General features: G+C 48.8%; 2 protein-coding genes across 8 annotated transcripts; both read left to right on the forward strand.

Moving 5' to 3' along the window:
* The first annotated feature begins 28,341 nt into the window (after positions 1–28,341).
* On the forward strand, positions 28,342–52,050 carry LOC144152500 (uncharacterized). 6 transcript variants are annotated; one of them, XM_077683782.1, is made up of 4 exons: positions 28,342–28,566; positions 28,934–29,116; positions 37,226–37,559; positions 37,985–44,613. In XM_077683782.1, the coding sequence occupies exons 3-4, from the start codon at positions 37,258–37,260 to the stop codon at positions 37,998–38,000; spliced, it is 318 nt and encodes a 105-aa protein (XP_077539908.1). In that variant the 5' UTR covers positions 28,342–28,566; positions 28,934–29,116; positions 37,226–37,257; the 3' UTR covers positions 38,001–44,613. The 6 variants fall into 6 exon arrangements, with proteins under 6 accessions (XP_077539908.1, XP_077539909.1, XP_077539905.1 ...); XM_077683783.1 differs by having other exon boundaries at positions 28,346–28,566; positions 37,343–37,559; XM_077683779.1 differs by lacking the exon at positions 37,985–44,613 and adding an exon at positions 44,620–52,050 and having other exon boundaries at positions 28,437–28,566.
* Positions 52,051–56,299: 4,249 nt separating this feature from the next.
* On the forward strand, positions 56,300–70,014 carry LOC144152731 (uncharacterized). 2 transcript variants are annotated; one of them, XM_077684138.1, is made up of 3 exons: positions 56,300–56,514; positions 61,621–61,856; positions 68,102–70,014. In XM_077684138.1, exon 3 carries the CDS (start codon positions 68,270–68,272, stop codon positions 68,972–68,974), a length of 705 nt encoding a protein of 234 aa, XP_077540264.1. In that variant the 5' UTR covers positions 56,300–56,514; positions 61,621–61,856; positions 68,102–68,269; the 3' UTR covers positions 68,975–70,014. The 2 variants fall into 2 exon arrangements, with proteins under 2 accessions (XP_077540264.1, XP_077540263.1); XM_077684137.1 differs by lacking the exons at positions 56,300–56,514; positions 61,621–61,856 and adding an exon at positions 64,201–64,554.
* Positions 70,015–71,293: the final 1,279 nt, after the last annotated feature.

Genomic DNA, 71,293 nt, shown 5'->3' on the forward strand with positions numbered 1-71,293 from the left:
CGCAAGCGGTTTCACATACGCACGCTATTTTGCTGCTAATAGAGTTTTAGTACAGCGTTTGTGGCCTTTGCATACGCTAAACGCTAAATTTTTGCGTCCCGCTACGTGACACCGCGATGGGAGTTTTAGTAGAGCGTCTCATCAGTTTTGCGTAGCGACACACTAATGCATACGGCGCCATCTGTCAAATGTTTTCCGAAATGTCTCGCCGGCTGATCTGCTAGCGGAGTGCCTACAGTTCACTATAGGAGTGCCGGAGTGTTTGGACATTTTACGACGTACTATCCAAACAAGTGCAAACAAACGCTTTGCCGTCAGTGTTGAATGCAACACATGGGTGCAGCTTGTCAGAACACGGGTTCTCGCTGATCGAGTGCAGCGTTGGTTTGCTCTTCGCCTTCACGTTCATCGCCGCTGATAAAGCGATCCGATCCGGCGCGTTTTGTGCACGGGTTCTGTGTCGGTTGAAAATGTCTTTTTTCACATGCCGCCGGTAGTAGGAATTACAACCACCGCAAAATAACACCCAGCACCAGCGGGGCCACATCTGAGACCGCGCTTTTTGGATAAACAGTGCGCGGTGCACCAAAGGGAACGAGCGCACGATTCTCCCCACGCGGCTGCGAGTTCGCCGCAGATACCAACTGCAGCCCTGCAGCTACGTACAGCCGGTAAAACGCTTGTCTATAACAGCGATTTCAACTTCAACCAGCTACATCCGAAAACTGCCGAAGCATATTCGGTCCAAACATGTCGGAGGCAAAAGCGAAAAGCTAAGACTTCAGAATTCCGCAGTAGTTTTATTCAAATCCCGCTCCGGCGGGGCAGGATAGGGCTGAGAGTACGAACGCTGTGTTATAGACAAGCCTTTTACCGGCTGTACACCGCGAAAGGGCAAGGCCAGGCCGCACACATGCGGCCAGGTCATTCGTTCGCTTTTCCAGCCTGTCTCCATGGTGTCTACAGAGATGAAAAAGCCGAAAGAGCTGGCCCGTAGCCAACGTTTTTAGATTAGGTCAGTTGGCAAAGAGCGCGGCCTTCCAAGCACCGCGGCGCGGGCCCGTGCTGTCGCCGAACAGGCGGTGGCGCTGCGGTAGCGTTGAGATCGGTCTCGGCGCGTCGTCTGCTACTCCTTGCTTGGAAAGGCGCCGGTGAACGACCACCGCACACCGTTAATGTTCTTCTTTGACATGCGAAATAAAAATTCGCTCTACTCTAACGCTTAAGTGACTGAGGGTTTACAATTTTATCGACATTATAACGAGAAACAAGCTGTACTTACGAAAAAAAAAAAAAGACAAGGCAAACGCTGCACAGTCCGCTTGTCTTCGGCTGCTTCCCGTTCCATTTATTTATTTTCTCATTTATTTTCCCCCAGTACGGGATCCCTTATAGCTCAATAATGTTTAAAGCATACCCGAACACGTCTTACACTTCTGAAACTGTGGGAAAGCCTACAATAGTCAGCCATCTACTTGGAATCAAGAAAAGGCGCCTCGACATTTTTATTTATGCTGTGGAAGCAAATGCAGTAGGTACGTTTTCACAAGAACATATTTACAACCCCAACAAAACTGATCAAGTGAGCCGATTGGAAACCAAGTGCTGACGTGCGCGCTCACGTGCACGCGCTCAGCAAATTCTTGGTATTTTAACTGCGGACACGAAAAATTATGATTTGTTAAACAGCTTCGCTGTTAACAAAGAAAACTGAACCAATTATCAAACCAATGTTTTTTTTTTTATTTCCCTGGCAGGTATAAATGTGGTTTCTTAAAAGAAATAATCGTTTTTTCTCGGATGAGAATGTTTGTCGTACCGCTATTCTTTTTTGTTGGTTCGTAAATCTGATGGACTGTCTGTTAGGGTCACAGACACTTTCATTTATCCTCTTGTAGTCCTGATATGCCGATTTTTTAAAGCGTTAGCCTTCACTTATCTTCTTGTGGCCTTGCTTATGCCGTTTTTTTAAAGCGTTTAGCCTGGTAGTTTTTCCGCTGAGCCATCGCTTATGCTGTCTTCTGCGTTGATTTTTCCTGCTCGTTTCTTTTTCCAATCTACAGATAGGCAACACTTCTCAGTTTTGACTAGTCAGATTAATTTATTTATAAGAGGTTTAACGCGCCGACGCTTCACAGGTGATGAGGCGTGCCGTAGTGGAAGGCTCCGGATTCATTTTGACCACGTAGGGGATCTTTAACATGCGCTGAAATCTCGAACGCACGGGTGTTTTCGCTTTCCGCCTCTATCAGAATAGCGGCCGCCGTGGCCGGGAATCGAACCCGAGTCCTTGCGCCCAGCAGCACGGCGCCTTAGCCACCGCGCCGGGTAGGGATCTGATCTGACAGCATCGTGAATATGTTGTGCCACACACACTGCATGCCCTTTCACGGCAGTTGTTGCGGATGAAACGTCTGGAAACAGGTAACATTTGTTCCAAGGGCTGATCTTTAAGGCAACAATGTAGCGAATAAATGTTGCTACATTACCCTGCCTTGACAGCTGAGGGTGAATATTCCCATTTTTATCGCTGTAGCTACACGGCGGTACAAGTAAACCTCTTGAATTAACTTCATCCGACAAGTTTTGCCCGACTACCCTTCTCAATCAGCACAATTGCACCCAGAATGTTCGAGCTTGTAGAAGATAACCTGGCTAGACGAAGCCTTCACATTCTACGATTGAAATGTCGGACATTTGCTGAATTCCTGCATCCTGCATAACTGCGAACCACAACTCATGCAGTTCCCAACGTACGTGCTGGCATCGGCGCTTTCTACACCACTCGCGCCACTTACGCCAGTTTCCTCGTTCAAAGGCCCATCATTTTGGCAGGACGCAACATAGGTGGGAACCACTGTCATCCATTTGGATGGTTTTCGGCATGACTTTGACGTCTTTGGTGGCGAAAGATGCTCAGGTATGTCAGGGAAAATACGGGGCGCCGCGCGGTCTCTCAGAGTCCACCTGCCTTACGGTATCCTTACAGTTTGACCGTTCACGACGTGTTCGTAACAGTTGACGACGTCTGAAGGCTCACAATGAATGTCACAAACGTATGTTTATGGCGTAACCTTGAAGTTTTTCCGCGGAATCGCGATTTCCCACGCCTTCAATCCGTCAGGACCCTTTGGCGCTTTGAAGAAATGCCGCTGCACGGACTTGGCCGCTTCCGAAGCATACCCCGAACGGCAGCCTGGCGCGCAGGACGTCAACAAACCGCACCGACACTTCAGAGATCCACTAAAATATGTATGCACGATGACAGCACAGAGCTAATACGTTAATACAGACGTGACGAGCAGGCGAGCACCAACAGCACAGCGAAAACACATGGCCGGGGCGAGCCTCGCTCCTCAAACTAGATCTCAACGCAACGCCAGCGCCACCTGTCGGAATGGCGACAAAATGGTACCGCCTCTCGAGGCGCAGTTTGCAAACTGACCTAATCTAAAAACGTTGCCCGTAGCAGACGGCAGTCTGTGGGAGCGCAATAGCGGAAGTACGTCACCGCTGAGGAGCGGAGCATCATGGGAGGGGAGGCCAACAGCGAAGAAACAGTTGAAAGGAGGAGGAAATAGGCCTCCTGCGCTGGAGTTTTGGCGACATGCAGCGCCCCTAGCGGCCGACGCCTCTGGGTAGTACAAGAGCAGACGACCCTCGCCGCCCTCCATGTGTTTTCAATTACAAGCCAGAGTGAAAGTTGGTTGTGGCGCTTTGTGGCGTGTTTAAACCACTGCATACTGTATGAAATAGCCCCTAAAGTAGCTGCAGAGGTTAAACAAAATAATATCCGCAAAAAGAAGCCGATTTGTCGGCTTTCTTTTGAGCGAGCTGTCGCGGTGGTCGCGGCGTGGGACAGTATATCGCCAGGTCGGGTGGTTTAACTGTTTGACGACAGTTACAGTTTTTTCTTCTTGCGTGCGGTCGACAAAGGAAAGTTCACGAGTAGCATAAACACGGAACGCTGCTCATCTTACATCCTGAGGTAACTGCAAATGTTGCTTCATCGGGAGCATGCAAGCGAACGCAAGAATTGCGCAGCCGACTCAGCTGACACTGCTGGCCTGGCACCGCCTTTGAAACGAGTGGAAATTTTGTTTCGTATTTTCGCAAACTAAATGATTCTTGCGTAACGTTTTACGCCGCACGATTTACGAACGGCAGGGTACATAGCGAGTAGGTGGGCTCCAATTAAATAAACAAATTAAGCGCTATTAAAGGACGCAAAACACGCACCAAATCACACGCCCTGCAGAGAAGTATACTTCTATAAAATCACATAACACAGCCGCATACACGGCGCGGGGCCCCGAATATTTCTATACGATCATCACTGACTGTGGTGGTTTTCTAGTGCAGGGGTCGTACGCCGACACGCCAGTTATGACTTCAAATGGAGTTAGACAGCGAGACAAGAACAAAGAATTGGCGTCCTCCAGTTGAATTGCCCCCCCCCCCCCCCTTATCTTCACACTTCGCCAGATTATTGTCAAATATTATTAGAAATTCGCTGAATTTTTTCTCTTTGCATTCAAAGCCCCCCTCCTCCTCCCCCCCCCCCCCCCCCCCCCCCTATTTGCCGTCCAGCCCTCGGCTGTGTAGGCTGCATGGAACTCGAGTGTTTGCTTCGGCAGGGGGCGCTGTGAGCGCGCGGAGCGATCGGACGTTCTTCACATCGGCTCCGCAGAGAATGCCCTTTTTTGGCGGATCATCGGCCCCGGGTGAATTAATTTTGGTGCATACTTGTTCAGCTAAGTGAGCGGAGCAACCCGATACCAAATTTTGGGCCCGAGGACCCATTTTTGGGGATTTTAGGACTGTTTTCGTGCGCGAAGCGGGAGCCGCCCCGCTAAGCCTAACTACTGCCGGCGAGCGCCGACCATGTGCTCGGTCGATGCGAAGCCTGCCGCGGCTCTAAAGACCTCACCGGAGTTCTTCATCGACCACGGAGGAGAAGCGGAGGTGATCTACGATGGATTTCAAGTCATGGATACCTCGTCAACCGAAAATGAAGCGGAATCGGAACGCGAAAGGCGGCCGGGCCAGCTAGGCCTAACCGCCGCTGCGAAGCGAGCGACTCAACCAACGAGGGAGAATGGCCACGCAAGCAACGGAGGCGCCTCAACGAGCGTCGGAAGCGGTCGTCCGGCCGCCGACGAGGCCGGTGGGGACATCTTCGGTGCGGACAGTGACTGTGACCCAGTGAACTCGTGTGCGGGGTGGACTGTTGTGGGTCCGCGTCGACGCGGGAAGAAACTTCTAGAAACGGAGACCTCATCGCAGCGAGGAACACCGGCTGCAGGTAAGCCAGGCAAGCCAGCCTCGGCTTTAATTGCTAAGAGCAAAGAGGAGCGTCGTAGAGTGTTGAAAGCTCAATACGTGGCTCGGGTTAACGCCAATATGACGAAAGCGGCCAGAATGCCGACGTTCGCCAAGAAAGACGAGCACCGGGTGGTAGTTAGGCCTCGCGGGGGACTCGCAGTTAACAACGTGAGAATATCGGCGCTACGCGACGCTATCGCCTCGGCAGCCAAAATCACCAGGGAGGAAGCGCAGGACGACTCGATCGCTCCAAACGCCGCGCAAAACATCGTCGTGCTCAGTACGCCGAGCGAAGAGAGATCCTTCCGTTACGGATCGATCAAGAGCATTACCATCGGAGATCGAACGTACGAAGCGTTCGCATACAAGAGTACCCCGGAGAACACCTCGCGAGGAGTGATAAATGGGATAGGGATCGACGAGACCGAGGAAGAAATCACCCGGTGCTTAGTCAACAAACAAAACCCGACGATCATGGCGGCCCACAGACTCGGTACAACCGAATCGGTGGTAATTCTGTTTGATGGGGATAGAGTCCCATATTACGTGAAATACAGCGGAGTAGTAACGAAGTGCACGCTGTACAGACAACACCGCGAAGTGTGCGGCACGTGCGGGCAGATCGGGCACAGGAAGGATGTGTGTCCGACACCCCACGTCAAGGTGTGTTTCGCGTGCGGGCGCAGAAACCCCGACGAAGAACACGCAAACCACTGCAAGCCACGGTGCAAACTGTGTGGCGGCTCTCACGTTACGGGAGCAGGGAGCTGCAAAAACAAATTCAAAGTGCCACCGCAGATAAAGAAACGGATGGCGGCGAAATTAAAACACGGAACTATAGAAGGCAAGATGGCGCCGGAAAAGATGGCGTCAAGCAAGATGGCGCAGGTCTCCCGCCCGGCCACCAGGCCTTCTAGAAGAGACGACTTTCTCGCACAGAAGGTTCGAGAAGTTCCTACGTCACGAGGAAAGACGAGGAGCAAGAGCAAGAACAGGCCGGACGGGCTGACGTGGGCTGACGTCACATCCGGAAAAGAGCAACGAAAGCGCTCGAAGTCGAGCGGGAGGTCCGCATCGCGGCGCCGCTCGATTTCCAAGAACAGACTGGAGCCGGTAAACAAGTCTGACGTCAGCGCCAGGCCGGCGAAACCCGAGCCGCGGAACGTTGCCAGGGCGACAGAGAGAGGGCCAGGCAAGAGCGGAGAGAGCGGAGGCGAAGCGAGCAACCGCGAAGAACAATCCAAAGCAGAAACTCGCGAGCTCAAAGCGACGATCAAGAAGACGCAAAAGGAACTCCAAGACCTGCAGGCGGTGGTTGCGGCGCTACAGCTCACCATCAAACAACAGCGCGAACACATCAGCAAACAGGATGCCATAATTACAGGCTTCCAGCGAGGAGACGGGCACAAAGATCGGCGGAAACAAGAAGCCGAGGAGAAAATGGCGACAGAAGAGCCGGTCGCAGCAGGAGGGGGGGAATCGCAAGCGGCACACAACCCCAACTCAAGAGCGACACAAGCAGTCAGAAGTAGACCTCAGTCCAGAGCGGCGGCCGGTGCGGCGACCAGAGGGATCGAGCTACAATCCGACGACGAGAACGTCAACGAGAGCGAAGTCGAAGACGTCGAAGAAGACGACGACTCGCTATCAACGGCCACAGGACTAGAAAGAAGAGAGAGGGCCTCGAAACCCGTGGGATACGCGGGCCTCAGTAACAGACTGACGAGGCTAGAAAGCACATACAAGAAATGGGATAGGAACTTAGAAGCGATGGAGCAGAGAATCATCCAACGATGTACTCAGCTTATGCAACAGCAAATGGCTCAACAACTTGAGCAGCTACAAAAGCAGATGCTGCAGCAATTCGCTAACATGCTGCAACAACATCGAAGCGAACCAAAGCCCCAGGATGGACAGCAATAACACAATCAGAATCTGGCACTGGAACGCAAATGGTTTCAGATGCCGCAAAGCTGTCCTACAGCAACATATTAGATCGTTGGAGCCAGAGAAAAGGCCCGACGTAATCGCCATTCAGGAGACGCATCTAGAAGAGACCCCAAAACTCATGGGGTACAGAACGCACGACAGCCCGCCCTCAGCCCGCACAAGTGGGAAGGGCGCGGCACAAGGAGTGTGCACGCTAATCCGCAAAGGGCTGGCGCACACCAAGCACCAACAATTCCTGGGTGACAGAAGCACAGCGATAGAAATGTGCGTCACGGAGCTCGCCTTCACGGGCAAAGGACGCTCACGGGGCAGTAGGAGAGGAAAGACGTCGACGTCGCTTCTCCTAGCTAACGTATACAGCAACCCGAGGCATAGCGGCCAAAAATTCAAAGCCCTCTTTGGAAAAGTCAAAGCCGCCAGACTTGCGGCGGGGAAAGAGATGGCTAAAATGGGAAACGCCATAGCAATGATCTGCGGGGACTTCAACGCCCAGCACGAAGAGCTGGGGTACACGGTCACAACTGCAAAAGGCAGGGACCTACTCGAAGATGCCGCAGAGGCCGGTTTCACTCTGCTAACGAATCCGGCGCAACCATCTAGAATAGGCACGTCTACGGCCAGGGACACGAACCCCGATCTCGCCTTTGCGCTGTTTCCCGAAGGGGGCACAGCGAGATGGAGAAATACAGGAATCAATCTAGGAAGTGACCATCACATCCTAGAGATAGAAATCCCGCTAGCCCACACCAACGGCAACCCGGGCAAGATCAAGAAACACAGAATAGTGAACTGGGACGAATTCAGAAAATTCGACCTAGGGAATATCACCGACATCGAAGAATGGTCCAAGAGACTGCGCGAAGCCGCGGACGAAGCAACGAAAGAGGTGGAGGCCGCCGAGAACGTCGAAACGATGGACTCGAGGCTCGCACATCTCCTAGACGCCAGACGAGCATTACAGCGAAGATGGCGACGACAGCGATATAACAGGAAGCTCCGCAAGAAGATTGCCGAGCTCGGCAGAGAGATCGAGAGGCACAGCAAACATCTGTGTAACCAGCAATGGTTCGCCCTGTGCAATCAGGTCGACGGACAACTCCATCGCAGCGGCCCATGGAAGATCCTCAAACAGCTCATGGACGAAACCAAGAGCAGAGAGTTCCAACACACCCGCATGGCGCAAATCCTTCATACCACGGCGCGACGGCTGGGGGAAGAAGAACTGCACAAACAACTCAACGACCGATACCTCCCGGAAACGAAGCGGGAGAGTCATCGAAACTACGAGGGGCAACCCAACGCCCATCTAGACAAAGACATCGAGGAATGGGAAGTCCGCCTGGCAACGCGGAACCTCAACGGCCGATCTGTCGCCGGGCCGGACAAGATCTCTAACAAGACGCTCCGCAACCTAAGCGATTCATCAATTGCGGCGCTAACGAGATACTTCAACGAGTGCTGGAGAAGCGGCACCCTACCGAAAGCGTGGAGAACATCCAAGACGATTCTCCTGCCCAAACCCAACAAGCCACCGGGCATAGAGGGCCTGCGTCCCATCTCGCTCACGTCGTGCGTGGGCAAGGTGCTGGAGCACGTCCTCAACGCCCGGTGGAACGACTACATGGAGCGACACGGCATCTACCCGGACTCGATGCTCGGATTCCGGGCACGCCTGGGTACCCAGGACGCCATGTTGCTGATCCAACGAGAGATCCTGGACCCCCCGGGAGGGCTGCCTGGGAGAGACAACCGAGCCATTCTGGGCCTGGACCTCCAGGGGGCCTTCGACAACGTGAAACACTCTGCAATCCTGGAGCAGATCTCTCGCCTGAGCCTGGGCGAGAGGTCTTACAACTACGTTCGAGCGTTCCTGTCGGACCGTACAGCCCGGCTGGAGCTGGGCGACCAGAAGCTGGAGGAGAGGCGGCTGGGTAGCGTCGGGACCCCGCAGGGCTCGGTGATCTCGCCGTTCCTCTTTAACATAGTAATGATCGAGGTAGCCAAACGCCTCGAAGCACTGAGCCCGGGGGTCCGGCACTGCCTATACGCTGACGACGTCACCATTTGGGTCACCGGCGGCAGCGACGGGGAGATCGAGTCGAACCTCCAGAATGCGGTGTGCGCCGTCGAGGCCGCGCTCTCGGGCACGGGCCTGCGGTGCTCGCCGCAAAAGTCTCAGCTCCTGATCCTGCCACCACCGGGGCGGTTCCGGAAAGCGGCCAACCAGGCCGCGGCAGAGAACATCGTGGTCCGGACGGGCGACGGGGCGCCTATCCCGCACGTCTCCGGGCTGAGAATCCTGGGGATGTTCGTGGACGGCGTCCAGACGAACACCACGGCGATGAAGAACATCGTAACGAAGATCGGGATCGCCACCCGCCTCGTGAAGCGGGTGTCGACGAGGTACCAAGGCATGAACGAAAGGGGGCTCCTGCGGCTGTTGCAGGCCTTCGTCGTCAGCCAGGCAGCATACGCGGGAGCCTTCCACCGCTGGACCAGAGCGGAGGAGAAGAAGATCGACGCCGCCATCAGGAAGGCCTACAGGAGCGCCCTGGGTCTACTGCCAGGCACGAGAACGTCGGCCTTGCTGGCTCTGGGGGTGCACAACACACTCTCCGAGATCGGCGAGGCCCAACGAACGGCACAGCTAGCTCGACTGAACAGCACGAAGACGGGCAGAAGCATCCTGGAGAGAGTGGGAATCAACCCGCCCGCTCATGGAGGTGCGGAAGACGACGAACTGGAGAGCCACGTCCCCCTGAGGGACGAAGCGGCAAGGGCATCATAGTGTTCCCGTTGCCAAAGAATGTGAACCCGGAGAAGGACTGGGAAAGACGCAAGGCGAGAGCAGCGGCCCTGGCCAAGCAGTACAAGAGCGACGAGAACGCCGCGTTCGTCGACGTGGCTAGACATCCAACGAGAAGATGCGTGTACGCGATGGCAGTCATCCGGGCGTCAACGGGTGAGCTGATCAACGCGGGCACGATTAAAGCGAAGACCCCATGCCAGGCAGAGGAGGCAGCAATCGGCCTGGCGATGGGAGTACCAAACATTCGGACGATCCTCAGCGACTCCAAAACAGCGGTCAGGAACTACGCCAGAAGCACGGTCTGGAGGGAGGCGGAGCGGATCGTGGGGCTCGCCAGAGCCTCGCGAACCTCGGAACGTCACCCGACCGGGCCAACCATCACCATAAAGTGGTTCCCAGCCCACATGGGGGACCTACCGAACGTGGACAACCGCAACGAGGATGCAGACGCAGCGGCCCGAGAACTCATCAGGTGCCGGGACGACAGCGAGAGCATCCCCGCGGGTGTCGGCGACGAACAAGACCCTGAACACCTAGTCGACTACGGCGCGATACTCAGGAGGCACAGGGAAGAAAGAAGAGAATATCCGGCCCCGCATCGAGAACTTTCCCGAGCGGAGTCGGTGTTGCTTCGTCACCTACAAGTGAAGTGCGCGTTAACCCCGGCGATGGCGCGCCACATATGTCCCGAGATGTTCGCAAGCCCGGTGTGCAGTGTATGTGAACAAGAACTGGCGACACTAGAACACATAGTGAGGTGTGACAGTGCAGCGATACCGGGCGGCGGTTCGTGCGACGGTGCCGACGGTGATGTGTGTGGCAGGGCTGGGGAATCTCATGGCGGAGAAACTGGTGCCCACGACAGCACCGCCCGCCAAGAACTGCCAGCGCAGATGGAGCGGTGGATCCGCTCGGTGGACTGCCAATCTCAGAAATGGGCGATCCAGCGGCTCGAGGGGGCCCTGGCCAGGCAGAGGAGAACGGGAACTCGTGACCCGCAAGCGCGGGGCGCGGGAACCCAAGTATTCTCTGTCGGGTCAGGTTCAACCCTCGAGTTCTAGGCCCAGTGTTTCTAGGACTGCATAGACTAGAACATTAGAAGGGTAGACCGCGCCCTGCGAGGCCGGCACCTACCCCACGCAGGATCCTGTAAATAAAGTCTTTTCTCTCTCTCTCTGCATGGAACTCAGCCGTTGCTGACCCTGATTCTAGGCTATGGGCCTCGTGCGCTTGTATGGTGGCGCCACTGATGCGCTGTGTTCAGCGCCATCTTGCGGACAACGGAGGCATAATTTCCGAAGTCCGTGAGCAAACGACGTCCGGAGGATAGTATTCCGCGCAGTACGATTATAACATGGAGGAAAGAAAAGGTTAGGAGAGGCCCTGACGTCACATTTGTGAAGCCGAGTCCCGCCATGACTTGAGCCCACGGAGCCCAGCACTCTATCCCATCATTCTTTGCTGTCTCCGGTTTCATTTGACTAACAAGGCGTCGCCCTGCCCTCCCGCTTCGAAGCGAAAACAGCTTCGTCGCTAATTCCTCGGTGCGATATAATGTTCTAAGCTGTTGATTTCGCATTCAATTTGCCCATTCTAACCCTCACCCAAAGTTTCAATCGAAAAACGGCCTTCGTTTTTGAGATTGAAGGACGATTTTTCAGCTCTTAAGCCTGGCAAAGTAGCGTTTGTCGTCGTCATAGCAACAGGCTCGCGGGATACAAGTTAAGGCCGCCTCCGACGGCGGAGTTTTCAAACTGGCCTAATCTAAAAACGTTTGTCGTAGCGACTGCGCTGGTTTGCAAGCGTAGCGAGGCAGCGGCATACCAAGCGCCTTAAAAATTTGTCCGTTTTATTTGCCCAAATTTGGCCGCTGCAGTTGTAAACAAGTAAGCAACATTGTCCATGGGCTCAAGAAAAATGACGTAACTTCCTCCACACTTTTTGCAATGCATTGGGATGCTAGGGGCCTCTCCTGAGTATTCTTTCCTCCATGGATTATAAGAAGAGAAAGAAGGAATGACCACTATTCTGTTGCCATGCGATACGAACAGCCAAACGGTACTTTATTAAATAGAATATGGTATATGGTTCGCAAAGGCGACAGGAAAGCGATGCATCACACAAAAAAACAGTTTTAAACAAGCGCGGTTTTGTCTCCGCGCAGCGCGCGGTCACGCTGTCATTTCGCAACGGCTTCCACTGAACACCGCGTGTTTCCGTCTCCAAAACGCCGTAACACCAAAACTTCCGGTGACGTCACACGAAAATAAAAAACAAAAAACAAATACGCAGAAGCCGTTTATGCATTAAGTAGTAATAAGGATACTCATAAAAAGTAAAAATATTGCTGTGCGTGTAAGCATTTGCATCGAAACGTTTTACGCATTAACGAAAGTGGGGCGGATGCGCCACGAGCGCCTACTAGTGGCACTAGTGGTAGAAAGCACCCGTAAAAAAAAAAAAAAAAAAGGAACAATGGCGTTTTTTGATGTGTGCGATTCGTCCCACGAAGTTTGTGTAGGAACTGTACGAATGTAGTGCATCCTGTGGTGCATCATAAGGCTCTAAAGTTGTCTGCGCCGTGTGTGTCTTGCCAAGTCGTCATTTGTGCGTGAGGAAGTCGTGGTGGGCTGTTTTTACTCGTAGCGTCGTCACCTATCTCTTGCCGAGAACGTCCTGGCTTTATTTGTTGCTGGTGTGATGTGTGTCTGTGTAAAATCTCCCTGATGGAATTTGAGTGGCTTTGTTCTACGGCAGCAGTGGTGACAAGCTACAAGGGTTCTTTTTCTGGCTGTGAGCATGGGCTCACCCGACGTTGAACGTGAGGCCTACGTAGCTGGTGTTACAACTCACATTCTAGTTCACTCTAATGACAACGGAAGGTATCCTTTACGGAGTGGTTTCGCAGGTTGCTCTGGGCGGTAGTACAACCAGAGCAACGATGCGTTTTTATCCTGTACACAATCGTCTGAGACTGCGTATCTTACAAACAAAGCACTATGAACGAGCGCGAATATTGTTCAGGTAATCAAATGCGCTGGCGTTATATAGAGTGTTTCATGACTGCTATGGACTATGGTTGTTCGTAAGCATAAGTAGTTATGTCGGCTGTACAGATGCACTGCACTGCACATCGTGTGTGTGTGTGTGCGTGCGTGTGTGCGTGTGTGTGTGTGTGTGTGTGTGTGTGTGTGTGTGTGTGTGTGTGTGTGTGTGTGTGTGTATACGCATATTACATAGGTGGTGCCACATGTTGGCATCTACGGATAATATGGTGTCACCTGGTGCTTCTGCGAGCCACTACATCTTTCCCTCCCGGGGAACAAACAATCATTAGACTAGACAGTCCTGTCTGCACAAATCACCAATACGGTCACTGTTTGTGTACAGAAATCACCAATACAGTCACTGTCTGTATGAGCCCTGACAGCTGTCGAATCACTGCACGTAATCTTGGAAGTGCACTGGAGGTCTGCGATTTCTCCTGGGCCGGTCAGGTGGTGGCCCTGGCATTGAGTCCATTTCCCTCTACCGGTACACTGCACTCCTCAGTGCCAGAGCCTGGAGCCAGACTTTGTGGCTGCGAACCTTGCGGCTGTGGTGGGCTCGGTGGCACATGTGATGGTACAGCGCGTGAAGACTCAAGTTGATCTGCGGATGAACTCGCAGATTGTGTTTGTGGCGGACCCCAGGTGCAGTGATCCAAGTCTTCGATGGTGCAGCTGTACTTTGGTAGTCCGTCAACAGGGGCATGTTGTACGTGCAAGAGTTGTCCTTAGTTTCTTGCCCTGGTGATGCCTCTTTTGGTACCGCTGATAGCTGTGAAGCGTTCCAAGTTAGACCGTCTTCCAGATAGAAGGACCAGCGGCCAATTTTTTTGAGGATTTTTAATAGTGGTCCATAACTTGGAGCCAGGAACTGGCCCAGGAACTGGTTTCTTCACTCGTATGTAGGTGCCAACTTGGAACTTGGGGACTCTTGCAGCTCGCTGTTGCTCAGCGTATGCCTTACTTTTTCGTTCACACTCTGGGACTCTTTTTCCTAGCGGGCTCATCTCCCGTGAAGGATTTGTGCTGAAGTCAGCTGTCAGCTGACCAATGACGTCCATAGAAGTTCTCATGTGTCGGCCATGTAGAAGAACGGCCGGGGAGAGACCGGTGGTGCTGCGAGGGGTGGCTCTGTATACTCCCAAGTACTCAGTCACAGTTTCCTTCACTGGACGCTGCTCGAGCAGAGCCAGTTGAATGTATGACTTCAGTATACGATCAAATCTCAACGAGACCACTTGCCTGTGGGTTGTACACGGCAGAAAAGATGTGGTTGATTCCACGGTCTTCAAGGAAGGACTCAAATTCCCTTGATGTGAAGTCGACCATGAACAGGCACTATTTCAGTAGGGTAACCCTCACGTACGAAGAGTGCTAGAAGCAACTTCGTCACCGTGTGAGTGGTAGCGTCAGTGCAAAAAGCCACTTCTGGCCATTTTGAAAAATAATCAACTACTTAAATGGCAAATCGGTAGTCTCCAGGTGCACGCTGAAAAGGAGCAACAACGTCAATAGCTATCTTGTCCCAAGGTTTGTCAGGAAGAGGAATTGGCTGAAGTGGTGTGGGTGAGATCTTGGCACTTTTTTCCGCGTGCTGACAAACGGAACTGCGGATAGCTGTTTCATCATGTTTGCCTAACCCTGGGCATCATACTTCTCTTGTAGGCATTGTTTGGTTTTCACGATACGAGGGTGGGATTTGTGAGCCAGCTGGACAAAAGTTGCTGTGAGCTTGACAGGAACTACGATGCACTTAGTACGGAAGAGCATGCCATCAACTGCTGTCAACTCCTTTTGGACTTCATAGTATGGAGTCAGCTTAGGTGCCTGATTCTTGCGGGGTGGCCACGATGTCTGCACATAACGGGAAACTTCTCGTAGAGTGTTATCCTCCACTGTCGCTTGTCTCAGTTCATCTTGACGTACAGACGTCACCAGAGACACTATTTCTTCAGACTCGCGTGGTTTCGTGGTGGGCGGTGACAACTTGTTTGAGTGCTGTGGATGCATTTCGGGGCGTAGCATTTTGGGGCCTTGTGTCAACATTTTACTTGGTTTGTGTCAATGTTTGGCCACAGTAAGGCAGTGTAATTCTGTGCCCACAATCTGGAGGCCAAAAGCTTGTACGGCATGAATACCTAGAAGTGATGTTCCACTTGGGTAATGTGGAAAGTCACTACAGCTGTTTCCGATTTGTGCACAGTGAGGGCAGGGAACTGTCCACGCACAGAAATTTGTCGATGTGAAAAATCCAGTAATGTTAGTTGCGATTTCTTCAGCTCAGCTTGGTCTCTGAACAGGTTTTGAAAGCTTTGTTCTCCCATTATCGATACAGCTGAGTCAGTGTCCACTAAAAATTTTATGATGTGCCGGGGTGATGCCAGAGAAACAGGTTGAACCCCGACATCAAAGTAGACACCCGTACGCTTAATTATCAGTGTGAACAGTAAGAATGTTCATGACACTCTCAGCGTCTTCCTCTGGAACAATTTCGGCGACTCTTCCACACCCGCGACGCAAACTTCGACAGTACTGTTGAAAGTGACCTCGAGGCGGCCACACGTGAAGCAGGTTCAACCGCGGGCTACGGAGGTTGACAGTTGTCAGTTTTGTGCGCCGCAATTTCCACACGCGGCTGTGTTTCTGGAGTACGGGATGACAGCGCCACTACATAGGACACTACAGTAGTATTCTTTACAAGTTATGAAAAAGGAACCAAAGACATTGCTGGATTTGGACCCCGTCATTGCAGAAAGCTGAAAGTATGTGGCCCTGCGGCATTACTTCACGTGTTTTTGATAAATTGATTTTAAAAATCCACTTACACGCAGTGTTTCATTATGCCTGCTACGCTGCTGGTTCGTTGTTCCCGTTGCTAATGAAAGTGGCATCAAAGGGGCCGACTAAGGGTGTACTGACCTCAAATTGCCGTTATTTTGTTGGCAGTGTTGGATTCTGTCTGAAGTGTCGTCAGCTATTAAAGTTATTTTGGAATTGTGCAGTGCATTTCTGAGAAATGAACCCAGCAGTTTATCTTTCCTTTATTTTTCTTCAGAGTTTGTAAAATGACCTTCGTGAGCAATAAAAATGTGCTTTTGAAATTGTGCTTCATAGTGATGGCTGGAGTTTCATGATTACATTTTGGTGATTGTGCAGTTTAACAGTAGAGTATAAATTTTTCCAAAGGAGTTTACAAGGTGTATTGGCAAACAGTCAGGTGTCCAGCGTCCCCTTACAACAATAGAGCCATTATTCTACCAAGTGGGACAATTTTTTCAGAGACTTCCCATAAATATTTAGTTTGTTTAGATTCAACACCTCTTCCATACACTTGGAAGTTATTATTGTTCTAGCAACTATGACGAGTTGGAGGGGCTTTAGAGTGATGTGTCACTGATTTTCAAGCATGCACAGTTGCATCTGATTATGCAGCTGCTGTAAGAATAGAAAATGATGCGGCATATCAGAATAGTTCAGGACCTTAGCACTTCATGTTGCTGCATTTCAAAAATATTCTGGCTGTACAGCTGCAGTAAGAATAGGAACCGGTTGCCCAGCAGGTTGCAATTGTTTGATGTCAGTCCTTCGAGGTGCTAATGTTGCTCCTTTGCAGAGGTGGGCTGTTGCTTCTGACTAGAAGGCTACGGCAAGAATTGCAGACTTATGTAGTACACTGGAATGGATTCATGTGAGGCCCTCGGGCTGTAAAGCCGCTGCTTCTCAAGCACACCTCTTGTTTACAGCCATGAAGCCGCGGTGAGAGAACATGCCAGGGCTTGAGACTGTGAAGTTGGTGCTTCTCATGAACACAACAGTGTAATTTTTGTATAGGACCCACACCTCCACCATCACCTTTGCCAGCTCTCCCAGTATTGGCGTTTTCAATGTGCGTGCACAGCCTGGACAGCTTTCATGGTGCGGAAAACACTACTCGAACACTGCGCCATGAAATAATTTTCTTTATGTTGTGCGACGGCTTATGAAGATACGGCATCGCTTTCACCTTGTTTTCATGGGAATTGTGCATTTTCGTTTTGCCTTTTAAACTTAATACAGAGGCAGTCTGCAACTGCCTTAAGCACTGGTGTCAGAAAACCCTCTGCAGAAAAGCCTATGAGTCTGGCGGTCAGTGTGTTCCTGGATTACGTGGACACAACTTTTCTGCAGTGCACTGCAGAAACGGAATGTGGCTATGCCTCATCAGCGATGGCTCAGAGGTACTGCACTTGCCTCATATGGGGGAAGTACTGGGTTCGAATCTGCGCACCGCCGGGCACCCACTGGTTTCTTTAATGGGTACAGGTGTTCCTGGTCGAGTGCGGACTTTTGAAAGGATAACTCACGCCTGGAAAGCTGCCTTTACCCTTGCGAGGGGCTTCCGACCTTTGTCAATCTGGTGGGGCCCCGGCCTTCTACAACACCGCATTGCCGAAGGGAGGAAGAGTCTGGCGGCATGTCCTACCACAGGCGGTTACTGAGTAGAGTGTGCAACGTTGCTGTGGAAGTCACCATGTGCATTCGTGTGCCTTGGTGGTGCCGGGCACCTATTGAGAAAATAGGTACAAGCCTGGTGCTCGGCCCTTGTTACCACTAGAAGATGCTCCTGGCGTGTGACTACACTTGAAAAGTTGACCCAGCTTGTACAGGAATCACCTCTATGCAATTAGGTGGCTAGAAAGTGCAATTTTTTTTTTGGTTTGTGTCCCCACACGATTCATCAAATCAATATAAGAAAAAGGGACTGCTAGCACACATCTTCACCTCAAAAATTGCAATTAATGGGACAAAAAGTCTACGCAAATTGTAGCAAAAACTGGAAAGCGGCAATAAAGTACATAAGTAGTTTACTGAAACACTGGCACTGTCGCCAATTACTGAAATTTTAGAAATTGGAGCTGAGCTGGTGGTAGATAGCGGCATTGGAGTTGTAGAGAACAAGTAAAAAAAGTTTTGTCAGTGGCACCTGCATGATTTCGGTGACACAGGTTTTGGGAATTACATTCTCAGATGTAGGCTATAATTTATATTTTAAGCACCTGCAATGCAGCCTACTAGGGAATGGTGCTATGAGATGCCCCGTACCCTACACTGTACCAACAAAGTGACGTGACTCTGGTCTCTGAATCACTAGCTGTTAGATGGTACGGTCAATAAACAAAACCGTTCGCAAATGACAGTCAACAGGTGCAGTTTAATTTTAACGCTCTCTTTATCTGCTTTTGCTGCTAACCTTCCAATTTTGACACATACGCGTTCTGGGGAAATAGAAATTTCGAGAAATGTGAGCACGGCCCCTGCAAAAATGGTCCCAACTCAGCGATTATATCATCGTTTGTTAGCTGGCTGAGAAAGAAATCGTGCAATGTACTTTCCGCCCTTGCATTTCAGAAACACAATACACAGAACTACAACTTTTTCGGAGGCTGTGTTTTTGTTCGTGAACTTGTTACTACAGGTGCAGGATGCGCTCTTTATCAAGCGAAGATAAGGTGACGGGGATTTCGAGAAAGCCCTTGCTCCGTCTACTCGGAACGCCAAGCAGCTTTCCCGGCTCACAACTCGCATAGAAGGCAGTCTGTGCATTTTTACCATACCGCTACCGCTCACTGTTAATTAGTAAATACCCTTAATAATTACATTGATAATTACAGGTTCGGCGACGGGCCTCGGGGCAAGCAACCGCACTGAAATGGTCCATGTGAAAAGCTTGGCATACTGCTGAACAACAATGCGATCACAACCATCACAACCATTGTCACTCGAGAATGTAAACACAAGCAGCGCGCCATCGCCTCCTGTACGATGATCGCGCTCGCCCGCTGTTTATTACTATATTATTATTATTTTTTTTATAACTGCTGCTACCACTAGTAGGCGCTCGTGGCGCATCTGCCCCACTTTCGTTAATGCGTGAAACGTTTCGATGCAAATGCTTACACATGCAGCAATATTTTTACTTTTTATGAGTATCCTTATTACTACTTAATGCATAAACGGCTTCTACGTATTTGTTTTTTGTTTTTATTTTCGTGTGACGTCACCGGAAGTTTTGGTGTTACGGCGTCTTGGAGACGGAAACACGCACTGAGCGTCAGCAGCGCCGCCCAAATAAAAGATAAAAATAAAAAGACGGAAGCCCGCGATGTTACCAAGAGAACGAGAGGAGTGCAGGAGTGTGCGTCTGTGTGTGCATCGCCTCCCGGAAGCGATAATGTATGTGTGAGGGAGGGTGTGATCGCTGGCTCCACCAGTGGAAAATTTTTTGTGGGGCCGCCGGCCCCCGAACAGCATGAAATAACGGCAAAACGTCCAAACGCCGCCAGCAACGCCTTCGTTGCTGCGGTCGCTTTGGTGGATTTGATTTATTTAGCCGTAGATCAGAACGGCTGAGTTAGAACTGCTGGCATAACCAAGCAGTTGGCGGAAAGCTTATTGTGAGGAGAAGACCGACTACGCGACTTCATGGTGCTTGCAGAAGCGAATTTCTCCCGTGTGTACACTTCCCTGTGCCTTGTACTTGTCAGGAAGTGATTTGATGTGTTGTGTGTGTGAAATCGCGGCGAAAGGTCTGTGTGTATACATTGCGACACCAAGGATAAGCGGCTTCAAGAGCCCGAAGATTCAGGTTTGTAGAGGCTGGTATTTGAAAATGCCAACTGCTTGAGTAAACTCTACCTCAAAAAAATGCCAACTGCTTGAGTAAACTCTACCTCAAACTGCTGAAACTACGATGAGTTTGTTGGATGGGCTCATAAAAATATTGCAATGCTTTTTGAAGTGCTTTCATCGGTTTATATATGCATACTTAATATGCGAATAATTTTGGACATAGATGCGCGAGACGAGGCTTTCATGAAAGCCTCTGAACGTTTATTTACCTTGTTTATCGCTCGACATAGACACGGGCACAGATATGGTAGATCGCACAACAGGAGCTTTAATTGTGCACGAATGATTCCTCTCGCATTCGGAGTGACCTTGATAAAATAAGACCATTTTGAATAATGGAGATTGTTTCAAAGCTGACAGTTGTACGTGATGTTTGTGTGACTACGCTGCAAGTTATCTTTGTCAGCAAAAATATTTTGCGCAACAAGCCCCACTTCAACTCGTTTTTCAAACGCAAACTACAAGTTGTACATGTTTGAGATATTTGAGAGTCCTTTAAATAAAAGTGTAGATGCGAGTCTCCGAATTGTGGCTGGTGTGTGTCCATCTGTTTACGGTTGTGTCGCAGTGTAGCGTGAATATTTACGTTTCTGTTTTCATTTTAAAGCTTCATATTTTGCTGGTATGACTACGTACAATTCAAGCATGCATATCCGTGGGTTGCTCCATGTATTTTCTGATGCGTGCACACCAAAGGCTAATTGAGGCGCTACAAAAATATGCACTGGATACACGGCATTTTTTTTTTTCAGCGGTCTTACAGCAAGTAGCGTGCACATACGCAAATGCATTTATGGATCTGTTCTTTTTATTTCTTTTCGGGTACTATGTGCTTCGGGAACGCCGGCGTCGCAGGCAGCTGATCCGTGTACTGTCGTCTGCTTGTATTGGAGAAGGGGCGCTTTCTAAATTATTTCGGCTTGTATTCCCGCACAACTCGTCAGCGTAATATTTCTATTATTATAACAATTGTGAATTAAAAAAAACGTGGTAATTGTTGTATACTTATTTTACGGTTGTTGTTTAAACTATGCCGCGTAGCGAACTGCTGTATATGTTTATTTTTTTCTTAAGAAAAAATTCCGCCGCCGCTCCCAGGTGGCGCCACATGTTTATTTGAAACTGCAGTGCACGAGGCCCATTAGGTGCGAACTGGGAATGTATGCTGCAAGAGCGTAATTAAGTAAAGTGAGAGCAAACAAGGAAAGCGAGCGGCCTCTTAGTTCGCCCGACCACTTTGCTTTACGGCCACTAATTTCGGAATCGAAAACAGATTTCACGCTTCTGACGGTCGCGGCATTTTGTCACTGAGACACGCAACAAAACGGCAAGCTAACGCTGCACCATGTATTCGTAACGGCGACGCAAACTAGCACTGTTTAATGAAAGCGCACGCATAGTGTGCAGGTACGCAAAAGAGCGGCGCACCGCAGCAGGCGAGCCTGCGGTCCGTCGGACTCGCTGGCTTTTTAAAGCGCGATCATCGCCGATTGCGTCACTCTTCTTTTTTGATCGGCTGTTTTTGAGAAGTCTTTGTCACCTAGAGTATTAGTTTAAACTAGAAATTTTACTTAAAATTTCACTTCGTACGACCATCGATCGGTGAACCTGCGAGTAGCAGACGCCGTCACGGTGCCGGCACTTTCGTCGGCGCTGTAAACGTGTTTAGCGCTGCAAAGCTTTTTCCCTTAATGCCAAGTTGATCACTGAAATAGATCTGACACGTCGGGGATGAGCTGGTGACCACGTCGCAAAATAATCGGGAGCGTCGAGCTCATTTTGCTTCTGTCAACACGGGATCCTATTGGCGGTGAGCGCGAACACAGGCGGCGCTGCGAAGCGCGCCTCCGTGACGTCAGCTTAGGGATTCTCGCATTTGTCGTCTGCTTCACTCAGGATCGCTCTCCCTGCTGCTTCTTTGCGCTCGGTCAACGTCTGATGCTTGTCCGCACCAGAATTGGCGTGTGGGTAACTTTTTATCATAATATTAGGCTTAAATCGCATAAACTAGCTCATGGTGTCAATTAAAGTATAGTTTTGGATACCGCTACGGGAGAAACATTGCTGGCGCCACCCCATTCCTTGCGAAGCCGGTCCTGTGCGGAGCGCTAAGAGTCGGAGCTAGGCGTCAGCTTCTCATGTAAGCATTCGAACAAAAGGAACAGTCAGCTGCTAATAACCGACAACAGCGAATATGGAAGACCAAAACAAATTCTAGGCCTTCAGGGCTGTCGGCTTTGGCAGAAGGCATCACGATTCCTGGTAATCATATGTAAGGTAAAACAGTTTTTGCAACCTTGCCGAACGCTCGAACGCGTTTTGTCACATCACTTTACGTTGTCAAGGCATGGAAGTTTGCCGTCTTGCACTATAGACTGCAAAAACTGTAGGTTGAGTTCCAAATAACCCAGTGTGTATATACGCGCGTGCTGATTCTATGTCAGGCATCTAACCAGTATGGAGGTTTATTGAGCAAAACGAGTCACGTCTTCGTTAAATTTATAGTAACACATATATGTTTGTTAAGACCTGGAGAGATATTTCGGAACATTTTGCACAGCCATATCTTCCCGATATTCGGATATGCGTTATAAGAAAACTGCACTCAAGAGGAAGGGGAGGAGTAAGGGGAAGAGGGGAAAACTTTGTTTAACAACTAAATCGATCTGGTTAGTGGGCCGGGTCCTCAGTCCAGGACAAGAGAGTAAAAGTAACTTTCTTCAAATCATAGAACGCCATCCCGAGTAGAATAGGATTTGTTCTTCGCGCCTGGAAGGGTTGAAAAGCAATAAAGAGCTAGTTGGAATTCTTCTTCGGTTTCGAGTCTTGTAATATATGCAGGTATACTATTTATTACGTTACTCAGCGAGTATATCATGCCTTCAACACCGTAATCATGTCATCATTGTTCGAGTTGAGAGTCAGTTCGTTATGATAACGATATAATTACGATAGAAAGTCGTAGCACAAAAGCCGCCTTCGAGTACTGTGGACCACGTTGTTTAGGGCGCGATCGCGGTGGCGTAGCACAAACCTTTTCATTGTATTTGCATGTGAATAAGCAAAGCACGCTGCGGATATGCACCTTCTTGCACGCAGCCGTAATGAAAGCCAATTTGCGAAGAAGGGAATGTATGCCATACAAAATGAAGGAAATATCCACACGACCTTTGTGAGGCTCCCAAACATCCCGAAACCTCCTAATAAGAAGTTGGCGACAGCGCAGAAAAATTAATGCGTTGGGCAGAAAAAAAAAAAGCAAGAAACATTAACCCGATACAAGACAACAACGAAAGAAATAGAAGAAAGCCTCTTTATTTCCTGCTGTGCGATGAGCGTGTAGAGGCCGCTGCTTGGTACGTAGTATTAGACTGTTGAGTCTTCATAGGAGCATCTCAAAAATACTGCAGGGAAGACTACGCATTTTGAATACTTATCGAGAAGCTCTGATCGCTGATCCTCGCGAATAAGCAAGAAAGGACGAGTTACACACGATCTTCTGACCCATACTCTGAATGAAGTTGTTCTCTATCTCGTCGTGTGTTGCAAACTTGCGGGGGATACAGCTTCAAATTATTCAGGTGGGTCAGAAGCTGGCAAAATAACTGAGTCGCTAGAAATACGCTTTTTAACGCACTACAGCAACGAAGCGGGCGATTTCTAACCTAGGCACTGTTGCCCCTCACAAGCGGAGTGTAGCAGACGACAGCGGCGCGAATCCCTAAGCCGACGTCAGAGCCAGGGGGCGCCACTCAAAGATCTCACCGCCAATACGCCTCGAGCTTTGCGATCGCTGCGCCGCCTGCCGCCGCTTCTCCGCGGCGTTGACGGGATTTGCGCTGCGTGACTGATAGGGGCTCGTGCAGTGTTTTGGTTCTATTTCGCTTCTTTTCGCCTTTCCGCGCCCTAAAAAAAACTTGTTATGGTGACGACTATAGGCAAAGAGTACGTTTAGGTCACTTAAAAAGCAGCTGCGTCTTCGTAGAGTACGCGATCGCCTGCAAGAGCTACCCGGGGACACGGTTCTGCGCGCTTCGTCGCCGCTCTTCCGGGCGTCGGCGACGGCAGCAACATATCACCCCTGTCACCTCCAAAACATCAGGCACAAATTAATTCTACTGACGCCTTGTTTAGACCTGATACTGGCACAATGAGAGGTTGGCTTCATTTTGCAGCGTGGACAACGAATGCGGCTTCGTTTCGCGTATATACGCCGCAGAAAAATATGTTTCGGGGATGTGATTACCCAATCCCGGACAACAACTTATGCCTTTTATAAGAATATAAACCATGCGAAAATGTAAAGTATATTCCAAGCCTGTGCGTCGTTAAATATGTGCCCACACACGCCATATAGCAAGAACCAAGGAAATGAAACCACAGGAAAATAAATGATGTGCCAATGCGGAATTTAGAAACATAATAGCTCTAACGGAAATGAAAAAAAAAAAAAAACAGCGCAGCTTCTGCCATGCTAAAGACGTTCGTCTAAACTTAAGCCAGGTAGGTTTCACTAGACCAACTATACGCGAAATGCACTGCTATTTCGCGAGAAATCGAGGGGGGGGGGGGGGCGGGGAGGGGGACGCCGTGTACAAATGCGGAGCGGAATCAAGCAATGAACGTTTTAGTAATCCCACACATAAATCTCGCGTTCACTTTTCCTTTGTTTTTCTACTTCAACGAAGATCTGATCGTACGGCGGACGCATTTTTGGAAGCATACAGGGTAGGCTGTTCAACAAGCGATGAAATGTATCGTTGGAAGAGTGTGGTATGGGAAAAGGCCCTCTGATTTCAGTTTCTGGTTTCTTCTGCAGGCTCCCTGTGCCATATGACGATATTTCGAAGAAGCATTTAGTCGCGGACGTGGATTATATTGTAAGCCCGTCTCCGCGCTATGAAGGTCTGCGGGCGCGTACCTCACGACAAGACGACTCTGTCGTGTGCTGATCCCCGAGTATAATTATGCATTGTCCATCATACGTTTGTTGAATATTCCCGAAAATAACACAGACTGGCTTGTAAATGGTGGTGATCAATATCTGAGGTATAATATTGGCAAACGTAACTGGTGTGCTGTCAGGTATGAGTGATTACGTAAGCGCACAAAAGCGATTTAAATCGTAGTGTATAGCCGTAGCATGAACATCTGAGGAACCGGTGGTTACGGAGACACGGCTAGTAAATTCAAGTCAGTGTAACTACAATCGGCTCCATCATACGCCGGTTCCGCGACGCTGGCCTGTGACACACACCTGGCGCTTATACAGACCGAAATACCACACTAAGATCGCGTCTGAAACATTTACACTCTCGTAAACACACCCCATTTGCGAACAGAGTGACTGCTCCACAGAAACATGAATTTCAAACGCCCACAAACGGTAAATCTCAGTCGTGAACGTGCCGCAAAAGCAGCGGCGGCACTGGGGAGCAGGGCGCGGACTCCCGCGCCTGCTTTCGAAACGGGCCGCTAGGGGGATTTCAGTGGCGCCCCTACAGGCCGCGCTCGAGGCGTATAGGACCCGCGCAGCTTTGTACTACCCGGAAGTACTGCCCGGAAGCCGCTTGCGCAGCGCCCCCTGGGCAGCGCAGGAGGCCTATACGGCGCGACGATAATTCGCGGTTTTTGATTTACGATTTCTCAGCTAATACTCATCGCTTTAACAAAATTCTTGCAGGAGGAGATTGCTAATACATTGCTTTATTTGGTTACATGTACATCCATGCATGGGCGGTTTAAAGTAGGCAACCTGGACCTGTCCCTGAACGAACGGCGTACTTGAGCGTAGCTTGAGTGTACTTGAGTTCAGTGGATTTCTGGATTTGGTTGAGTTACAGCGGACAAACCTACGAGTGACAACGTACGCTGCTTTTCATGAAGCGCCTCGCACCACGGAGCGCCTCACGTTTCAGAGACACGTGGAACCTCATAAGATTTGATGTGAGCACATTAAAAAAAATGTACTGAAACCTAGCCTACTACGGCGTAGCTGTGAAACACTTGGTGAGGAAAAAGCAGCCATGATGCAGCCGCTTTGAGAGTGCCAATGTGAACGAGGCGCCGGCGATGTAAACTGGCAAAATACAGTAATTCCTCATTATAACGAAATCGCTTTACTCGAAATATCGCTTTATTCGAAAGTTATTCTGGTCCCAACCCCAACGCAGGAATTTTAGGCTGCATTACTCGAAGTGCACGAAGAGCTTGACCCGCTTAGAGCGAAGTTATAGTGAACTAGAATATTCTAGTTCACTATAGCGAAGTGGCGAGCGCAGGCATGGCCGAGCGGCGGCGACCCAGCGGCGAGTCAGACTGCCAACATGGCGGGTCGACGCAAGCTGGTCTTTCCTCGGCGATTTTCATGCTCGATTCGCGCCATCGGACTTCAGACAAACGGTCCTAATGCATGGTAGGGTAGTTGAATTTTGTTTCTAGAGTTTGATGAATGGCGTGAACGCGACGCTGCCGAACACCGACACTCGAACCGTAGAATGAGCAGTGTCGTCGACTACGGGGCTCCGAAAAACTCTTGTTTTGCAAACTTCACTGCTGCACACGTCGGGAAAAAATTCCCAGAGATCAAAGCCCCTAGTGCAAAACCGTTCAGTTTTCATGACTGCGCTGTGCACCCAAAATTAGCGGTTAATCGTTCTTTGCGCGCAACAAACACAACCTCAGACACGGCATTTCCGGCGCTTTCCAGCGCGAAACTTGCGTAGCGTTCCGTGGCGCCCGCACGTCCTCCTGTAAATTGGAAACAGCCACTGCCACTTTTATGGGCGGCGACCACACCATAGGAGCAGGGGTTGCTCGCATCTGGCAATTACTTGAAACAGCCAGAGCTCACTGCCTTTTTCGCACCTGAATTAAGCTTTGCATCACCGAATAGAATACATTGTGTTTTGATTCCTTGCAGTTGTGCAGCTTTATCTTTTTTCGTGTGGCCGCTTATATCGAAATACCGCTTATAACAAACTTTTTCGCCGTCCCGTTCACTTCGTTATAACTAGGGTTTACTGTATGTCCCTTTCAAGACGTCCGCTTCCAGCGCGCCCTGATTGGCTGAAGTAAGACGACACAGGTGACAAAAACAAGCAAGGCCGGGGGCGGGAGTTGGCTTTTGTGATCCAGCAACCTCAACGAACGGTGAAACGGACGTTTTTAAAACGGACTCTACTCAATATCCTGTCCCAACGCTTGCGCTCGAAAGCTGGTTGAATATGCTATGGGGCGAAGCAACTCTCCGAAAAGGATTAATTAAAAGCTGGAGATGGTTACTTGCGTCGCCACAGTCCCTGAAACAGCCTGGAATGCGCCCCCGAGACACGGGGCACTGACACAAAATTTTGAAGGCGAGATAACGTCGGAGATAGATTGGTGGGAACACATATACATCATCTGCAAAATATCAGCGGCGAATACAGCCTAGAACATATTTAAAATCAATTTTGAAGTGTGCGAAACGCAACCGAGCAGCCAGCAGAGGACCACGCGCAATTGTAAATAAACAACATCCAAACACGTCACGAGTTTGTGTTTGCCGCTTCCGCACTACCGGCGTTTTACGCGGGCTCGCCCGGCTCGCCGCTCCAATCGGAGGGCCGGAGGGCGGAGCTTCTGCTCTCGAGAACGAACGACCCGATCGTTGGCGGCGGAGGCGCCGTGATTTCGTCAGCTAATCGGGCAGCTGGCCGCGACCAAAGTTCTACAGCGATTCCAGGCACCCTGTTTCTATTACTGTTTATTACCATTGGATGCGAAAACGCGCCGGAGGCACGAAAAGCCCACTGAGCTAGCCGCACGGTCGCTGTGCAGGCGGCGGCCACGGCCGCGAAGTGGCCCAGGCCGGCGCAGGTAGCTCGAGTGATAGCTTGTTACCGCTGCACGAAATTGTCCCCAAGTCCCGACCATAGTGGCTTACATGAGAAAGGAGCTAATGATGCGATGGCGGGTTGCATTAAAAATTGTCATCTGCACCGCTTACGAGAGCGGCACTCGAATATCCGTCGCAGTGCTGAGCCGAACACATCTGTAGGCGGACCTGTAGGCAGACCGGCCGGCTGCTCCCAGCGCGCGTCTTGCCACCCACCGTCTCGAGCGTCGCGCGTCGTTCTTTAGCCGCGGTAGCATTTGCACTCGCAGCGCCTGCGTCACATCCACGGTCGCTTTTTAATTAAGCGCCCCACGAGATCAGTACGTGGGGGCATTCGCAGAAACTGCCGTCGATGCGGATTCGACAGTGCTACGGCGGCTCTGCTCTGTGATATCCCTCCGATGGTCACGTCAGCTTTGTTCACACAAAATCCACAAAATCCATCGTTTCACGGCACTCGCTGAAACCGAAACTGCGACTGGCCGCATTTAAAATCCCTCTAATTAAACAACCGTCGCACGCTGAAGCAAATGAGGTTTCTACAGGTTATAAGTAGGTCACTAGCTACTTATCGCAACGAAAAAAACAAGATGCTAAATTTTTGTGTCAGTGCCCCTTTAACAGGAAATCTGCGACGTACCGCTGAGGTTACTTCATAAGACTACTTGCTATCAAATCGCAGGCACGCAGTTATGACGCAAACTACGCCGTTGATGCGTAGTTCAAACGGCGCCGCCACGTCGCAACACCTCAGAAAACTTGCCAAACATGCGCCATGTGCCGCCATCTGCGGGGGAAAAACGGACGTCAGAAATTTAATGGAAGGCGTTCACCGACTGTCAAGGCGTGTGTTTGTTTGGGGTTGCGCACCTTTTCACACTTTTCAGGTAACATTTATTCTTTCTGTTTTTTGTCTGTACTCACGTGTGACACTTGCCATTTCATACTGGGTGTCACTCTAATTCGAACCGGTTGGGGTATCGCATGTGTAGAAAAGATCGAAGGAGCTCAATCGAAAGAACGTGCGTGTCCCAAGTTCCAACGTTGGTGTGTATCCGTGTCTGATAACTCGGTCTCTTCTTTCGTTTGTCCTTTTTTTCCCAGTGTTATAAAGTGTATCAGAGACGACTCGGAGTACGTCAGAATAAAACCGCGCAGCTTTTAGCCAAGCAAAACGCTGAGGAAAGTTTGTAGGTGCGCTCCGTCAGCTCCGTTCTGATCATTTCCTTTGGCGCGTTGCGTGCGGGTGTGCAGGTTGAAATCGCTCTGCGCTCCCGGGAAACTGCGCGGCAACACTCGGACAAGAACGATTAGCCTTGGCAGATGGCAGTAAGCTGGTCGTCCGGACGGACTGACTACGCGTCCGCATTCTTTGCACCTGACTGAAAAGCCGAATTTCACTTGGGCGGGCAGTTCGCGAACGTCGCCCAGCGAAAGGTGAGACTTTTCTCTTCTTTATTACTGTCGTCGTTTTGCCTGAAAACGCGTGACTCATTTTTGACTGTTGCATGACGAATGCGGATTACCATCCTCGAGGTGGACCATACCGTGTTCTGTGCTGAGTATTAATTTAGTCGTGGTTTTGTATGCTGTTTTATTCTTTTTGGTGCTGTGTAGAGCATGTTCTGTGGAATGAGTACAGACGCTTGGCATTCGTCCTTTGCGTATGTGAAGTCCCGCCGGAAATTGTATGTGCATCAATATAGCGGCATCTATGAGGCGCTGTCACTTTGCGTAAAGGGACCGCTACCCTTAAAGGGACACTAAAGTGTAAAAGCAAGTTTGCCCATATCAGCAGATTAGGGTGTTGCGAATACGAAATTAACTACACCACTCGCAGCAGCAGCTGTTGCTTAATAATGAAGAAAATGCCAAAAGCCTAGACAGGTGTCGATGCCCCATCCACTTTCCCACACCACACTTCGTGACATCACAAACCGCGAAATCGTAGTAAAAACGAGTCTGGTGGAGCTTGCCTTATTCCCGATACAAACACGGAGGCAGCGGACGTGCAAATGTGAAATAAATGTATGCGGGAGCTTTTTATGGTCACGCGCTTTTGAATAGACACAAATCATAGCAAGCACACATCATACGTATGATGCTACAACCCAGTCAAGCGCAACACAATCATACAGATGAAACATCTCGCGTTTTATGAAAAGGTGCGGCGAGTGCGCTCGAAAAGTCAATCGCGCTTCGCTTCAATCCGGATTGAAAGTGCCCGTGTGACAGGGGTATTACAGAACGCGTTAATCCTGGAAACAGTGGCTGAACAAGTGCTTGTGCCCATATAACTTTGCATAAAGGGGTAACCACATGCAGCGATTTTGGTGAAAACGCGAAAAGCGTAACTCAATGGGTACAGTAAACAGGTAGTGTGTGTGGCACTGAGGATGATTAAAAAAATTATACACTGCCGCTGTGACCCTTGGTCGTTGTCGTTCATATCTGAGTTTCAGAACGTCATAACGTGGCATTGGATATTGCAAAGTGTCTGGGTAATAGTTCTTTACCACTGGTGTTTCAAACACATTACCATCATCTGGCTCGAATAACAGACTTCGCATGGCGTGCGCAATTCGTCATGCTTTGCTACAATTTTGCTGGCAGTTGAAAGATTTATCATACATTCACAATAGCGCCACTGTAGCAGTGCCAATGAAAGTGTAACTTCATGGTCAGAAAGCTTCGCTTTCATATTGTGGGACAACATTTAAAATCAGAGGTATCTCTCACAATGAAAGCAGTGCCAATTGTAAAGAGAGAGAGAAAATGAAGAGTAAATGCTTGAAATGTTGGCAGTTTTTTCTTGAATCGTATTCAAAATATTTTGCTCTTTTGCATTACTGATATGAAAAGTATAACATTAATATAGCTTTTAAGGAAAATGAATTGCAGGTGATACCTGTAAAAAGTTGCTCTCGTTTACTCGGTCTTCTGCTTTCAGTATAAATTTTCCAAAAATTGTGTTGCAAAAATGGGTCTTAAAAAATTTCTTTTATTTTTAAGCAAACTCTGTGAAACTTGGCCGTCTTGTTGCTTTTCACCCACTGATTTCAAATAGGCAGTCCATTATTTTTTGAGTCAGTCAATTAGTTCCCAGGATAATTGGAGATATTTAGCCATTTCTGGAGGAACAATAGACAAGACAGTGTTAGTCATAAAACTGTAAGCTTTATATATTCTAATAATATCAACCCGCGTGAATGCAATATAGTAAGTGGTTTTTTGATACCTCGCTTGGAATTAATTTTACAGCTCATTGAACTTTGGTGTTTGAAACGGGTGTTCAAAATGGTTCCTCGCCACTGGTGCCATCAAGTGCTACGAAAGAAAAATAGATGCTGCACGCCGTTTTGTGCTTGCACTCCGAGTATTTGAATACAGTGAGCCCTACTCAGCCAGCTCAAGCTTAGAATTGAGCAGCGAGGAGTCCAACTCCAACAATGACTAGGTGGATGTGGCGTATGGATGCACCTTCAACTTTTTTCTTCTCCTGCCTGCCTGTGAAAAGAAAGGTTTCTTCGGTTGCCTGCCGAAATAAGAGAGCGCGTGCAGGGAAGCAGGTGCATTTGAGAGTGCCTGAAACAAAGAGTGCGGAAAATTTATGTTCCGGCTACACTTCTGCATATAATGCAGAGACTGCTCTTTGAGGGTCTGTGCCAGATCTCACCCACTGTTCCGTATCAGCCATTGGAATTCAACATCACTCGGATGCGTTTGGGATGCCAGTGGTGCACGGTAATATCAGACTTGCATACGCCTCACGTTTCTCTCTCTTTGCTCACAATAAAGTTGGCTTGATCAATGCAGTCTCCGTTCTCATAAGCTCACAATCAGCTCATGAAGCAGTTAAATAGGTTTATAAGCTGTGTTTAAACGTTCACTTTGGGAACACAGTAACCTAAAGGCCTCACGGTAGCTACTGATAGGCAGCCCGGTTGGTTGGCAGGTATTGCTCCAGCTGAAATTATTCTGTATGGGTTAGTGTCACAGTACTGGCATGAGTCGCGGTTTTGTAGAATGAGCTCTGCGGGGGGATGGAGGGCAGTGGAAACCTCACGTGGACACCGTAATGTCACTTCAAGGTTCACCGCCGATTGACTAACGTCAGGCTTTCCATGGAGGCTGGCAAGCAAGCGGCAATCATTGTGACCTGTGTAGTCCTGCTTTTGGTGTCTCTGGGGTTCGTTATTTGGGCCGGATGCCGGCGCTCGTCGTGCCGGGACACTGCAGCTGTCGTCGGGGAAGTTGTGATAGACATTGCCATTGAGCGCCACAGAACGTGAAATGCCTGGCGGTAGGCTGAATCTTTGCGCTCTTATGTTCGCACGTTGTTGCACATATTGCAGATGTTGCACTGAACGCGAAATGCCTGGCGGTAGGCTGCATCTTCGCACTTGCATGTTTGCACGTTGTTGCACATATTTGCTCAGCCTTGGTGATGTTAAAGCACTGCTTTTTCCTTGGTCTCGGACGAGCACTTATTTCTTTACTCCTGTGACGTGTTGTTATGTAGCCCGCCAATATGATGTTTTCTTTCTTTGCTTGCTTTTTGTGCACTTGTTTTTGCGTTTTTCAGTTTTCTTGCTTGTTTCCTCCTTGTCGGCTTGTATTCTAAGTTAATCTTCAGATAAGCATGGTTTCAACCTAATCTTTCTTCTGCTTTTAAAGAAGCTTATTTATTTATGAATATTGCAATCCCCTGGAGGGATTTTAGGTGGGTACAAATGAAAAAATTACTCCACCTCCCCTCGCGGGAACCCCTGTGTAGATGCGACGCATAGGGGGTTCCATTGTTGTTTCCGTTAGGTTGATTCTCCCATCGCGTGAAACGTGCTGTGAACCCCCTGCCGCGGCTATGACGCAACGTGGTGCGGCTATGACACAACACAATCCAATTTAATCCAATCCAAATCCAAGCTAAGCCAAGCCAATCCAATGCCCCTCGCGAGAGAGTGTTCGCTATCGGAGGGGAGAGGGGGTGAGCGGCGGAGAGCGCAGCTCGCGCGGCGAGGAGAATGGGGGAGGGGTGTGGACGGACAACGACAACGCCGTATGGAGGGACAAGGCGAGTGAATGAGATGCCGTCGCATCTAAAATAAACATATAACACACGGCAAACAGATTGGACAATAACTTGCATTTCACATAGCAAGCAGCCATATAACACAAGGCAAACAATGAATCATCACTTGCATTTTACAAAACTAATCAAACGTAACACAATCATACAGATGAAACAGCTCGCGTTTTATGAAAAGAAAAGAAAGCAAACACACAAATAACATTATTTCTCCTTTGATCCAAGCCAGTGGCAAAGAATGCTAAGGATTGTTTTGTGACTTGATGGTTATTTAAACTATCCCAATCCTGTGCGGTTCTAGGGAAAAAATGAAAAAGAAAGTTATATAGTTAGAAAGCTAGGTTAGGCAACAAAAAAGCGAGGCAACAAAAAGAAAGCTGGGAAAAAAAAAAAAAGAATCATTCGTTATGTCTTGTATGTAACATTGGGAAAGACGTGGGAAATAAGCTGTGTCATTGAAAAGAATGTTGATCGCTTCAGTTCTTTGATAGTATGAATGCTAGTAATTTACAAAAAATGGCGTGCAGTATACCAGTGAAAAACTCATGAAAAATTCCTGGCCCATTGGTCATTTGGCTGCAAACCAGTATTGTTATCATTGGTTCTTGTTGTGGTTGGTTCAGGCACACCTAATTTGCAGCCCCAACTAGATCCTTTTGACCAAGCCACGCTGAATCGTGATGAACAACTCGTAACGGGGCATTTTGTTGAGCGTACAAGCCTGCTGCCGCATCATTTGCATTCGTTTCTATGCATACGCTCTATGGGTAGGATATGGATCATGTTTCGCTAAGTGTTGTTCACCACAGCCAACTGGTAGCACGGTTGAGTGACTTGTGGCGACCGAAGCGTGATTCTCAGCAGGAGCTATTTTCTTTTCATTTTCTCTGATGGAGGCGAAAAGCAAAAACGTCCGTGTGTACGAGATTTTGGCGTACGTTAACGATCCCCAGGTGGTCAAAATTAATCCGGAGCCCTCCACTACGGTGTGCCTCATTGCCTGCGTTGTGTCGGCGCGTTAAACCCTACAATCAATCAATCTTTTCATTTTCTAGTATGTCTGAAAACGGTTACGCCAATTCTGACCACCTTCTCAGGGAAGGTTGACCATATGCAGCTCTCGCTATGAAATGAATTTGCTTTAGGCAAAGCGCTTATGAGAGGAGCTTATGAAAAGAGCTTACTGCCATGAACAACTGTTCTCTGAATGCTTTTGTCTGTTTGTTTGCCAGCACCTGGCCGTGCGGGGTTATCTTATCTCATGCTGAATGCGAAATGTTTGTTTGTTTGTTCTGGCATTAAGCCATCCCCTGCTGTCTCGTCCGATAGGGGAGGAGGGTAACTCGTTTGTCACCGTTGTAGACCGTTCTTGTTTTGTCAACAATGTTCTCGCTCTGATTAAGTGTTTGCTTCTAAAAAGAACTGTGTTTCAACGTATATGCAAGCAGACAAAACACTGGGGCATTCAATTAGCTGACTCTCAACTGTTCTATATGCTCTGTTTCACTGCCGCATCAATATTCATATTTATAGTCTATTGTTGACTATACTAGAGTTTCTGTACATAGCTTCCCTCGGGGAAAGCCAACCATCATGCATGTAGGAGAAGCCACATCGGTGGCAGTGGCTTGGCAAAGTCGTGAACGTGCAAACTCCACCCAGCTGCTGCTACCGATGTGGCTACTCCTAAATGCATGACGGGTGGCCAGCTACAGTGGCTGTGGCTCACAGTAGCCGAAGCCGATCACCTGTACAGAAATAAAAAAAGCGTTCTGTGTGCAGCACTGAAGGTGGGCTTTTCTGCCATAGTGAAATGGGCGTCCCAGTGGCTCGTGGAAATCATAAGAAGGAAGAAAAACTTTATTTTGAGCCTGGTGATGTGGGAGTGGTCCCTTAGTCCAGGGGACCATGGGACGACCGTGCTGTCTCAGCCCTGGGCCCCAGGAGTTGCTGTGCATTCAAGCTGTCGCTAGTCGTAAAGTTCTCCCACAGCTCAGGGAGGGGAAGGGAAGTGGGTAAAGGTGGGAGGGCTGGGTTGTGTGCGCACCCCAATATCATGTGTATGAGGGTACATGAGCTAGGGCAGAAAGTTGGGTGACGAAAAGTGTTTGTCTGGAGTCATCGAAGTATTACTTCTCTTTGAGTAAGCTGTGGGTGAGGAGGTGGGCATTGTTGTCTTGAAATGTGAACAGGATAACAAGACTTGGTGCTTCCTCAGAGGCCTGGGAGGAAAGTTCGCAGGCTTGTCTATGGGAAAAGGTATTGCTGTTAGTGAGGAGTGTCCCGTGCTCCACACTGTGTCGATCTTCCGGTTAGGGACATATCGATCAAGGAGCTTCCACATGGTAGCGGCAACGTTACCTGCTAAAAAACTATGACAGACTGCTTGACAGTTCTTACTTACAATCGTTGCGGGAGTTTGAGTGATGGCGAGGGCCACAGCAAATTATCCCGCGGCCCAGATAGATGTGGTCTTGATTGAGGCACAGGTGACAATCTTGTCTTTGGTGGTTACCATGGCTAAGTGATGGGATGGATTGGTGTAAGGGCTGGCATTTGTGTATGAAACATTCAGATTGTTTCCATAGATTCATTCCTGGGCTTGGCTACGAGTGTTGCGATGACGGGAGTGCAAAGAGGGATGCATGTTTTTGGTTAGAGGGCAGATATGAATGGATTGACACCAATTATGGGGAAGAGGTTTTCTGTCCGTGGTCTGAGGGGTGGACATTTTGAGGTCCTGTAAAAGTGCCCGTCCTGTTGGTGTTTGAGTTAGGTGGAGACGTTGACTGGAAAGATGCCCTTCGATGAGTTCCGAGACCGAGTTGTAAATGCCTAATTGGAGCAGTGTAGTTGTCACGTATAAGTACGCAAGCTGCAGCCTGTTTCGTTGAGATGGGAGAGGATGGTGGAATGAGAGACGTTTTCGAAGGTTCCCTTTAGGTGCAATGCAAGAATGGCAGTTGGTGGATTTTGGAAGGCTGGCATGAGAATTTCTCCTTTTATGTAAAGGAGTATGCCTTGCATGCACAGATGTTTTCTGAATCCATACATAGTATTTGGAAAAAGATCCTTATTTACCCAAACAAGATGTTAAAGAAATAGGACCAAGGTTGTCCAGGTTAAAGTGGATACAGGCTTCGGGATAAAGCAGATTTCTGCTGTATTTCATTGAAGGGGAACTTTTCCGGATTTCCAGTGACCGTGAATATGCTGCAGAAGATGTTCCATTGAGTCATCATCCAAGTTGGCTGCAGGCGTAAGGTAACATTATCCGGGCCAGGGGTGCCGTTTTTGTTGCATTCGGAAATAGATGTGCAGAGTTCATAAAGTTGGAAATTTTGGTCAATGTCCGATTTCTGCTGGTCTGTGTAGGGAGGGGGAGTGAAATCTCTGGCTGTGTGAAGATATTTAGTTTCTAAGGAATGCATGAGGTCTTGAGAAGAGCCATTGAAAGAATGAAGAGTTTGGGTCAGTGCTCGATGACGCGCGCTCTGTTGGAACATTGGCCGGAAGGGAGCCCTGCTGGTTATTGTAATGGTAGCCCCAGTTAGGATGAGCGACATTTGAAGTCTCCTAAAATACAAATAGCTCTGTTTTTAGCGATTTTGACAGCATTGTTGATAGTTTCACAACTTTGCTCCCGTAGGGAGCATATACACTAACACTAGACCGTACCACCCTCTAACCCTGCCCTGTTGCTATAACAGCACCATTCCTTGTAAAATGACTGATGTGTTTCCCACTTATTGAGCACAACGTTGCTCGCATGTTAACCGGTGTCTGCGTTTTGAAAATACTGTATTTTTGGGCGTATAACTTGCCCCTGCATAGAATCTGCACCCCCACTTCCAGCCCAGCAGAAAAGAAAAAAAATCTTCGCGTATTGCCCGCACATTTGATACAGGGAAAGCTGCACCAAAGCTACTGCTCAAGGAACACATTACGTATTATGTAGACACAAAAAGCTATGCTACTATGTGGCGATGTTGCGCAGACTCGTGGGTTTATAGTTCTTTCGTTGAACTAATAAAATTCAGTTGTTAGAGTGCGCTCGTCCTTGTTTTCTCTTCCTTGTCCTTGCATGTTCTGCGCAATCGCTGCCATGGAAGGCTTAGTCAGTGCTACTGCATAGGAGCTTCATGGCACAACGCACATTGCCGTGAAGCTGCACTAAAGAAAAAACTTCGTGTATTGTCCACACCCATACTTTGCCACTGAAATTTTCCATTTTTGGTGCGGGTTATACCCGTGAAAATACAGTATTTTCTGCTCCACCCTGTTTGCCGGTATTAATCTACTCTGGCTGTATATGAGCTTGCAGTTTCTTTCCACTTGCACATCATGTGCATTCATTGACACTGTCTCTCCAGCGCAACTTCCTTTCCCTCGCTTGTGGGATGGTGCTGCCAGTGGCCTAACTCTGTCTCCTCTTGCTGCTCTGCTCCTCTCCCAAGCGCTTTCGTTGGAGCTCGCAGTGGAGTCCGCAATGGACTGCATAACCTGCACCCTCACCAGCCTGCTCATTGGGCTCCTCATCTGCCTTCTCATTCTCTTGTATTGCCACTACAAAGCGACGGGCCGTACACGGACTGAGGGACTGGTCATGAACTTCGCAGCAGTGGACGAATCTGACCATGACGGTGGAGGGGTGGGTGGACAGGTGACGGTGCTGTTTTCGGAGGTGCCTAAGGCGGAGGCTGCCATGCCTGACAAGCCTGGCATGACACCCGTGGGCACATTCAAAGTGCTGGGAGGCAGGCATCCCAGTGAAAGCAGCTGGTTTTGCTGGTGAGGAACATCACTTACCGCACCGGGAAGGCTTAGAGGAGAGTGGGGCTGCGTCTTTGTGAATTGCACGAGTCAACACTGCCACATTACAGCGAGGGATTCTGAGAGGAACGGTAACACCTGCTATTCATGTGATGTTGCCATAAGTGGAGAAAAAGGCTGCAATTTTCCGCCGAAGCAGTGCAGGGTGCTGGCATTGCGGGAGCTTCAAAGCGTGCGCCAGTGCACATGTGGGGCTCCGCAAAAGTGGCCGCTGTGGTGTGCGTCTGTTGCAGCCGTGTAACCGCAGTTTCTTACAGTTATAGCGCTTGCACTGGGGGTTGTAGCGTCATGGAAGTGTGCTAACTGCTGCTTTCTTCGCTATGTGGTGGCCTAAGGCAGGTGTTAAGGCAGTATATTGTGTCCTATTTTTACCTTCTGCACAGGCTGCCAGCTATTTGATCAGAGCCTGGCCATCCACATCACCCTTTCTGAATAGCCATTCAGTCAGTGAGGTGAACAGGAGTTCCCACAAAGGGGGAACGAAGTGTATCGTGCAAGGCATTCTTTAGTGAACGGTTTGTTCAGTCTTCATTGAATCCCAAAGGCCATCCATTTGTAAAGCAGTGCACGAAAACAAATCTGCCAGCACCGTATGAGAACACTTGTGCTAACACTTGTGCTTAGTGTGTTTTTAGGACTCGAAAAACCTGTCTTGAAGGGTCGATCAGTATGGGTGTTTAGGTAGATTTTTCACAATTTTGGTTTTTAAAAAGGACAATGTGGGTTGGTGATAAGCATTTGCACCTTTTGGAAGTGCATCCCTGTTGCTTTAGTCATTGAAATAGTATTCGAATTCCTAAGTTTCATATTCTTTCGTTGTCTCGGCCCGAAATGTCCTAGAGAAAGGTTAGGGCAGCTGAAAAACAAACATAACATCAGTTTTTGTGCCTGAAAGGAGTACTGACACCAATTTTCAGCATTGATATTATTGCAAAGTTCGCTTCCTTTACAAAGGAGAATACCCTGGCTGAAATATGAGCGGCCTGTGACGCGAAGAACATACTCTCATTTATCGCACCGACGGAACAGCACGCGCAGCGGCACTCAGAAAATGGACATCAGCGTGACATCATCCCGTGGTAGCCAAAAGAAGTGACGCGAACAGCGCTCATCAAATACTCGTAACGCGCGCGGCCCCTCGAGCGGCGAGCCCGTGCCGGCGCATTCACAAACAGATGCACGTAGCCAGAGCTAACGGCATAACCGCTGCCCAGGAAGGCACTGTTGGCCAAAATGAAGTTCCACACACGGGAAAGGAAGTGATAATATAGCCCGGAATCGCAATAGAAGTCGCCATCGGGACTTTTATTGAAAGCGGTCATCGAATTTCCGCCGCAAGGGTAGGCCTAGCACCTTCTTGCAGCTTAGCCGTTCAGCTCCGGCGGCAGCGCAGTTGAAACAACGCCCCCACCGGCCTCCGCAGTGTTTTGATGTCCGCACAAAGTGGTGAGGTCATGCCGGGATTCTGTTATATGAGCCTTTAGGAATTATTGATTGATTGATTGTATGGTTTAACGCGCCGACGCAACGCAAGCGATGAGGCACGCCGTAGTGGAGGGCTCCGGATTAATTTTGACCACCTGGGGATCTTTTACGTGCGCCGAAATCTCGTACACACGGGCGTTTTTGCGCTTTTAGGGATTAAAGGCCAACTGCACTCAAAATTTCGACCGCGCGAAATCACTGTCCCTGCATAGTATGACTAAAAAGACCGCGATGTACGAAGTATGACTCCTAAAATGTGCGTAATTACGCCGCAAGCGACCAGCAAAAATAGACAATTTTGAAAACGAAACTGGGCAAAACGCGGCCATTACGGGCAGGCGGAAGTGACGTATCAGCCGTCGGCGCGATGGCGCGAGCTGTGCGGACCGGCCGACGCGGCCGGCTCCAACGTTTATAAACGTTGGCCGGCTCGGCCAGCCAGGAGGAAAGTGGGAGCGTGCGCGTGCGGGGGTGTGGGAGGCGCGTGGAAAAGCGAGCGCTTGTCCCGCAAGCATGACACTATTCTTGCGCTCGGACAGCAGCACACCGCGCAGGCATTATGTTGTGACGACACTCGAAAAGGAGAGAACTGTACGGTAAATGAAGCCTCTTCGGAGCCATGAAAGCCAGGCGTACCGGCGCGAAATACGAGTTTCCTGGATTCTCCCGCTGCGAGGCAGGCCGATTGGCCTGGACGGCTGGCATGTCACTTCCGCTAAATGGCTGTTTGTGCGACACGCCGGCAGGTGCTTTGTCGTCTGCAAGGGCGGTATTTTGAGTGCCTGAAACTGAATAACCACGCATTGCACAGAGCTACCTGTCGCGTCGCAGTAGCTTCCATGCTACCTACTACACATTTCGAAGGCATTTATCCAGGGTGAAATTTGAGTGAAGTTGGCCTTTAAAGCGCGGGATTCCGAAACAAATGATTTTCAGGCCGTTCAATGTAATTAATTATCGCGCGCTGAAGTATTTGAAGTGGTGTTTCGGGTTCGCCAGACCATTAAGCATCGTTAAAAGCAATAAAAGTGGGACATTATATTTTCGTGTCAGTACTGCTTTAAGAACAGGTCAGAACTGAACAGCCTCTTGCAAGCTTCCTGTGTACACATATACCGCATGTTTTAAAATTGCTCTATTATTCAGAGTTAACTGGAATATGTCGTAGTCTTGGGTTATCCTCAGTGTTTCGCTATGAAGGGTTTCTCAATAGCAAAAGCTTGAAAGAGTTCATGCTGCAGAACGGTGTGTGGGTAATGTTCAAAACCTACGGAAGTGAGCGGTAGAGCCATTTGGCGTGGAACGGTGGAACAGCACTCACAAACATTGTTTCAAAATGGACACAACCACGTTTTGTGGGAGCCCCAGTCAGCCACTGTCCTAAGTTCTCTTTTACTGCGGCATAAATCATTTATAAAAGCTAACAACCCCTGCTTCATGTCATTTCTTTATTATTTCACATCCTTGTTGTAAACTGGCTCAGGCTATTTATTATTTTTTTATATGGAAAAGCAGGATTGAGTCTTAACTGCAGTGTGCAGTTTTAACTGCAGCTTGCAGTTTTAAGTGTCTAGAGGTAAGAAAAAAAGGGTTCCATCTCTCTAGAATAGTTATTATACAAATGGTGTCGCGTCCTCACATGGGGACACCATGACTCAGTCCTGCTTTTAGCTATAAAAAATAATAAATGTACCCTGAGCCAGTTTACAACACGGAGGTGAAATAATAAAGTAATGACATGAAACAGGTGTTTCTAGCTTTCATAAATGATTTACACCACAGTAAAACTTAGGACGGCAACTAATCGGAGCTCCCATAAAGCATGGTTGTGTCCATTTTGAAACAACGTGTATAAAAGCTGTCCTGCCGTTTCACATCAAATGGTGCTACCGTTCACTTCTCTAGGTTTTGAACATTAACCGCACCGCTCTGCAGCATGGACTCTTTCAGTGCTCATGAGAAAAACAGTGAAGAAAGGCACGTCTCCATGTGGAGACGTGGTGGCTGAAGGGGTTAAAGAAAAACCTTCGTGAATTTTTAGAAGCCTTACTTGTGGCTACATTGTCCATCATCCCACTCAGTGCATTATTGGACTAATTAGGTCAAGTGTAGAGCTTTGTGTAAGAGAAATCAACATGTGTGTTTGTGGCAGTTGCGCTAACTATAATAGTGATGTCACAGTGATTTGCAGTGTGGTATATGCTATCGCAGTCCTCTAAATTTTCATTTTGACTCATTTTAGGTGTTACTATTGGTCCTTGTTTTCTTACACACAGGCAGCACAGCTTAGGCATGCTACCAATCCGTTAAATTTAGTCTTGTGGACCTGCAGTTCGTTCTCATAGCCGACATCAGCAAATGTGCACAGAAAATGGTGCGAAGGAAGCAGCGATTTTGAACGTCTTTCTCGTTTAAAAAAATGCTTTAAATTGGTCAAAAATGTCGGAGCGTGGCCTGTAATCGGTGTGGCCTGCAATGTTTACAATTTGCTGCAGTGTCCCTTTAATGGGGGCTGGGTGTTTCAAGTTTCAATATAATTAACTAAACTAAAGGTGCAGAAGACAGGGATGGGAGGAGACACGGGTAGTATAGATGGGGCACATTCCTTGTTGTTTCACTTCTTTAGTTTCTCAATGAAGTTTCTTAGTACTGTGTTTGTTCATTAGCTGAATATTTTATAGTGAAAGCATTACTTGGTTCGGTAGGTTTAAAATGCGGTGTAATTAAGGAATGGCAGACAAAATGACTGAGAGAGCAAAGAGAATAAAAGTAAAGTAATTGAGTTGAGGAGGAGGAAATAACCTTATTTGGTCCAAAGGGGAGGCCTATTTAGGCCTGTGACGCCTTAGAGGATGGCCAAGATGCCTTGGCTTCTTCAGACCTTTGGATGGACCACTGCTAGATTTCAGGGTTTTTGCTATGTAGCATGGTGTCTCGTTGCTCCTTACTGCTGATAATAAATGTTCCTTCTGAATTTTTGAAGTTGTGTCTCTATATTGGAGCCTCCTCATAGCATGTGAGCCAGGCTTGCAAGCTGTGGGAGGTGTTCACATCCGCCGTCATGTATTTACGGATGGAAATACCAACAAACAGAGTCCTGGTTTGGGATAAGTGTTCGTCTGGAGGTGAACGGGCATCTCCACTCTATTTTCTTTCTTCTTGGTGAGCGCAGCCGGATGGGCTTGTCTTTCCCCTTTGTAGTGATCAAGCGCGTCTCGGTAAGTACGGAGGTGATCTTTAGGCTTGTCTGCGAAATGCGTGCCAGGTTGCGGGTGCTCTTGGTGGGTGAGATCTCGAGCAGTCTTGTTGGCCCATTCTAGGGCCGCATGTCGTGGTGGTTCTAGTGTTTTGGTTCATCTTGCGGTGGGTAAGGACCCGAAGCGCCACGTTGGAAATTCTTTTTCGTGCAGAGTTGCGGGTCACTGGCTGGGAATTGCTGACGATTTTCCGCACTTAGGTTGTTGCTAAAGTTAGCGCAATGGCCAGTGCTTTTCCCTCCTTTGGGTGGTTGGTTCGGATAGAGCACGCTGTTTGTAAGTTGTTGCGTCGGTATAAACAACTTGCAGATCTCCGCAAAGTTGTTTCTTGAGTGCCTGGGCCGACAGCTCTCTGTGCTTCTCGTTGTACAGTGGGTGCATGCTCTGGGAAGGAGTGAAACAGATGTCTTTCCATAGTTCAGCTTAGATGGAGATTTTGTTGCCGAAGGTCTTCTCATATGGAATGCACAGGCTATCTACTAGGTGCCTGGGAGTGGCCGTCTTGTCGAGGCACTCCAGGTGCACAGTGCGTTGCACCTCAGTTAGTCTTTTGAGGGTATTGTACACATCCAACGCGTTGAATCTCTCGTTTGGGCTGCATATCACTATTCCTAGGGCTTGCTTGTGTGCTGTCTTGATGAAGCGGTTGATCTTCTGCATCTCTACTTATGTGAGGGTAGGAACGAGGCCACATATGTGACTCTGCTAATCAAGAAGGCGGAAAGGAGTCTTAGCAGCGTCTTTTCTTTCATGCCCCTGCGCTTGCTGGCAATCCATGTGATTAGTCTCCCATTATTTGGTGGGTTGTCTTTTCCAGAGATTGTATGGTCTTGCCATTGTTCCCATTCGCCTGCAAGTGCAGGCCGAGAACTTGGACTCTGGCCACTTCTGGGATAAGAGTTTCTCCCTCTCTCAGCGTTAAACTGTGGGTTTGCGGGCCGTCCTAGGGTTTTCTGTCCCCTGGGCGTGGGCTGGTAGGTGAGCTACTCCGATTTCTCTGGCGAGCACGAGAGGCGTAGTGTTTTTGCATGCGCCTCAACGGCATCAATTGCCTCTTGGAGACATTCCTGCATGTCGCTATCCTGGCCACCTGCAGTTCACAGCGTGACGTCGTCTGCGTAAATGCTGTGGTGGACTTTATTGAAAAGGAAATTAAATAGTTTTGAGTCAAGATTGAACTCAGGGCCTCCGGAATACGAAACGACTACCCTCAATGCCAATCCCCAACTCCACTCCATGGCAGTAGCTGACCAAAGGTAGACCTAGTGAATGCATTGCAGCCTTCGATTTAGAAACAAATGTATAAGACATGCATTAGGGCCTACAGGAGTGGTCTGAGCATGCTAATTGCAGAAAGAGCAATTAGGCAACCAGCAAATGTAAATTTCCTTTCCTTGTTTGGCGATGCAATCACGGCTATGTACCTACTGCCTGACCTTAGTAGCGCCGTCATGTGGCATCCCATTGTACAGCACTGGCCCAACAGATGGCACAAGAGTAGTGTGAATGCAGAGGTATGTGCCAACAAGATATTCAGCTTAACATTACGCTTTGAGCTTTAACGGTGTCAATTGGTGCCCACAGCTTTGACGTACTCGGAGTTTAATGTTGTCCAGCACATCAAAAGCATCATTGTTATGGCTACGGGATGTTAATCTTAGAAATAGGCCTAACAAGGGGGAATTGAGATGAGAAACTGATTCAAAGGAGATAAAACGATGGTGGTAATGAGAAGAGAGTTCTGAAAATTGGGCGCTAGTGCTTTCACGGTCACTCCTATTGTAAAGTCTGCCAAGGGTGTCATAATGTTTTATTGTAACCTTAGAGTTTCAAATCTTTTTGGGAACTTCATGCAGCAGTTGCGTGAGGGGAAGCTTTGCCTATTTCGGGGAAAGTTTTTACCACTTTGAAGTAACTGAAACTGCTAGTACTCACTCATAATATTCCCATTTTAAAAGTAGTTTTACTGTTCTCATTATAACAGAAGTTGGGCGCTTTAATTTCTGATTAAATTTATGTTCTTGCTGAAAGTGTGATGTCAGGGCTATGAAAGTAACAAAAGTTGTTCGCTTTGCGTAGCCACACTCACCAGACCTACATTTTTCTTGAAAAAGATCAATTGTACGTGCATGCTCTTATAAGTACGGAACTATAATATGCTTAATGACATTTGCAAGATAATGGTAGCAGAAGGCCTTTTTTGTTAATGTGTCAATAATTTCCTCTGATCAATAGTTTTTCTCGCTTGCGTTTGCTTTTTTTTTTTCTTTTTTTAGTGAGGAGAATAAAGCCCGATGGTGTCAACAATGCTCGCCTTCATTATCGGGGCCGTGGTAGTGGTGGCATTGCTGTTCATCGGCTTCATCTGCTGGTACTGCAACACCAGACAGGACTTTGCGACAACCTCCGTAAAGTACAAAAAAAGCAAGGGGCACAAGTTCAAGCACGGCAGCCCTGGCTCTGGCCACTACTACCCACCGGGCGGCTGGTCATCTGACATCGGTCACTCGAGCTCCAGCAGCGATGACGACGGCGGTCATCGCCATGACAGTGGTGGTCATGACAGCGGCGGCCACGACAGCAGTGGCCACGACAGTGGCTGCCATGACAGTGGCAACCATGACAGCGGTGGCGGCTGTGACAGCGGTGACGGCTGTGACAGCGGTGGCGGCTGTGACAGTGGGGGTGGTGGTGATAGTGGTGGTGGAGGCTGTGACAGTGGTGGAGGCGGCGACAGTGGTGGAGGGGGAAGTTGCGATTGAGCAATGTTTGCATCAGTATAGTTTGTGAAGTTTTCCTTCACTGTACTTTCTTACTTTTAGGCTTGAATGCTGTGGTGTCAACTTGAATCGTAAGAAATACGAAAGAAATAGGGTGGTCACTGTGGCGTGCCTGCTCATTTTTATTTGTTGATCCTAGATCCAGAAACAGAGTGTGATCACCATGGCCTGCATACTCATTTTTTTAAGCTGATCTTTAGCTCAGTGTAAACCATCAGATGTGTGTGCCTGCTCTAGTTTGTTCTACAGATAGCAAGAATTTTGGCGGCATCAATTGTAACTACGCCAACTTATGTTCAATCAATCTAGCGGTGGCATCAAACAGACATTACTGCTATCTTCTTGCAGCACATTTGTACCAACATGTGTGTGGCGGGAGACTGCCTTGAGCTGCTTTTAATGATCAAAGTGCTGTCACGAAGTGTGCATTTAGAGATGCATATTGAGTGCCTACCTTTCTCGAGATCAAGTGTTTCTATGTGCTGAATTTGTATGCTTGCAGGTAGAGTTCTCGTGATAGACATTGATGCAGGTGCGTAGCAATTTACAATAACTTGGAGTGCCCATCTCGGTGTTTTCAATAGGGGGACCACAGCCACTGACACGTGAGCTTGCTTGTGCAGCTTACACACTACAGCAACTCATGCGACAGTGGGAGGGAGTGGCCACCGTGCCAGTAAATTTCAGGTCTTCTCCGCACCCAGGAATGCACCGCGGTGTCTCGTGTCGCCGTGAGGGACGAGGCAGACTCGGTTGTCCAAGCTATGTACAGTTTATGTACAGGAATTATTTACAAGGCATATACAAGGGGAGCAGAAGTAGCCCGCAGTGGGGCTTAGAAGCTTGCCGGTGTCGAGCTGGCGCAGGCGGGACTGTCCCTGTGACCTGCAGCAAGTTCAGAGCAAAAAGACCCCATCCTCTCGCCGGGCCTGACATAAATACCCTCGGTGAGGGAAGGGAAAGTTCAAAGAAAACAAGAAACGGCAAGGCCGGGCACAATACTCCCAGACCGAGCAAGGTGCGTTCGGAGAACCTCCACACATAGTCGTCGCCACCCAACTTGTCAAAGGGAGTGGCGCCTTTTTGTCCCGGGCCGGACATGACCCTGCTCGTTTCCGTAGGCGCCTTGCGTCGAGACGGCCTAATTGTCAGCGGCCCTCCGAAGGGTGACGGCCGTCTCCACATCTCCATCGCTGGGGGCGCCCGCAGTGCGACGACCTCTATGGTCAAGCCTTACAGTGCCTTACTGTACATAACTATGCCAAGTTTTTTGGATTTTCAGAACTATTTTATTTTTATAGTATTTTATTATGGTGCTACTTTATAGCATTTTATTTTTTGTTCCGATATTCCGCCGCGTGGGGGCTCCCTGCTGCATGCTGCTTAACATTGTAATGACACTGTCAGTTCCCCTGGCTGCTTCACTGGAGGATGAAAGTGCGGTACGCCCTTTTCCATGCAGCTAGTTAAACTAACATGGTATGCAATGTCTCAGAGTGGGCAGTACTTCATAAGGCCCGTGCAGAGATGCTTGCAGTGTTTATTCCCATACACTCAGGGTTCGAACAGGCATAATTTGTTTTTTGCATTTTTAACAGCAGAGCTCTTCAAGATTTTAGTTCCACCGTATAGGGTTACTAGAAAGAAAAAAACCAAGAAAAACAGACCAAGCACACGTAAAAAGCGGGTGCCTCGTGAGAAGTGCCTGGTGTCAGCTAGGCTTGCGTGTGGGCTTGCACCACATAAAAAGCTCTCAAAAAAAGAAAAAAACACTACTGAGGGCACGTGACCGTGTGCCCTGTGAAGAGTCCTGCCGTCAGCCAGCTCGACCTTCGAGAACCCTCTGCCCAGTGTTTGTTCGTGGCGTCATCTCTCCCATGCTCATCTACTCGCCAGTTCACGTGCGTTCGTGTCTTAAGAGGGGAGTGCAGATGCCAAGTTTACACTACATATGCCGAGTTTGTGAAGCCGGTTGCTGCAGGTTCTAGCGCATGCTAAAAAAGGTCTACTTCAGGAGAGATGTGAAAGCCTGTGGACAAAACAATCCGGGCCCGCCAGTCATGGAGAACTTTCAGCGGCAAGTTCGGAAATCCAGGTGCAACAGCCGGGTCTCCCACCAAGGGAGAGGGGCCGCTGACTGGGCTGTTTCTCCAGCCTTGCACCCCTAGTGCAAGCCGCGGGAATTTTTTTTTTTCGGTTCATTTATGTTTTCTTTAGTAGATTGAATTTTGTTTATTAATATGGACACTGGAAATAAATTGCATCGTAGAGTAGAGTCAGCTATTAAGTTACCCTCCTACTGCAGTTGTTACAGTTAAATTGCTTACACATGTAAATCCTGTTCATAAATTCTATGAAATTTTAGTGTTGTGGTGCACGAGAATGAAACAGTAAGTGGAGATGAGAGCTATAAACACTTTATTTATGCTTAATTAATTACGGTGGTCAGGGAATTGATTGATTGATTGATCAGGGTCAGGGAAGAAACGCGTGTTAAGGACATACTAGTAGAAATTAAGAAGAAGAAATGGACGTGTGCAGGGCATGTAATGCGCAGGCAAGATAACCGTTGGTCATTAAGGGTAACAGAGTGGATCCCTAGAGAAGGCAAGCGTAGCAGGGGGCGGCAGAAAGTTAGATGAGCGGATGAGTTCAAGAAGTTTGCAGGGATAAATTGGTCACAGTTGGCACAGGACAGGGGTAATTGGAGAATAATGGGAGAGGCCTTTGCCCTGCAGTGGGCGCAGATAGGCTGGTGATGATGATGATGACGATCAATTTGAATAGCAACCTTGTGCTACAAAAGTTGTGTTGTGTGCTTGTGACACTAAGAACGGTCACGGAGCAAGAATAACATAGGAGGTGAAACGGCCGATTGCGGTTGGCGCGGGCGAGCGACTAGACAACGTCACGATGAAAAGCAGAGCGGACTACAAAGCATCTTAGCTGCTATGGCGAAGGAGAGGGTAGCGGCATTTGATGGACGAAATGACAGCGGCCACAGTTCATTCCGGGGATGCGCAGTGAAATGCTGATCGCGGCGGCCATGCCTTTTTTTTCCCCACGACAGATGCCGCTAGCTTAACCTTCACCAAGTGCTTGTGATGTTACCTGGTCGCATTGAAAAGAATCGTTTCCCCTCCTATCTTGTTCTTGTTCCGTGGGAATGGCTAATGTAGCAGTCTTCTCAAGTGGCACGCCCAGTTTTAGCTGTTGCGTAACATTGAAGCGCTCCGATTTTGTGTTGCCATCCCCATGAGAGCACCATTGTGTGTGTTGTATTTACACACTCGGATTGCAGCTGTTGTGATACGTTGAGGCTTGCTGGTTGCACAGAGTAAGGCGCTGCTGTTGTGGGGCCCCTTACAGTGATCCCAATATCCCAGGTGCACCTTTGCTCATGAAAAAAAATGTATGCAGGGTTTCATTTTTGTTGCTTGTGGGCCATTAGATTGGTTCTATTACTGCGCAAGGGTTTTAGCGATTAATTGGGAAGTAAGTCTGATTTACTGGTTGAATTTGGTATAGTGGCAATGCTGTAACGGACGACTTTATGTGTTTTTATTGTTATTATTTTTTGTATGTGTGAAATGTGTGTGCAGACAGAGAAGTGGGTTTGCATTATTGGAAATGTCTTTTTATGTCATCGCGCTTTCATGCCTCCGATCTGAATTTTGGCTTGTGAGGCTGTTCATTTGCACAATGTGTGTGTGTTTTTCCCGTCACATGCTCAAAGTGTTCTTTTCATTTGCTCTGTAACTTAAAAAGTTGCTGACTGCAGGTGCAGTTATACCTACATGTGTGTTTGCCCATGTTATATGTACAATGTTGTGAGGGTGAACGGCGAAGCGCTGTGCTTTCACGCTTGAAAGGACACTGATGCAACCAAGGAGGAACAGTGGAGCTGATTGAGAATTGCATCAGGTACTGAGCGTGCGATACCTAAAACAGGGACCTTATGTCGCGATGAAATCAGGGAAAGTGCACAAAAATGTGACTAATGCTGATATGCTTAGTTCATCAAAATTTCACACCCTTTGTGGCTTACCACTAGACGTTAGATGCCATAAGTCATGTAATACAGATGTGTGAAGTGTTGGTACAGCAGCAAAAACATGAATTTGCATGCTACCATCATGGAGTAATAACCTTTCAGGGAGGGCTTTCCCTAACTGTTTGTATAGGGCGTCAATACGATTACTCTAAGTAAAGCTCGGCAATAGCTGGGTAAACACTTTAGTGGCTGAAAGTGTCGCAGGCTCAGGCAGTTTGTGGAATCGGGCTGAAAATATTGTTAGGTGGCGACAGGACAAATGACGCGAACCATGGCTGAAACCGCAGTCATGTAGTACCACTGCTCGCTTCATCTTCCTCTCGCAACAGTATCGTTTCACCTGAATTTGTCTAAGGTTGTAGTGGAGTGATAACGTGTGTGCTTCTTGGGGTGATGTGGGGAGGGAGCTTAACAGTCGCTTTGAAAAAGCTAAATGTGTGCTTAGAGGCAATGACTGTTTGATGTTCCCAAAACGTGCATACTTGGAGCGTGTCACCACTGCAAGAAATTTGTTGTGGATTTTTCTAGCAGATCTGTGTTTGAGCTCACTGGTTGGGTTTGTTGTGGTGATTTTACGAATTGCTTGATGCGTAATTGTTTACTGCATTGCAGCTTGTAATCTGCAGCTGCTATTTAGCTGTGTTTCTGCTGATTTTCTTGCCCATTTTGTTTTTATTTTTTTGCTCAAGTACAAATGCAGTGATAAAGAGAGTAGTGAGAGAGTTGTGAATGCGAATTGCTGTTACAATTTTGGGGTTATCTTGTAGGCCACACTTAAAGAGACTCTTAAGGAGTGAGAAAATGTTGGCCTGATGTGTTGGTCTCTCTGTTTACTCAAGTGCTGAGAATACAAATTGAATAAGACTTTGTTATCACGAAGTCCTCTAGAGTAGAAACTGGCTTCATTATAAGTAACAATTCATTAAAAGCAGACAGTGTTTGCTCTAAATTCACTGCAGTGTATTTTTTTTTCTCGTGATAATGAGGTATTGTGCTGGCCGATAATGAGACCATAGAACACTGTGAAACTGTTTTTCTGAAGGCAGCTTGTATCTGACGGGTGACTGGTTTTAGTTTTGCCTAGCAAGTTCCTAATGTCCGAGCCAAGCCCACACACTGAATTCCATTGCTCAGGTTTTTTTATGGGTCCCTACAACTGCTTTTATTTACATTTTTTATACCGGTGATGCAATATACACTTGTGCAAGTTGAAGGGAACTTACTGAAGTTCACTTTTCCTTATGTGGACTATTTACGGTGCATTACTCAATATACAGTTTTTGTACTCAGTGATTACATTTCGCCTGTTGAACAGGCTGAAATTGTATTGTAGTTGTTGCGCTAACTGAGCTTAATTTCTACAACACAACTGTTTGTATTTGTTTTTTATTGTTTTTAATTGCCCAAGCTCTGGAGAGCTTTAGGGCGATGTTACGTACTCGTTCCGAGTGAATTGTGTTATGCCTGCGGGGAGCTCAAATTGAAACAGTGAGTGCGAGCGCGTCATGTTGTTTTGTTACCGAGGCACAGTTGTACATTTTGGTACAAAATGTTGTTATAATGTTTATGGAGCACTCAAGCACCGCGACTAACGATTTTGAAAACTTTCCTGAATGTGCAATCCAAAGGGTCATACGGTCGCGAAGTCACAGGTTCAAGTCCAGGCCATGGCAGTTGCTTTCATGTTGGAGGCAGAAAACAAACGTTCATGTGTGCATGAAATTTTGGCGTGCGTTAAGGATCCCCAGGTGACCTACGTTAATTCATAGCCATCTGCTGCGGCTTGCCTGAAAGCCTGAGTGTTGCGCTGACGTGTAGAGCCAGGATCTGAAATTTTGGAATGAAAAAATGTTTCGTTATTCAGCTGTAAAGGTAAAATAGTGAATGGAGAAACTGAGCTTTAAATATAATTATGAAATAAGCAGTTATTGAAACTGAAAGTGTGCAAATAATAGATGAATGTCCACCCTGGGGGGTCAGAAAGACTGAAGTGCAAGCTGAAAGTTCTGACCTCTATCAAGTGCCGTCCTTGAACCAAATGGACTGCATTTGTGAGACGTAGTTGAAAACACCACGAAATTTTGTGAAAGGAAACCAAAATAAGTGGAAACAGTTTTGAGGACACTCCAAATAAAGTACTAGGTGTGGGGCTTAATTATGAGCACTACAAGACTATATGGAGTACTGCTGTCTTACAGGTGAGTTTCCATTAGGAGGAGGAGGAGATAGCCTTTATTACATCAGGAAGACGCTAGGTCAAGTGGGGGAAGTGGGAGTAGAGGGTGGGATATTCGTAGCTTGGGACATCTTGAAAATAAACCGTTCAAGTTGAAGCTGGTTGGCTCCTTACGAAGGCGGAAGAGGCCACGTGGGGTGAGGAGAGCAGGCTCACGGCTCTAAACTGCTCGCGCTAGACCGCTTTCTAGGGAGTAGTGCGCAAAAGTGAGCGTGGAGGGTTCCAGTGTTCGAGGGTCGATAGGAGCCTTGAAGTTTCTGTAACACGTAAATTTCGGACAGTGCCAAATTGGGTGCTGGAAAAACTTAAAAGCAAACAAATAAATGTATTATTGGGTTTGTTTCTTGCATTGGAACATACAGGGTTCGATTTAATAAATGGTCAGGTGGAAATATCTATCCACCCCTATTGCTAATGTGTAGTGTTGTTTCGTTCATCTCAAAAATGATAGCTGGTTTATCTGCAACTGTTTGTGGAGCACTACCTTTTGTGCGGGGTGTCATTTCTTGATCTGGGGTATGTCAACGAAAGCATTTTGAAGAAACAATTACGTGCATTTTACTCTTTGCCATTGTTCACCTTCTTGCCGTGTATTGTACATTTTTTTAAAATAAAGAACGCCGATTTTGGATTTTTATTTTTTTCGGATTTTTAATTTTTTTGGTTGTCATACGGCTGCACCTTGACAAAAACTTGCTTACCTTGTTTCACCATACGATATCATGTACAATCGGTTTGCACCAAAAGTTATTCCATTTGTACATACACTAGTATATCATGATTATACTGTTAACCCTAGAGGCCTAGCTCTCTATGCCTGGAAGAATAGGCTGAGCTTTCAACCGGAGCACCTCAATTTTATAGCTAGATGCTGCAAAGCTGCGAGTGCGGTTGGGTTTGGTAGCGAGGCCAAAAGAATAACCTTCTCAGTGGTGCTGCATTTTCTCCATATTGTCATTGTGACCCTACTGCATGCCCAGTGCAGGACGAGGGCCTCTCCCATGACTTCCACCCGTCGCGGTTCATCGGAATTAATTTTTTCATATCATCCCTCTGCAAGGCTTTATGAAGTCTTCTCACTCTTCTCCCCCTGACCTTCGGTAGCCATACTGTTACTAGGGTAGCCCACTGGTTGTCAGTACTTTGCATTATGAGACATTCCGTTCTGAGATGGCTGCAAGGCGGGCCCTTCTTGTATCCACCTGGTGCCGGTTCACTTTTCTCTCGAGCGACTGCTGAAGAAAACTGTTTTTGGCCTAGAGTAAAGTCCCTGATTCTGACACCGTCAGCTGCTTAAGTGTCAGGCGTGCAAATGAATGAAGGATGTACGTTGCGGTGGAGCACCAGGAAAGAGGACTGAGCATGCGGTTAGAGATGTGGCCTAGTAGGGAGTTTGCACTAAGCCCTTGCTATTTGAACCCTGCGCCATATAAAGCTGTGGGAAAGCAATAATCACAGGAATGTAAGGATCAGAATTAGGCTGGATTTGAGGAGATAGGAAGAAAATTAAACTAGCAAAAAAGAAGTAAATCAAGCTTGGAGCCCAAAAATTTGGAAGGGGTGAGCAATGTCATTCATGCGACGGCAATGCGCCAGCATTAACTTTCTCCATTTTTTCCCCATTGGCGTGCCCCTATTTCGTGCGGAACAATGACACGTATGTACATTGACAGAAGGTTTGAACCTGACCTCTGTGCGAATTAAGGTTTTTGCCAAACGGCGCTGTATTTGCTCGTCTGTTTCGGCCCGCGAAGAGCGCCTGAGGAAGGGTAGTGTAGCTTTCGCTACAAAAACGACAGCGAAGAAAGAAACGCAGTCACGATGTTGCAGCAAAAGAGCCTGTAGAAGTACTTCGCACCACAAGGTGAAGAAACGAAAGCGAAGAGACGCAAATATAACGTACCACTTAAGAATTCATTGGTTAACATCGCCATGCTTCCGCCTTCCCAGCACGTAAGCTTGTAAGTGCCCCGAAAAATTTTTTCATCCACCACCAAGGTCTTCAATCAGGCTGCAACACTTCTATTCAAAACTACCACATGTAAGTGATTAGGGAGGACACGTGGCGGAAGGGTTACGATTGCCTCTCGAGAATCAAAGGGTTCGATCCCGAAACTTCCGAAATGTCACAAGTATCTTGCTCTTCAGATCTGGTCTCGGCCGCGCATGCACCGTACGTGATACCTCCTACGGCAGCCCTTCAAAGTTCCAGAAACGTTTGACAGAGTTGACGCGAAATTCATCCGAGAGGGGCTCAAAATACGCGAAGCATATTCTAGAGTCCAGCTCAACCGCAAAATCCCTAGCCCGTCATTTCCCCAGTGTCGGCCTTGCCACGTTCGGTGCCCTGTGCGAACTACTGCCAAGGTGTGCCCCCCGTTCCCGTTTGTCGAACTCATTTTAGGGCGCAGCCCTTTGGCGGCCGTTCCTGGGCTGAACGGCATCGCCGACGTCGTTGTAACCGTGTGAACGATGGCAAGACCGAAGAGTGAAAGGAAGCAAAGGAGGATACTGCCGCCAAGTTGTGAGGGGAGGGCGGTTCGCCGTGGCGGCTTGGCGAGACGCTTCTCTGAAAGTGTGCGGGGGAGGGGGGTGCTGGCAGTATGCTGAGCCCGCACGAGAAGCTCGTCTGCGCGACGCTTGGCGAAAACGTTAGGGGGAGCGTGCGCGTAACGATGATGTGCGTTCGCATCCTGAGACGCAGTTCGCGGTCCCTTCCTGAGACGCACTTCACGCCGCCGACGCAGAGGCTCACCATTGCTGCTGTCGAAAGAACCCACGAGTGAGTGCTGCCTCAGCGCACTGCAGCGTTAAGGAGTGAGGGCTGAACTGCGAGTGAGGCAACCGGTCGTAGGCTTCGTCAGCCGCTGCAGCAAAACGAGCTGCCCGAGCAAGGCAGAGCGCCGCCGACGCCAGGACCCAGAGTGCTGAACAGTGAGCGAGGCGACCGGTGCACTGGTGCTTCGTCAAGGAGTGAGGGCTGAACTGCGAGTGAGGCAACCGGTCGTATGCTTCGTCAGCCGCTGCAGCAAAACGAGCTGCCCGAGCAAGGCAGAGCACCGCCGACGCCAGGACCCAGAGTGCTGAACAGTGAGCGAGGCAACCGGTGCTTGTGCTTCGTCAGCCGCTGCAAATAAAAATTTTCTGTAACCATATAATATATGTCTGTCTGAAATCATTTGCGACAACATATTTTTCACAGTCAGAACAGCTAACAGCGGCGCCCAAATTTCGCATTAGGGAGTATCCTAATCGCCAGCCAATTTTTTTTACAGCGAAGCTGTCTATGGGTAGGATTTAGCCTATGGCTAGGATCCAAGGCCCTTTCGCGGCAGCATTCCTATGCCACGCAAGGATGCGTCTCGGGCCCATTTTTTTGCGGCGCGCCGCTTTGCGCCAAACTCACGGGCCCATCAGAGTGCCCGGGTCACGTGAGCTGCGATGTGATCCGGGCACCCGCCAAGGAGAAGTTCAGTACGAGACAGTTGGGGCCACAGCAGGAAAAACGCGGGAATCCTCCTCCCCTGCTCCCCTGTCGAAGAGGGTGAGAGCCCGTTTCCTATGCCGCTGATTCCGCTTTTAAAAGGGCCTGATAAGGTCTCGACACCACACATCAGACAGTTTCGGGCCCTTTTCACCCATCTATTCCATCCCAAAAACCTCATAGCATAGCATATCCGCTTTTAAAAGAGCGCGCGAGCTCCCTGTAGTGTGGCTAGAGTGGCTAGTGTGGCCTTCAAAAAGCGGCAGCGTTTCTGAGCGCGCGCAAATGCGCCCGCTTATTGCCCCAAGTGGGAACGTACAGTCGCCCAAAAATGAAATGTGATAACGCGAGCGTGTGGCCTCCACTACGGGGTGCGCGATCTAACGCGAGCCACTGGAAGTGTCGAACACGCAATCCTGGCGAAGAGCGCGAGGTTAGGGTGGCTAGAATTAGCGAGGTTGCATGTCCTACTAATATGAATTTGAGCATGCCTCGAAGCATGCACCGATATCTTTTTGCGCCCTGTACCATCGCCTCCTGTATTTTTACATACAGGAGGCGATGCCTGTACTGAAGGCCACTCGCTCGAATGATCACATTTTTTTTACCCGCCGCGGTGGCGCAGTGGCTATATGGCGTTGTGCTGCTGAGCGCGAGGTCGTGGGTTCGGCCGGTTCCCGGCCGCGGCGGCCGCTTTTCTGATGGAGGCGAAAAGCAAAAAACGCCCGTGTGTTCAAGATTTAGGCGCACGTTAAATATACCCAGATGGTCGAAATTAATCCGGAGCCCTCCACTACGGCGCGCCACATCGCCTGCGTTGCGTCGGCGCGCTAAGCCCTACGATCAATCAATTGAATGATCACATTTAATTTGGGCGACTGCATCTTACTGCGCGCCTCATAGCCCAGGTCACGCCCAGGTATAGTGTTGGCGCGTTAAACCCCGCAATCAGATCGAGTTGCCGCACATTACTTTCCCCTCCTGCTGTGCCATTTAAAACGACGATGTCGAAGACACCTCCGCGCGGGCTCGGGGCGGATGCCACTTTGTGGGCCGTGGCTGCGATGGAGAGGCTTGAACTCGGGCATCCTTGAACACGTACCGTCACGATTGCGTGAGTTTATCGCGAGGAAAGGGGGGCTGTCAATTAAAAAGACAAGCGTGCGTTGGTTCTAGTTAACGAGCTGCTTCCGCGCCACGAATCAGTCGTAGATCATTGCCTTGGACATCGCATCGGCTGCACACTTCGCAACGCCAACTCCGCTGTTTCCTCACCCGTGGCGGGCACGCAGCTCTGACAACGCAACATTACACTTATCTCAGCGAAGCCCGTAGCGGATGCAGCGAAAGGAAAAGGCGAGCTGGGGCGACATCCGCCGGCTCGTCGCATTGTCGCGAATGCCCGCACTTCGTCGCCTACATGACGAGCCGTGGAGCCGTATGGTCCATGTGGTCGTGACATTTTGCATGCTTCACCCCACGATGCTTGCTGAGTGACCCTTGCATTCGCTGCTAGGGCGTAAACCTGTGGAAGTTTTGGCTTCATTTGTGCCCAAAATAGTGATCTAGTTGTGCCAACACTCGATCAGGCCCGATCAGCACCGCCTGCAGCACGGGGTAAGTCACTGTGGAAATATATTCTTCGCCAAGGCTTGCTCAAGTGCTTGCAAGTGCTTGCAATGCGCCGTGTGTGTCTGTCTCTGTCCTCACTTCGTCCGTGTCCCCCTTTTCAGCGCAATTAATTTATTTAGCAATGGAGTACCAACGTGCCCAGGACGCTACCCTTAATAAGTGCAATGACCTGACTGCATCGCGGAAATGTAGCTGCTGCTGCGCCCTGCCACTGTGGAAGGACAGGCGAGGTATCTAGCTGCATTGAATGCGTGCATTTTTTAAAAATAAAAGCGCATGACAGTTCGGCGAAAGAAAATCAACAGCAAGCACCAAGGTATTACCTGCACTGAGGACACCTTCCACCGCCGGGACGGCACCCGAAGATCGCGCTTGTTGTTGCATAAAGTTTACTCACTCACTCACTCACTCACTCACTCACTCACTCACTCACTCACTCACTCACTCACTCACTCACTCACTCACTCACTCACTCACTCACTCACTCCCTCCCTCCCTCACTCACTCACTCACTCACTCACTCACTCACTCACTCACTCACTCACTCACTCACTCACTCACTCACTCACTCACTCACTCACTCACTCACTCACTCACTCACTCACTCACTCACTCACAAATGGAGCCTTGTGTAGTGTGCCCTCATTATTCGACGTCTTATGGCGTATCGGCAAGGCTTGTAGCGGGGATCCACATGCTTGTCGGTGGGTATACATTGAGCATGCTTAAACGAAACTTGTACTAGAATGTTGGATTGCGCATTTGGCTGTGTAAAGTGGTCGCTGGTTGCTCAAGCAGCCCAAACCGTTCACATTTTCATCCTGTATGCAATGCATACAACTAAAATCCCGAGCAGTTTCAAGGTATAAAGCATTTTGTGAAGAAGCAGATGCTGACACCACGTGTGACATTTCCCTTTAACTGGCTGTACATCACCTCAGTGATCGAGCTAACGCCGCAGCGTCAGATAGTGCACTGCCAGGACTGTGTGCAGAACAGGGCACCGCCACAGATGTATGCATTAGGTATTCAGTTTAACTGTTTCGTGCAAATGTCTAGAACGTGTAAGTGTTAGTACCGGGGCTATGGGTGGGCATCACTGCTGCAATGAAACCGGCAAACAAAACTTGAGAAAGAGGAAGGTGAAAGGGGGCTACAGTGGCCTAATAGCATTTTGAGGATTTTACCGGACCGTTTCGCATTGGGAACCATAATGCCGTGTCCCGCGAAAGGTTTAAAAGAAGTGTCAAATGTCGAGATTTCCTAAATTTAGAAAAACTGTATCTCAGCTCTCGTATGACGTGAGCAACGGCGTATACCACCTAGTTCTCTGGTTGGAGGAGGGGCTGTTTAACATTGCTTAAAATTTAAACCTCCCTCGGCCCACCATCATGAACCACGTCTCGCCAATGTGAGTAATGTAAGGACGAGTCGGGTCCACTCCCTCCTCATAACATAAATGGCCAGTCGTCCGGCTCCTTCTGTTGGCAGGAAAGGAAGGGCTGTACCGCTGCTCGCGAAATCCAATGTTGAGGGAGTGAAAACTTCAGTAAATTGACAGTGTATATTAGGTGGAGAGCCAAGATTGACATTGACAGGGAGCGCGCTGTAAGGGTGCTCTAGATGATTGGCAGGGGAAAACCAAAGTGATCTGAAATCCGTGCTCACTGTGGCGCCATAAGTGAAGATGCTGACGGGTATGTCCTGCCGGTCCCGCATCCTAAATTAACGCGGGAGCAGCAGGTAGCATACGGGCGTCTATTTTGTTTTCAAGTTGCCAGGGAATGGGAATTTATTTTCGAGGACAAATCCCGTCAGGATCCTCTTCTTGGTCGGTGTCCTTTCGTACCACCCCCCCCCCCCCCCCTCGCCCCCTCTTTTCACTCAGTCGCATGTTTTCCCTTCAATACAGTGGGATCTTCCCAGTGGGTTAAGAGATAGGGGAACGCTCAGGCCAACTCCTTGACTGGTTCTCCTTCTGTATGCGCGCGCGCGCGCGCGCGCGCGCGTGTGTGTGTGTGTGCGCGTGTGTGCGTGCGTGTGTGTGTGTGTGCGTGTGTGTGTGTGTGTGTGTGTGCGCGCGCCCGAATTTCGTCGTATTATGCATTTTTCCTTCCTGTGTATGTTTTACAAAGCAATCTCATCGTAATTCCGTTTATGTTCTTGGGTGCTCTTCAATGCATTGCAGTTGTTGTTGTACACACATTTATGGGAGCCTATAATATACAAAATGAAATACAGCTGGGTGGCCTCTTGTTCCACAAAGCCGCGGATGTACTCCGCATGCTCGATATCCGAGGAGACAAAGTGTTCCTGGGCTTCGAGCTGAGAGCTGATTAGCCCGCACTCCCACTGCTCTTGCGAGAAGAAGGGAGGGAATTCGGGTGGTCGGGTAGATATTGTAGGTGGCAGGTTGTGCAGTTGTAGGGGCATGTAGTGAGAGCTGAAGGCTGGGATTGTTGAAGTATGTTTGCGACTGCAGCCTGAGCCATAGTCGGGCGTTGAGGACATTGAGGGACGGGTGAGGAGGTGGGTAAAGGAGGCGGCTGTGGCGATAGTGGTGAACGATTTCGGTGTATTGAAAAAATAAAAATAAATAAAGGAGTTGTGACCAATTTCATGGTTATGACTTCCGATTCGAAAACTCTGGGTGCGTGGGCTCAGTTGACAGTCATAATTGCTGTATCCTTTTCCTTTCAAATCTACGCAGGAACGGTCCCCGGGCGAGTGCACATTAACGCACGCACCAGCGAAAGCTTAAAGGTGGCTTGGGTAGTGATAAAGGCAAGTAATATAGCGCTGTTTTATAGGAGAAGCGTGCGACTACGTAAGTGCGACAGATCTTGTGTTTATTTATGAAGATTTCCTGTTGATAAGACGCGAAAAATGAACAATTAAGTTAACCAGCCATCAAGTACAGAGGAGAGGAATATGACAGCAAGATGAGTGACGAGATTTTAAATCGCAGTTTGCGTGCACGGGAGGTAATGTAAACAAGAGTACAAAGGGAAGATGGCAGGGGGCAGTAATTATAGTCTCGTAATCAGTTAATTTTTGTTTGCATGAGCGCAGGACGATTGCGAGGACACCGCGTGTCAGCACTGCGGTACACGTCTACGGAGCAGTGTGATTTTGCGACGCACTTTACCTCGCCACAGAATGACCAACGCGCCCAAAAGCACAGATCATTTTCAGTTTCACGATGCCTTTAAATGCAGACCTTTCTAGGTTACAACTCAATATATAAATATATTTTTTCTTCTCCGAAAGTTTCACGACATCATAATGCTAAAAAAAGAGCTCCTGCTAGGCCTACATTATGAAATTTGACATACCTAAGAGTGCACTGTCGCGGGTACTGTTCGCTCTGGGATTCCGCACCACGATAGAAGAGCATACATTACAAACACACCTCACAAGGCAGACCAATTATTTCAAGCGAACACCCACTGATAGACAGGTTCTCGAAGGCTATAACTAGGGCTCCGGGTTTTCGGAATTTATTTTTTAGCAAAATTTTAGTGTTTTTCGGAGTTTATATCTTGTAAATATCCGATTCTCCGGAATTCGGGTGTTATTTGGTTGTACTTTAATACTCCAAATCATAGGTGAAATGATATGCGAACCCGAATTCCTCAGAACGCTCGGAGCAAATTTTTGGCTCGAATGTTTCAATGGCAAACGCACATATATGTACACAAGCACAAATAGTTAAAGAGAAAAAAAGTTTTTATTTTGAGAACCTTAAAGTTTGTTGTAATACTCGCTAGCATACTTTACGAGATTTTTCTCGCTGATGAAGGCACGCTGCGTTCGATTTATGATTGTCAGCGTGGGAAATAGGTGTTTCCGCTTCTACGTTTGCGCTAGGAATAGGTAACGCGGGAAGCTTCGGCGACGCAGTGAGAAAGCACTGGCCACTGCTCAATGTGAAAACTCCGCTACTTATTCCATAGCTCTGGAAGTTTGCGAAATCTTATATGATCTGGCTTACGTATGGGTAACCCTTGGATATGTAACCCTGATATGTAACCCTGGATATGTAAGGGATAGATCATAGGTAACCCTTGTTTAGACAAGTTGACTGGTCTTGAAAGAGGACAAAAGAGGAAGACTCCTTGTGGGACCGGTGGCCATTCGTAGTTGTCACCAAAAAGTGCGAACGGCCAGCGGGGGTGATAACCTACCGGATATCCTGAAGTCGAAACTCGATCGTCATTTATTGCAGCCTTTGTGCTCTGAAATCAGGGTTTATCGGATAAATACGAATTGTCCGAAATTTCACCGGTGACTGTCATCGTATTTTTCGGATGAACTCGAAAATCCGGAGCCCTAACCATGACCAACCCACAAAGACAATTGGAGATAGACGCAGGAACTACCTATCAAAAATCACAACGTCCCAACAGCAGCTTGTCGACGCTACGTCTGGATGCTTGCGCATACTTGGGGTTTACGTATGTATGCATCTGTCTGTGCATTTGTACGGCGTGCAATTTGGACGTGCAAAGGTCTGGCGCTCTTTTGACATCAGGTTCATGATGGCCAGCGCAGGAAAAATTATGGTACAAGAAGAGTGGAAGGGACACAGGCGCAGTCTAACAACGAAATTTTTATGCAGATTGTGTAGATTTTTATGCAGATTGTGTATAGAAATGCAGATTGTGTAGGCAAACATAGCGGGAGTTAACAACCGGTCCCCCTCCCATTAAAAGTGGGGGTTGTTAACTCCCTATAATTTTGCTCACATAAAGTGTATTTTCCTTAGCGAAAATTCAGCTGTTAGACGGCGCCTGTGTCCTTCCCACCCTTCGTGTCCCGTACTTCGGCCTGCGTTGGCCGTCATGATCATTTTCCAACTCGCCAATTCAAGGAGATCCGATGTTCCAATATTGTGTGTAGTAGAAAGTTTAGGTTTATGCTTATTAACACGAAAATAATTAAGGCCATCAACACTTGCCGAGACACAGGTCAGGGCACACTAAACAACTGATGACAACGTGAACACAAGATTGCGAGATGATGCGCAACGAGCCCAGCGATGACCAAGCTTTCTTAAGCCTGGTCGATGTCTCGGCTTCCGCTGTGCAGGCTGACCCCTGACCGCGCGAAGAGGACGCCGACATGGAGGCTGCGCTCGTCGCTTTCATCGTGATCGGCGTGGCGACCGTCCTCCTCAGCTTCATCTGCTGCTGGGTCGTGGTGAAGATATACGTCATGCCGCCGCCGCCGCCGCCGCCCACCATTGCCTATGTACAGGAGTGCTCCGCGGTTCAGGCCGACCAGGCCGAAACCGCCCTAGGAACCGACGCAGTCACATGAAAGAGGTGACCGCGAGTGCGTAACGCCTGTTACGAATCGGATGTGGTGTGTTGTGCTGACGTTCCGTCAATACCTTATCAGCGTGTCTCAGCAGCGAGCTCTCCCGTGGAGCCTCAGTGTTTTGCGGCGAAGCCCGCGTACCGAAAGAACCCTGCATGCCTTTGAGTGCCATGCACCCAAGGAGGTCGGTGCGGAGTCTTGCAGCGAGCGGTGGAGACCGTAACGAACTGGGGCGGACATTCAATCCTGTGCCAGGGAAAAAAAAATCCCGTGCCATCTCCACTAACGTGAAACCTGAGGAGGAGCGAAGCATGCAGTGTATAAATGCATTCTTGGAGCCTAGGCGTTTTTTCCCACGGAGATGAAACCGTTGGGAGGGTAGAGGTATACAGCTTTGCTGTTAGTCTCATGTATTTGAAGCACGAAGCATTCTAGCGCGAGGCTTTGGAAAACGGGTTTCCGGGTGTGTTCTTTTAGTGCGCGTTTTCCCCGCGGAGATGAAACGTTCTAGCGCGAGGCGTTGGAAAACGTGTGTCGCGGTGTTTTAGTACCGTGACTACATGATACCACGACGACATGAAACGACGATGACATGAGAAGCCGACAGCCCGAGCCCTTAAGGGGCTTCGCCCCTAAAAACATGCAGGACCGTGTTTGAAACCATTTCCCAAATTAGAGAGTTTTAGCATACCGTGCGTTCCGTGTTGCCGTGTGTACCGTGTGTACCGCCTGTACCTGGACCCGACTGGGCATGTGCGCATTCGTTCCTGTAGGGTGGTTCGCCGTTCTTCGTTCCTCGCTGTGCCCGCGCATTCGTTTAGGTCAGGGGTGCCCTCCTCGCCATGCCCGCGTGCATTAGCGCAGTCGGGTCCCGGAACACACTGTACACATGGTTACGCGGAACGCACGGTAAGCTGTAACTCTATTAGAGAGTTACAGCAGACAGGAAAAACGGACCAGGCGTGGTCTCCGGTAGGAAATCGACACCACTGAGCGTGCGCAGAGGCGTTAAAACTGGTCGTGCGCTTGCGCACGTATACCGGGTTTTGTACCGGAACCGGAACAAGGTTTGGTAACTTCTGTCTCTCAAGCCAGGACTAACGAATGATTCACGTAGGTAAGATGAGTGGCTTGCAGTAGTGCAACTTATTTCTAGCTGTGTTTCGTAGTTACACGTAACGTCTTTCTAAAGCTCTGAAGTACAGAAAAAATTAGGTTCCCTTCGCGTACCAGCTAGCAGACATGGCGTTACATTGAGTTTGCTGCCCTGGTTTGATGCTACCGCAGACTTTGGGAATCTGTCTTATTTTGTGGTTATGGCAGCTAAAAGTAAGTATATCAAATCTGTCACGTCTGAGCCATGCAGGCTCAGGCTATACTTTAGATAAATGAACTCGCAAATTTGTGCTTCTCCGCGCAATGCCCACTGTAGCTGACGTCACTAAACCTCTATGGGTTCAGGAAAAGGGAGAAGTGGCACTTACTTCTTTCCCGAAAAAAAAAAAAAGACAATGCGTAATTGGCTGCAATAGCAAGGTCAATGCATTCTAAACCTGAATAATTAGATTAGACGAGCACTTGCTGCAGCGTGCGCACCGGTAAAGGCGTGGTGTGCAGTGCCAGTAGAGCCACCGAGGACACTGGGGTCCACCAAGCCAATTCTGATTTCTTGCTGGAAATATTTACTAATCAGAACACATTTCATAAGGCAGACATGGTGCCTTGGCTCGGTAAACCATTCGTGATAACTCAGTTGTTCCACCGAATTTGGGAAAGATCAAGATTAGCCGACATCTGCTGTTACACCTAAAAATGCGGCCAAATTTCTTCAAGGAGTTCCTTTATGTCAACTCGCTCCTGTCCCGTCAGGTTCTGCAACTCTGCTAATGCAACGCTTGTGTTGCCTTGGTGTGCTGTACGAACAAACGAGCTGCTAACTTCGCTGCATGCGCCGCTCACGGACGCGCTTTGTGTCTGACGTACTTGTTGCAAGGACAAGTGACACTATGCAAAAGAAAAAAAAGTATGTATTCGCTTGAGGGATTGTTTGGCATGCGCGCTGGCTGTACCCAGAACACAAAAGTAAAAATCGCGTCTCCTGATAAGTAAGAAAACCTGCCGCTGTAGATCCGACGTCAGGCGACAACATCAACGTCTAGCTCTCAATACCTCCAAGTTATGATAAGCAGGGCAGTCGTTATCGACTCAGTCCGAATATCAACCTTCTAAAACAATTGTCCCCCATAGTGGTTGAGGGTTATAGCCAATGGGTAAGAGTCAAATAAATGAGACTAACTGGGAAATCAAGAGGCCTTGTTTTCTGAACGGTGTGTCAGGAGCCCCGCAAATGAAAACAACAACGTGCTTACGCGGACGGCCGCAGCAGCGCGCCAGCTTCAGCCTAGAGGCGCGCTTTGGCCGCCCGATAAGATTGCGAGGCGCGAAGGAGCAGAGCCCAAGAGCCTGACGCGCGGTCTCTGCCGGCTCCAGATAAGGCGCATTTATGTCGCCCGCACCGTTCCTCCCGCAATGCTCGACATCGGGGCCAGCCCGGGGCTCCTGCGATTAGTGCGGATTCCGTGGCGAGAACGTTATCCAAGCCCTGTTCCCGATGACGGACCACCCTTCTGCGGCACCATCGAACGAGTCTAGAAGACTGTGACGTCAGCGCTGCCGTCGCGCGGCCTCGCCACCTTATTCAAGGTTCGTATGTCCCGGACCCGGTGGATCAGTAGGAAGTTGTGCGTTTGCCTCATATTTTTTCTAACCCGTAGACAACTTGAGAGTTAATCAACTCGTTTGGCAGAGCAGCATCGTTTGGCAGACAGCATGAACAGCACGAAGACGCACTCTACTTGTTTGCTCGCCTTCTCAATGCACCGTGCAAGATGAAGTTCAAGCACGCGTACGTCTATAGATACGATTAATCTTGTCACAATCTAGGGTCCACAGGATTCAGGACATCTTGATTACTGTATGCCTTCTAGCCCGCGCGTATATCTTCAGTAAAATGTATGCCCGAATATTTCACCCGTCAGAGATACCCGCCCGCTAAATTTTCTAGTGGCTCTAAATGCTCTCATTAGATAAAATGTTAACAATCGTACGCAGAGTGGGCTTCTCAGGGCCTATTTTTCTTCCATTAAAAGGGTACGCGAAAGCCGTCGACACAGGGAAATGCACGGTTCACGTTTAAAGCCATAAACACGATAGACAGGTGCACTGGGAGAAGAATGCGCTGTGGTCAGCGGAGATTAGCACTGCCTTCACTTCCTGCCTCCGGCGGAGGCCATCAGCGCATTTTGTCCGCGAAACAAATGGGCGCATCTGCGCGTGATATCTCTTGCAAGCGGAATCGCGAATTCGGAGAAAGTGTACAGCGCAGGGGATAAGCGGTCGGTAAGGGCGGCAAGCGTGCGAAGCTCACACGTTGCTACCGTGGTGTGGTACCCGGACACATGCTTAAAGGAGCCATGAAGAGAAAATACAACTTAGTTTAATTCGGAAGAACTAAGATTCAGTATCTAACCCAGTTTCATTAGAGCCACAAAAATGTTTTTTTAACGAAAAAAAAGCAAGAAGTATTAAAAACTTTCAAATTTTGCGCCACAGTGACGTGTTATGAGCAAGAATGACGTCATACGGCCCAACAATAAAATATAATTTTCAGTGCGTTAACTGCACGTTAGCATTCAAGCGATGCGGTCAAATGGAACTAGAGGCCCCATTACAGACGTCCAGTCATGTGTCGTCGCGACAGGTCAGTTAGGCGGCCGCCAATCGCACAAACAAGGTTCCGTGACGTCATAGAAAAGTTGCGGGAAATTGGCTAGGGGGTCGCGACTGCTTCACACGTTTTCTTTAATGTCTTCGTTATTTGTTCGAAGATTGCGATTATATTGGTATCATTGTTATCGGGACTAAGCAGTCTTCCTAATAAACCCAACTTGTATTTTGTCTTCATAGCTCCTTTAACTGAATTAAGTACTGCGGTAACACCATGTTCTGAATTAAAAGCGGCGCTCGTGCAGTTTCGACATTGCCGACTTGGTCAACGTTGTTCGCAATATCCGATGAATAATTAAATCTGGTTTTAAATGCTTAATAGGCATTTCTATGTGGACTTAACGAAGGCACCCACATTTTCGCCACTTTTGCAGCATAGGACGTGGGTTCGACTCTTGGTCGCACCGGCCGCTTTTCTGATGGAGGCGCCCGTGTGTACAAGATTTCGGCGCACGTTAAAGATCCCCAGGTGGTCGAAATTACTCCACTACGGCGCGCCTCGTCGCTTGCGTTTAGTCGGCGCGTTAAACCGTACAATCAATCAATATTTTGCCGTATACGAAAATGCTAATAACTTAAGATCCTACGGCCTTCAATTCAGACGGCTTATATTACCCTCTAAAAGATCCTCCGAGTATTACATGTGTAGAGTAGTGTAGCTCATTTCAGAGGGGCTCGGTGTGAAGGGCTACGTAGGGATACATGGAGTCTTTAAGGGGTATTCAATAGAAGGCCCTTAGGCCATAAAACTTCGATATCAGAATTCTTACATTGCTTTCACAAAAATTTCTTCTCAGCAAAGCACTTGTGTGTAGTGGAGGAGCCGACTTTTGACGGGTTCGTTATATGGAGCTCCGTTAAGATAATATGAGGTCTTATGGAGGTATTAATTAAAAGCCCCCGCCTTCTTTCTGTGGTATCAGGCCGCTTAAAAATGTCTTCCCAGCAATGTACTTTGGTATGGCAGTGAAGGCGACTTGAAAGGGGTGGCACGCGTAACAGGGCGGCTTAAGCATTTATCAGACAATTCCCACTTCCGAGTTTCTGCATTTTTTTGTCGAAAACATCAGTGACAAAACAATAGTTCAGTGCATGCACTTGTAAAAATTTATGAATCACATATAACCAACCTGCTGTAATATACAGCGTCTGTCCCGTTTTTCCATCCTCGAATCCACGACGGCAAGGAGTCCTCGCCCAAGCTTGGTAGCGCACTCAAATTGTGGTCTGTGTTCACTCGACTACGTATGAGTTCTCTCGCCTCTTGTGGAACGCTGAGTAAACTGAGCACGGCTTCCGGTACACGGCTTCCAAGCTAACGGCGCTTCATTCTTAAAGCACGTTTGACTGCAGGCTTCCAGCTCGTTGCCACACGACTGCGAAGATAACAGCCGCTTCAAAAATGAGTTATCTGCTGGTAGATTTCTCTGGGGCACGTGATCGTTCCCTAATTGCAGGCGGTTCTTGCCCCCTGGGAGTTTTGTTGCTGCTGCACTGGATTGGCGGGACCAGGCCCACACGTGTTCTGGAGCTAATTGCAGCGCACTGTCATTCTTCCGCAATTAACGAAGCCCCGTGTTGTTGATAACCCCCGCTCCGCAGGAGCGTTCCTTTCAGCGGCGATTCAAGAGTGTTGGTCGCGGTAAGTCGCATCTCGGAACATTTTGCTGCGGAAAAATGGCACCAGAGGAAGGTAAGGATGTTGAACAGGAAAAAATTGACACCGATCAAGACTGCAGACGTTTGTTCAGAGTGTTGGGTAGCCGCAGTGCTCCCAAAGTCTCTAGATTTTCGTGCAGTGGGATGGCGACGTAATATTTCTATCCGGTTCATCTTTTTAAGAATACCCGGTGTAAAGGTAGGATCCGGCGCTAGCTGACGAGTCCATACGCGATGTTACGGTGGTGCTCATTTCAGCATCACCGTATACCCACGTAAAGGTACTCGTCGGTTTTGTGCGTTGTCCACGGAAAATGCTTATCCCCTCTGTGGTCTCTTGTCTCCTTCGCAGAATGCAAGGCGCGCAAAGCGTACCCCAGCAAAAAAAAAAAAAAAGTTAGTGCAAACGGCATCAAAATACGCTTTACTCTTCCCAGATGTATGCGTATGCATATACGCTTAAGCTACAGATACGAGTACGGGTACGCCGCGAGTACATTAAAGTGCGCTGTTCAACGCACATCAGTTGCAGTCCAACGGAGTCAAAGCGTACTTGAGGAGGGGTGGTAATGGAATATTTTTGTATTCAGCGGCGCCACTGCTGGGGAAGCCGATTTTCTGTTTAGGTGGACTAGGCTGTACTACAAAGCCTGCTTGTTTGGTCATAATTACAACTTGGGAAGCCGGCAGAGGTGACTACATAACGGCACTTACTTGAAGCGCACCATAATGATGTTCGCTACATAGCGGCATGCCTTCCGCCTTCGTTTTGATGCGTTCCTAATTTTAATTCGCTCTGATGCAGGCTGTGCCGTAAAGGCTGCAGCCGGGAGCAGGCGTCCACGGTGTGAAGTAGAGCCTCCAACCTCGAAACGGGACCCGTGGTCAGGCGGCGCCCTTGCGACGGTGCCTCGTCGTCGCAGCGCCCATCGGACCACCTGCAGGCGGGCGGTATGCGGCTAGCTGGCCGGTCATGCACCTGCTTCTCTTGATGGCCGTCGTCCTCGTGGCGCTCGTCGTGCTCAGCGTGGTGGTCTGCTTCTGCTACGGCCTCAACTCGGCCTCATGCATGGCCGCCTTCAAGCTCAACTCGGCCGCCCACAGCGTCGCCGGACTGTACAACGGCTACGCCGACGCCGCCACGTCCAACATCGGCCGCAACAGCAGCGCCCTCGGCGGCGCTCCCTCGGAGAAGACCAGCAGCCGGGCGGAGCAGGGCTCTTACTCGAGCACCATCGAGCTGTACGACAGCACCTGGCTCATCAAGGAACCGCCGCCGCCGCCTCCTCCGCTGTGTCGCCCTCCGAAGACTGCCTGTCGCGCCTTCGGCGTTGAGGGTGACACTAAGGCTCCGCGATGGTACGTGGGGGACGTCTGCGAAGGAGACGTTGTGCACGGGGAAGTGATACTCGAAAAGCTTGACTGCAGTTCCAGGAGTGCGTCCATCTTGCTTCCCGCCCCCCAGGACAGCATGAACGGAGCGTCGCCATGTATGAGGTTCGATAGCGTCGCTGCTTCGTTGCCCAGTGTCCTGAAGGTTGGAAGCTGGGACCGCAGACACTCGCGCTCTCTGTACTCGGACGAGGGCGGTGCCGAGCGCTTTCGGCTGGAGATGAGGTCTTGCAGTCTTCTGGAAGGGAGCTCTAGTCGCCAGCAAGTGTCGCCGATTGGTTCGTAATGGTCTGTTCCTGGTCTACAGGTCTTCAGAATCTCTGGCGTATAGTGTGTGTGTACGACTTTCTTTAAAGTTCCTGTCTAGTTGCTACAAAGGACAATGCTGCTATTGGTTGTGACTTTTACTGAGACGCGTAGCTGCTGTGAGCGATTCGCTTACCGACACTTCAGTGCTGTGGTATAGCGAAGTGTAAATCTTGCGTTAACTTTGTTGCATCTATTTCTGCGCGTATTATGGAAGTGATGCCTGAGACAGTATGTGTATACCTTGTTGGGCTAAAAAAATTGAGCAAAAATACCAAGGTTTGGGTGTCTCAGGGGGCGGAAGAAAGACAAAACGAGCTTCGTCCGTCGTGGGCATGCAAAATACGTTGTAGTTAAAGCCTCTACGTGGGCGGTGGTATAACGGGAATCAATTGCGGAATATTGAAGTACATTCGAAGTGCAAGACACACGGGCATGAATGTGATTCCCGCGAGTTCACATCCGCTAGTTCAGTTCGTTGCTGTTGCAGTGCTTGATGCTGAATAATACCTGGGAATGACGGTTGACAACGTACTGAGCAGCACAATGTGGTTCGTTAACGTCGCGTTGCAATTTTCTGCCGCGTCCACACATGTTTACGATTACTGGCGCAGCTGCACAGGCCACCATGTATTTCTATTTGCGCCTAATGTCATACTCAGAGCAAACAAGATCAGCTGACTTTTACAGTCGACGTTACAATGGTGCAGCTATTCGCAGTTTGATGAAGCCAACTGGGACTCGGGGAGAGTTAAATGACCGCTAATATTTCGTTAAAAAAATATGAAGTGTGTCTCTCAACGGCTTCACAACTAACGGAAGTGTAGCTGTATGTTACACTTCCAACGTAACGCAACACACTACATTGCCCGCGTTTGTTGCGCCGAGGAAACTGCTTCCGAATGACGTCGCTAGATTTCTGTCGCTGAAGTCTGTAAGGCAGCGAAATAGTTTTCGCTTAATTAGCGCATATATCTCTTTTTCTCTTATATTGAAATAAAAATGCTGCCTGAATTTTCATCCATGTGCGCAATATGGCTACGAAATGCTACAAGCACTACACTCGAGGTTCGGCTGTGAAAGAAATTGTTCTTTCGCTTTGGGAACTGCGACGTTTGTGGCCGCACCTAATTTACATGAGAAGTATTTTAAAGGGCGAGGAGGAGGTAGTCATCCGCTCCTCGCTGACATGGTGAGAAATGAAGGAAGGAGAGAAAAGTACATCTTGGAGAACATAGGACTTTTCTAGAAATAGTTCCATGATTTGAAAATTTGCAGAAGTAATTTGGATCCTTTACACTAATACAAAGATGGTGAAAGTCTGTAGTCTGGATGCGTTCATTCCGTCATATTAATTTTGAGATCCTAAAATTCTTTTACACACGTCGTAAATGCACGCTTCGAGCCCGACTGGAGAACGGAGAAATCAGCGGTGAGAAACGAAGTATTCTGGACGCACACAATACTCTCGTACCCAACGGGCTGCAATTTGTCCGAACGCTCGTGCAACGTTGGCTCGTGTAACCAACCAAGCAGCCGCCGGCAACAGTGGCACGCGTGCAAAGTGCAAAGCGGTTTCTACGAGGTCCAGCAGCACTTTGGCCCGGAATCGGTATGGATTCCACACCAAGAAGAAATCGTGTGCCTCAACTGTAGCCCGGCCGTGTCTTTTGGCGGATACGTGGTTAAGCGAGCTGAACACGCCGCGAAATCTGACCCCTCGCGCGTCTATATACAACGGCTTGACTACGGTTAGCTGCAAACGTCTACGCAACCACTGTAGAACGCGGGATGAGAACTCTTGGTTACCCTCACACCCGACGCATACTAATAGCCACATCTCCTCGTGTCCCATCAACCCAACACGTCGTACCATCATGCTTTGAGCGCTGAGACAATGGCCTGAAAGCGTGTGATACAGACTTCGCAACCAGCTGTTTGACCAATCCTTCTGGAGGATATGCGTCATCGAAGTGCTAGGTGCTTAAAAGATAGATTGACCACTGTTTGTGTTAAACATTTTCAGAGAGCTTGCTCCTCATTGACATGCAGTCCAATCATGTACTTCACCATCAGGCCGGCTTTCCTTGCTTACGGACGTGCGTACGGTAGATCATTACTTACAGACAGTTTTGAGGTGGTGATGGCTGATTGTCCCAAGTGTGATTGCCTTCTATATATCTGTGGCTGCTTAAAAGGTGAATTATCACATTTGCTATGACTAAGATTACACACAGCTGATTTGGTTGGATGGCGACAAAACGTCACGTGACATAACAACGCTCGACAAAACGGCCTG

This window comes from Haemaphysalis longicornis, unplaced genomic scaffold, assembly GCF_048455015.1.
Source record: "Haemaphysalis longicornis isolate Haplotype H1 unplaced genomic scaffold, Haemaphysalis longicornis Haplotype H1 scaffold_9, whole genome shotgun sequence".
In the NCBI taxonomy this organism is placed as follows: Eukaryota; Metazoa; Arthropoda; class Arachnida; order Ixodida; family Ixodidae; genus Haemaphysalis; species Haemaphysalis longicornis.

Excerpts from the sequence above, each read along its gene's own strand:
- LOC144152731 (XM_077684138.1), top strand. The coding sequence starts at position 68,270 with ATGCACCTGCTTCTCTTGATGGCCGTCGTCCTCGTGGCGCTCGTCGTG.
- LOC144152500 (XM_077683779.1), top strand. The coding sequence starts at position 44,638 with ATGGTGTCAACAATGCTCGCCTTCATTATCGGGGCCGTGGTAGTGGTG.